This window comes from Syzygium oleosum, unplaced genomic scaffold (genome assembly GCF_021117445.2).
Source record: "Syzygium oleosum isolate NSW1041296 unplaced genomic scaffold, Sole_v2.1 Sole_v2.61, whole genome shotgun sequence".
NCBI classification, from domain to species: Eukaryota; Viridiplantae; Streptophyta; class Magnoliopsida; order Myrtales; family Myrtaceae; genus Syzygium; species Syzygium oleosum.
The window spans coordinates 860,796-930,832 of record NW_026607545.1 but is presented as its reverse complement, the minus strand read 5'-3'; the positions used below and the strand labels follow the sequence as shown (position 1 = coordinate 930,832).

The 70,037-nt window shown below is 40.6% G+C and overlaps 6 protein-coding genes across 6 annotated transcripts; 3 read left to right on the top strand and 3 right to left on the bottom strand.

Moving 5' to 3' along the window:
* Positions 1–133: 133 nt before the first annotated feature.
* LOC115676924 (uncharacterized) lies at positions 134–6,409 on the bottom strand. The gene is given in 6 exon segments (XM_030599959.2): positions 134–337; positions 339–447; positions 1,812–1,952; positions 3,101–3,186; positions 4,091–4,972; positions 5,669–6,409. Coding segments are annotated over 6 exon segments (2,004 nt in total). The 5' UTR covers positions 6,251–6,409.
* Positions 6,410–6,841: 432 nt separating this feature from the next.
* Positions 6,842–11,073, bottom strand: LOC115676969 (NADH dehydrogenase [ubiquinone] iron-sulfur protein 8-A, mitochondrial). The gene is made up of 8 exons (XM_030600017.2): positions 10,915–11,073; positions 8,800–8,878; positions 8,453–8,506; positions 8,282–8,373; positions 8,091–8,204; positions 7,467–7,534; positions 7,284–7,395; positions 6,842–7,194 (listed from the first exon to the last, which is right to left on the bottom strand). Exons 1-8 carry the CDS (start codon positions 10,969–10,971, stop codon positions 7,099–7,101), a joined length of 672 nt encoding a protein of 223 aa, XP_030455877.1. The 5' UTR covers positions 10,972–11,073; the 3' UTR covers positions 6,842–7,098.
* Positions 11,074–19,783: 8,710 nt separating this feature from the next.
* LOC130137125 (probable membrane-associated kinase regulator 1) lies at positions 19,784–21,320 on the top strand. Its single transcript, XM_056307880.1, has one exon. It carries the CDS (start codon positions 20,149–20,151, stop codon positions 21,250–21,252), a length of 1,104 nt encoding a protein of 367 aa, XP_056163855.1. The 5' UTR covers positions 19,784–20,148; the 3' UTR covers positions 21,253–21,320.
* Positions 21,321–34,760: 13,440 nt separating this feature from the next.
* Positions 34,761–37,496, top strand: LOC115676796 (probable esterase KAI2). The gene is made up of 2 exons (XM_030599799.2): positions 34,761–35,266; positions 37,052–37,496. Exons 1-2 carry the CDS (start codon positions 34,896–34,898, stop codon positions 37,494–37,496), a joined length of 816 nt encoding a protein of 271 aa, XP_030455659.1. The 5' UTR covers positions 34,761–34,895.
* A 4,618-nt stretch (positions 37,497–42,114) lies between these two features.
* On the top strand, positions 42,115–56,482 carry LOC130137112 (suppressor of RPS4-RLD 1-like). The gene is made up of 24 exons (XM_056307858.1): positions 42,115–42,438; positions 42,633–42,742; positions 43,762–44,432; positions 44,519–44,563; positions 44,781–44,882; positions 44,950–45,030; positions 45,402–45,468; positions 45,875–45,975; positions 46,083–46,190; positions 48,418–48,488; positions 48,616–48,672; positions 49,946–50,054; positions 50,147–50,227; positions 51,332–51,418; positions 51,882–52,088; positions 52,539–52,867; positions 52,981–53,067; positions 53,135–53,234; positions 54,466–54,557; positions 54,650–54,688; positions 54,799–54,889; positions 55,579–55,676; positions 55,758–56,068; positions 56,177–56,482. The coding sequence occupies exons 1-23, from the start codon at positions 42,317–42,319 to the stop codon at positions 56,044–56,046; spliced, it is 3,144 nt and encodes a 1,047-aa protein (XP_056163833.1). The 5' UTR covers positions 42,115–42,316; the 3' UTR covers positions 56,047–56,068; positions 56,177–56,482.
* Positions 56,483–60,563: 4,081 nt separating this feature from the next.
* LOC130137127 (uncharacterized) lies at positions 60,564–63,495 on the bottom strand. Its single transcript, XM_056307890.1, has 2 exons — positions 61,487–63,495; positions 60,564–61,206 (listed from the first exon to the last, which is right to left on the bottom strand). Exons 1-2 carry the CDS (start codon positions 63,327–63,329, stop codon positions 61,109–61,111), a joined length of 1,941 nt encoding a protein of 646 aa, XP_056163865.1. The 5' UTR covers positions 63,330–63,495; the 3' UTR covers positions 60,564–61,108.
* Positions 63,496–70,037: the final 6,542 nt, after the last annotated feature.

The window sequence follows — 70,037 nt, the reverse complement described above, 5'->3', positions numbered from 1 at the left end:
ATCGTCTGACTTTGCTTTTAGCATGGTATCAGGCATAAGACACTTTAGATGTCCTACAGATATCCATCGATCATACAAATCTCCTTTGACATCTATTCCATCAAAATGGACATGCAGTGATCAACCGTCATTGTCAGATCACAAGAGGCTGCCCTACTGGGATCAGATTGATTGACATCCCAACAGTCAGCTTTCTAAAGCAAGCCAGCAGTTCTGTGTCTTCTTTAGGCCAAAATATTGCAGAGCTTGCTCTTTGTAGCTTATGTTGATCCAAGGAGAGGTTTAGGACCCAAAAGTGAACTTTGGGCTGCTTCTTGCACCAACTGAGAAGTCTAAGAGAGTTGTCCTTCCACAACACCTCTGACTGTTTGTTTCCTTCTCTTAACATCTTCAATATCTAATGTTCTATAAGCAAGAGCAAGCAGATACACAGCGGGGTAGAGTCTCCTGCACAGAGAATGAGTATAATACAGTTATCCAATAATTCTTTCTTTGCCTGCACTTGAAAAGCCAAGCATATGATCTTACCCTTCTTCTCATTTGGCTATCCTAAATATATGGGCGATAAAGAGGTTCAGTATAGGCAAAAGCTTGCGGATGAATAGTGCTTGATGTCTAGCCCCATTCCGCCTGCTTTACCAAAGACTACCTTTCAAGTAAATGCAGGGCCAAGCCTATTTCAGTTACTTTGTGGTACACGGAGTCTATCAACTTTTAGCATCTAACTGTAGAGACCAGGTGGATAGTGTAAAAGCATTGACTTTGCAGTAACCAGAGAATAGCATTCAACTCTCTTCAAGAACACTTGCGCATGACAGAGCATGAAAGTTTGTGGACAAACATGAATCCTCACAAACCATCTCTAGCCCAAGAAAACAAAAGGCCAAATTTGAACTCTCCAAGAGAAAGAGACGGCAATTGAACTCCAAATGGACACATCTTTAGCGCCTCCTTAAAAATATAATTCAGTTGTCCCACCTAAAGTCGGTCACTTTAGAATTGGGATTCGCTTCAAAGATCAAGTGACAATCCCTATTCGGCTCTTCATTTGGTTCCCAGTCCCTTGTAGACATACAAAATCCCAGCCTCAATGATGGTAACTCATTGAGACAACTCTAAATTAAATCCAATTTACCTTTGGAGTTTGATATTTTAATCTCAAAAGAGAACATACATGACCAGTTGATTGCAATGGGGGAAAATTTTCCAATTCCTTGTGAGGCAACAATGGGGGAACAGTTCTTATTTCCTGACGAACCAAAAGTTCAGAAAAGATGCAAGATGAAGACCCGCATGTCAACCCTATCTTTCGGTAGCAGCCATAAAATGATGTTAAGTATTCAATTTTTCTCACTACTTTATCATTTCATACACAGGGGTAATTGATCTTTCATGGGATAACATTAATTGTACAGCTTCTCATCTTTATAGGATAGCATAGATGATTTACTCTGTGCTACTAGACCCTTACAGGAGAATTCAGCTTATTACTTTCAAAGTAATTCCAAATTCACCAGAAGCGAGCTTTCATTTATATCCAGCTTTCAAGTACCACTGCCTCTTTACATCTATTACTTAGAGGAGTTAAAGCCGGCAAGCAAGTTAGCAAAATCAACAATGGTTGAAATGGAAAGAACAATCTGTGGCCTTTCTTGGTGTTCAATAATTTACACTGGAATGGGGGAAAACTAACAAAGAAAAGTATTTAAACCAGTATCTAATGTTAACCCTGATATGGCTTTTCAACCATTGAGAAAGAAAGAAAATAAACGTGAGGTTTAGCGATTCCAGGATCCATGCCATGCACTTACTTGTCAAATTGTCCCTCCACATCAGAACCATCCCAGTACCTCTGGGATGGAACTGTTTTTCTTTTCTCATCTCTTCCAAATGTTTCAACATACCAGCCCCCAATATCATGCATCGCACACCTTGGCTGAAACAGCCAAAACCTGAGAAAGAACAGGGATATTAGGAGTAGAATAGTGTAGAATAAATAAAGTCATACTGAATCAACCGAAAAAAGTAGAAATGCCTGATCAATCTGCATTATTTTTTGAGAAGTTGCTTTTGTGATTCCGGTTCAGAGCTCAACCAATTAGTCAGTGAAAAATATGTTCCCTGGTCCCTTTTCAACTTTAATATATCATGTATGTAGAGAGAGAGAGAGAGAGAGAGAGACCAGACCATTTCGACCAATACCACTCTAGTCGAAGCATTTGCTAACTAATACACTACGCCAAATAATAAATGAATAAACTTTTTCACAAAATTTCCTTCTTAGTTCTTCCTCATGAAAATCCCCAGATAAAACATTTATTCTGTTTCATTGCCACTGCTGTTCCCAACCTTACTCCACATTAATGAGATCATCTACCATAATTCTAGACAAAGTGTTTCCTCCTCTCTTATACATGACACTCTAGTCTTTAATTTCAAGTGTCCAAGGAGGTCTGAGAATGACATGGCAGAGATATCGATGTCAATCTGACTAAGCATCGGGAAGAGTAAGACGTATTCACGGAAGAGAAGAGAAAAAAGCTCTCTCTCGACAAGAGGCTTGAATAATAATACAGGATATCTTGTGTACATCTTCAACGAAATCCACATGCATTCTTCATCCCTAGTTTTGTAATGACTCAAGAACAAATCCACCTAGGCCAATGTTAATGTTTGGACTAATCATACAGGTCAAATCTTGTGTACGTCTTCAACAAAAGCACCTTCAACACATGCAAGCTTAAATTGGGAAAGGAAAAATAGATGGTCCTAGTGTCCCACGCACACTAGGATCAGTTTCAAGCTTCAAAAAAAAAATCCTAAAAGGATGTTTTAATGAATTTCTAGAGCAAACGCAAGAATGGGATACATAAAGATTGCAACATACTCAAATGCACATGCATTACTTAGCCTACAAAATCATAAGATTGCTAATGATCAACAAGGAAGAGGATGGACTCATCCAAGGATTATGCACTAACTGCAAATGACTACAAACACCGTGCTATATAAATATAGGTAGAGTTTTTTTTTGGACGGAAAATATAGGTAGAGTTCAACATGGGATCTTGAGAAACTAATTATGAGCAACAAATCTTACTTGCTAGGGGGTAGCCGGGCCCTAGTACTTCTGCACTCACAAACGGAAATCTTATCTCCGCATTGATACCAGTGCATATGCTTCACCTGAGAAAGATATAAATAAGACATAGTGACTGAATTTTGTTAAAGTGTACAAATCAGTGAAAGCATAAGTTAAGTCCACAGACCTACTTAATAAGTGCAGATTATAGTTTGTACAGATTTTCTAGCAAAAGTCTACGTGGCCACAGTACAGACATTGACAATGGATTGGTCAACGAGCTAAAATACAACTATTCACTCAAAGTAAAGTTTGCAGTAGAAAGAGCTACCGCATGGTGGGAAAGCCAGTGACTGGGACTTCAATATAGATCATACCATCCAGAATTTAACAAAGATGTGAAAGGCAAGAAATTTTATTGTTGCAAAAGTCCAAGGTCAATCCATCGTAGTATTCATTACAAGGACAAAATCTTAAATGCTATGCATATTTTCTGACAAGAACCAGCCACACTTGTGTTAAATTATCACGCAAGGCATGCTGAATCAATCATGTTCTCTGAGCATCTAAAAAATGTAAAGACTTAAAACCATATGCATCTCTCTCTGTCTCTCTCTCCCCAACTAAGTGAATAGGTCTAAGTATGTAATAAGACCATACACATTCATCTCAAATTACTGGTCATAAAGACATGAAAGAACATGCAATCAAAATTCTCCAAGTTAGTCACTTGAGGAAGTCAAAAAGGACATAAAAGAACTAGTAGTCTAGAGCATTTACAACAGCACTACCAGCCTCCTTGACGATGAAAAATTTGTTGCATGCATGTGATAACTTTAAAAAATTTGCACAAAAAAGAAGTTGCAAGTACGAGCTCGATCATCAAGGACAAAAAATTAGTCTGAATATATCTTATCAACCAAAGTAGGGTGAAAAAAAGGACAGAATTTTACAATGAAGGACGCGTTTAAATTTTAGGTTGTAATCAAACCGATGATGCAAACAGACCAGAAATGTTCTGTGTTTCATTATCACATGGGTTTTCGTGCCACTGCTATCATAAACGAAGCATGTTCCTTCTTCTGGGCTGGTCCCCAGTCCTACTATTGTTCCCAGTGGAGTTGACCCAACTCCGCAGCTTATAGAGGAAAGATACTCTTGGCTATTATCCATGCAGTCCTTATGTGAATTGAGAAAGACATATATGCGATCATCAGCATCATCGTTCCTGATTCCGTTGCAACAGCTTTGAGGAGGTAATCTTGTTGCTTTGGCCACTACTCTTCCAGATATATATAACTCCAGGTCTTTATATGCATCAGATGCATAATTTGTACAACTGGTCTCTGTCTGAGAAATATCAGCATTTGCTTGCATTCCATAATTGATGGAAGTGTCTGTATTATTTCTCATATAACACTCACCAAGACCCACAGATTGATAAGAATTTAACTTCTCATGGAAGGCAGATGATAATTCGGGAATCTTGTTGACCAGACAGACCATACCAAAGAGATATCGGCCCGAAACCAAGTGCAATACCTCCGGAGTTTCAAGCAAAGACCGCTCCTCGGCTTCAAAGCAGTCGGGAAGAAGATCCAGTGAATCAATCCAAGGACCATAATATGCGGCACGTATTGCTGAATAGAAGTCCCCTTCAAGTATATCAAAATAGCCTGTTCCTGTGACCACTTTGTTCTCTGACAATATATCATTGATAGCATATCTATACCACTTCAACCATTCAACAACTTCCATCTCCTTATATACTGTTGCATGCGATCTGTACATATAAGAAACTGAATACTCTTTCGAAAGTTTCTGTACTAGCTTTTTCTGAGTCAAAAGATAACTATCGTAATGGGCCCTCTTTCCAGCATCAGAGAGAATCTGCAACTCACGGTCGATTATGCTTTAAAGTCAGGCAAGCCTCTACATCAATCGCAGAAATAAACAACAGTCATCATCGACAGGGCAACAACCATGGAAAATCTCCAGTCACGATATTTCTAGATCAGAAATACGCTTGATGATAGCAAAGACATGATAAACAAAACATACAAGCCCAGAAGGCATTGTCGTATGCACAGAAATTTCAGCGCAAAAAGGATCTTTTTTCTTCTTTAAGCGTTCCATGAAGTCTATATTGCATCGTAAAATTTCATTTCAGGACTTGCACTACGCCCTGCGATGCAGCGAGCGCACCGATTGCTAACATCTCCCACACGTTTAGAGTTCATATGGACCAAGTACGCAATTACCAGAGACGAAAACCGAAATGGGATTCACATTGAAGCCCACCAATAATTATTCCAGCTAATATCCTCTAGATGAAACGTCTTTTTTTTTACGTCAATACAAAGTATTCCCAACTTTTCCGAATTGCTCGAGATTTGAAGTTTTAGCTCCAAATTTCTAATTGACAGAGAGAGATAGTGAAACCTAACCGGAGAACTACCGTTCTCTGCCACAATTCAAGAAATGCAAGATCCGCCTAATTTCGATTATGCCATGAAATATCCAAACAACCAACAGGAACACTCGAAAATCAAAATGTTCGTTCCAACGGACGATCAACAAATATACCTCGTAAGCTGCAAGAATCTGAACGAATCGTCGACAAGTTTCGGCGTCGTTCGACGACCCGGCGAGGTCGGGGTGAGTTTCCTTGGCCAACCTGCGGAACGACGCCTTGATCTCGGCGAACGAGCTGGTCTCCGCCACTCCCAGCAGCTCGTACGCGCTGCGCCCGTCTAGCTCGGGCCGAGCCGAGCCGCCGCCTCCGGAGCCGAGCCACCGCCGGACTCCGCGGCTCGGGTACAACGGGGGGACGAGGCGGCGGCCGAAATCGGCGGCGGAACCCGAACGGGGCGGCCGGGGAAAGCACTGAATCAGACGGCGACGGTGATTCCAAGCGAGGGAGGCCATGATCACGGACGCTGGCGGCTGCTTCTTTTGCTCCGATCGATTGGGAGTGGTATCGCGCGACGGCACCGAGTGAGTGATGAACGACTGAGAATTGGGAGGTGGGACCGAGCTGCACTGCACAGCAGGGAGCGATGAAGTAATCTGTGGGCCACGAATTACATAGGATAAACGTTCAGACACCTCTGCACGGGTGGCCTCCGAACTCCTCATTGAATCTTGATTCTTCTTGTATGGCCCCATCCAAGTAAGTTCCTAGAAGAGATTGTGTGAGGATTAACAACGAAATGCACGTACATCAGTTCTGTGGTTGCATGGTTCGAGAGTAAAACATGGAACCAAGAACCTAAGAACTGGATCCGGATCGGTGAAATTGGTGAAAACCTGTTGATTCCATGTTTTGGAGTATGAGGGCGACTCCTCACCTCTTACGGCTCACAGGGAAAAATAACAAATACCACAAAAATAAGAAAGTAAAAAAGAAAAAGAAAAAAAAAACTGATTCTCAAATTGTGCTTCCAAGCAAGAACTTTTTTACTTCGCTTCTCTTCCAAAACTGTTTCTCGGCACAAATTTTTGTAAAAATGTACTCAGGAACAAAAAGTTTACTAAACGCATTTCCTCGTTCCCAAACTATTTCTCGAACAAAATAACATGTAAATTTTCACTATTCAAGGCCGACGTTACCAAACGGGCCCTTAATCTTTTTTAAGAGGGGAAACCAAATGCCACACCCAAGCTGAAGCATTTTTCACGTCCACCTCTGTTTTCAGTTACCGCAATGAAAGTCAAAACCAACATGCATTAACAAACATCTCAATGCGCCGTTCGATATCAGTTCTAAAACCGACATTTTCTTTTTGCCTTGAGAGCCAATGTACAGAGACCAAATGTTTCCTTACATTAAGGTCAAATTATCAAACATCTCATGATGCAGCAGCCTCTGCAGGAAGAAGAGTAATACAGGAAAATTCTTGATCGTTCGCAATGTAAAATAGCCCAAAAATAGATTCCCTCAAGACCTATACATAGATCTCCTTATTTTCACATAAAAACACCCGCATAAGTTGAAGCTAAATCAGGAAACGGCATCAACGGTAGAGACTCTCAGATCTCAGATTCTCAGCAATTTCCGTTTCCCAGCGGTCTCCGTTCTCGAGCAACTTCTCCTTATCATACAGAAGCTCCTGCAGAAAGATAGAACACTTAAAGAGTGAGATCATAGAGAAATAGAATACAACTACTAATTCTTATCAGGTAACAGTTGCTCCTATACCTCATGAGTCTCAGTAGCAAACTCAAAGTTAGGTCCCTCGACAATGGCGTCAACAGGGCATGCCTCTTGACAGAATCCACAGTAGATGCACTTTGTCATGTCAATGTCATACCTGCAGTGTTAAAAGATATGAGAGAGAGAGAGAGAGAGAGAGAGAAGGCATAAGGGAGAACAATCCATCACCTGGTTGTTCTGCGGCTTCCATCTTCTCGTTCCTCAGCCTCTATGGTAATTGCTTGAGCTGGACATATCTGGAAGCAAAACACACAATTGCATCAGACAACCACCAAAACCACGGGCGGTAAATGTTAGCTGACAGTGATAATTCGTTACATTTTCCCATACAGGAAGTAAAAGAAACAAATTTCTTTTTTCTGACAGCCGAGACTATTACTGCAATGATTATGTACTAGATTATAGCTTTCAATTAGTGTGGCACAATCAATCATCAACAGACATCATTATCGATGGCCAAAGGGCCACACCAGTCAGCAAAATTCCACTTAATATAAGAAACAAAACCAACTGGCTACCAACAATTAGCTGCATTACAGCATTAACATAATAGTATAAGACAATGCATATGTAAATAAACACATTAAATGCGGGTATTTTTAGCTAAGACAAACAACGCTAAAAAGCAGCATCAACAGCAAAGGGCTAGAGGTCCATTTGTTAATTCCTTTTGCCACAGAGAGGCAATAAAGTATAGCCCCATTCTTCCAAGCAGGAAGAACCAATAACTCTTACAGCCAACTTTGCAAATGTTCCAGACTCTCTTAATCAATAGAGATACTTCAAACTTACAGCTTCACAAAGTTTACAGGCAATGCAACGTTCTTCTCCGGTTGGATATCTTCGAAGTGCATGTTCACCTCGAAATCGGGGGCTCAAAGGTCCCTTCTCAAATGGATAGTTGATCTGAAAATACAAAACGTATCAATATAGAGTCCAATATGATCTCATCCTTAAAAATTCAGTCCACACAGGGTGCTTACTGTCACTTTCGGTTCAAAGAAGTATTTGAGTGTCAGCATCAGGCCTCGAACCATTTCCGTGAGAAATAATGTATTGATGCTTCGCTCAAAAACTACAGTTAATAATGGGATTAGTCTTAACCCTGTGGAAAGAGTGACCTAGAACCAAACAGCAACCAAAAGAAAAGTTACCAGAGCTCCAGTCCTTGGAGATTTCCTTAGCAAGTTGCTCTCTTTCTTCATCATCTGCAACACACAACCAAACAATTATGCCCGAACATAAGAACTCCTCAACAACATAAGCAAGGAATTACATGTTCTTAACACAAAATAGTTTGGGCAAGAGGATCAGACAAAATTATATATGCACATTTCTAGAGCACATTCCACATATGTATACTATTTCACTAAGCTCCCCTAGATCTATTTTCAATTTTTTTTTGCAACTACATGCAAGAGATAACAAATCAATTAGCAAGTAATTAAATTTGGGAAATCACAATTTGGATTTGTCCTGTTAGGAAATGGAGGAGGCAAACCTTTCTTAGATGAATACGAGCATGGTTGGGCACGAAGCCCATAGGGCTGAAAGTTTTGCAATGCTTGCCCTGATACAACCTAGAATAGTGAAGGCAAGAGAAGAAACATCAAGCCATTAGATGTCAAAAGACAAAGTAGAGGATAATGGCAAGACAATAAAGAAACAGGAAACTTGCTTACAAGGGAGAAGATAGCTGAAAGAATGCAGGCCATAGGATACTTAGGAAATGCGAAAGAGCTACCACTGATATCTTTACATGTAATCGCAGAAAACTAGAAGATATATAGTTATGACACTTTGGGTCATGAAGAGGAACTTTTTTTCTTTTTCCTGTTGACATAAAAGTAAATAAATCAAGATTCAACTGACCAAAACAACTAACTCGACTTAAATAAACTAACCCTTAACAGAGGGAGGAACCTCATGCAGCCAGATCACATCTTAATCAGGTAACTGTTGCACTACCTAATTCTGTATCCCTAGCTCTAGCGCCAATTGCTTTTTCACAAACATGCTGTACAGCCTCCACATCATTTCTTCCAAAAAAATGAAAAGATGCTTTTTATGAACTTCTAAAGCAGACAGAGCAGTTGCAATAAAGATTCGACAACAAAGTAAAGGCCATGGAAATCCCAATTAACTTTTCTTAAATATATGAGAGAAAGTAATGTTCCAACCAATAGTTGCAGGTACCTCCACTTACACAGCCACACTAAACCGCATAAAATTTGGACAGTGCCACCAGGCCAATATTTTTCACTACCTTTTTGAACTCTAACTAATTGTAGATTTGGCAGCTGCAAAAAAAGGGTTTTCTTACCATACATTCAGGTTAGGCCCTTAGGTGTAAAGAAGACACCACTAAATTATCCCTAAACTTTTGCGTATTATTCACTGTCATACCTGAACTATTTTTTGGTTCAATGTCGTCACTAAACTAATCTTTTTTTATTCAATTCAGCCCTTCTATCTAGATAATTAATGGAAATTGTTGATGTGGACACTAGTTGTCATTAAATGTTGCACTGGCATCCTACATGTCGTCCAATGGTTTGTTAGCTGGCTTTTAAAAAATTTATGAAGATCAATTTGAGGTTTTTTTTATTCTATAACAAAGGACTCCTGCCTAATTCACTAATTTGATATGGTGCCTAATTCTTCTAGTTGGCAGCAGCAATCTCAAATCCATTTTAAAAGCTAAATCAGAATGCCACCGGGTATCTATCGACACACTCTCTTCTTCCTAATTCCTTAGCGGCATATATGTGCACTTAGCTTCCAACATCCTCATTTCAAAGCATAATAGATCCGATCTAAGCACAGTGAAGATGCAACCTTTTCTCTCCAATAACTTTGCTAGATGACATGTACCTTAAATTCTTCGAACAGAATTGAGCAAATGTTTGTCCAAATAAAGGACACTTTTCATCATAACGTTGTTATTTCGAACGTAAAAGCTTTGAACATTTTCCAATGCAACATTCAGTTAGTTCAAATAAGATATCTGTCCGCTTCAGGGTTTTCCTCCGTGTGCTATAATACTCATTGTTGAGGCCATCGTCAGACAAGCTTTGCCATTTCTTCTTGGTAATCAGCTGAACGCGAGAAATGGCGAGAAAGAAAGAAAGAAGCAACTAGGCATCTTCTTTGGAAATCGTCTTTTCGGACAAAAACCCAGTTCATTAACACCCTCTATCTTCAGTCCAATAAACATGTTATTTCGATTACACTACAAAAAAAAAAAACCAACCGCGCGTTTGTAGAACACAGCAATTAAGTCAAATGGAGGGACAGAAAGATTCATCCGGCCTCGCAGAATTTCAAATTGATGCCCGTTTCGGTCGGAATCAAAAGCAAAAGGAGAGGGGGAAGCGACAGGGCATCACGCGATGAACACAACCAGCAAACAAGATCGATTCTAACTCCAAACCCCTCACAAATCCTCTCGGGTAACCCAAACCAGGCGGATGAACACGAAGCAACCCATCTTTAGATCCGCCGAAAACAGCGTAAATGTCAAGTCCGAAGCATCGAACGACCCACTCGACCAAACTTATGGGAAACGAGACAACTAGGGAGTAAGAGAAAAAGCTAGGGTTCCGTGAGAGCTTACGAGCTGACGGGCCCGAAGAGCCTGGAGAGACTTGCGAGCCAAGATGGAAGCTGCCATCTTTGCCGGAGCGAGGGGCGCGTGGTGGGAGCGAGGAGGAGGAGGAGAGAGATTTGGGTGAAGACGACGAGCTTCTTTGCTCTTGCTCTCTCGCGGGCAGCTACAGGAAACGGGAACGCACCACCACGCGACTTCTCTGTGGCCGATCGGTGCGAAGCCTGTTCGGTCCTCCGCTGGCCCGGCCCGAATCAGATCTTCCGGTCCGGCCCGGATCGTTTCGGCCCGTATGGAATGGGCTTTTCTTCACGTACAGAGCTTGGAAAGCAAAACTCGCAAGGCGAGTATTGCAACTCTACCATCATTTTTTTTTTGTTGCTTTGCTAGGCTTACAATTAGAGAAAATGACACAAATAGTCCATGAACTTTGACTCACTATACAATATGATCCATGAACTTTTAATTTGTTCAATGTGATCCTTGAACTGCAGCAAAATGTGCAATGTGGTCCATGAACTTTCGATTTGTTCGATATAATCCATGGAGTTTTGGCTCATGTTTAATTTAGTCCCTAAACTATATGAAGGACAATAATGAATATTTTCATATAGTTCAAGAATTACGTTGAACGTGCATCAAAAGTCTAGGAATCACATTGAACAAATTAAAAGTTCAGGGACCACATTACACATTATGCTAGAGTTAATGACCACATTGAATAAATTAAAAGTTCAGGGACCATATATTCGGCCAAAATTCGGGAACCATTTGTGTCATTATCGCTTTATTAATTAAAATCACAAAGTAAACATCCTCTCTCTCCCTCCGCTCCAAATAATTTTATTTAGAATCACAAAAATATACTTGTTTCATCCAAAATCAAAGAAAAAGGAAAGTGAGAAAAACTCAAGCTGGCCAAGCATATTATAGAAAAAGCCTCGACTTCTACTATTATTTTTTTCTTTTTTTTTCATGAATTTATGAAGTTTCTACTTATAAATTTTACTTTCTCTAAGTCTTTGTTTAGTATTTTGAAAATTCCATCAAACGGCTTATAACATTTTAATTTTAATAGGTTAAGAATGTGAAACAAATCTTTCTTATACCTGGATTTAAGAATTTGTATGAAGATCCTCCTTATCTTCACTTTTTAGATATTTAATCAACCTGATTAAAACACCAGATTAATACAAGTTCAATTATTCTTGTTGATGTTCTCTCTCTCTTTTTCTTTCTAATGAAAGAAATGTAATTATTGTAACAACATATGGACTCAACTTTAGCCGCTTATTTTACTTTTATATATCTTATAACGCATACTACATGTCAACACCCATAAATATATCATACTCATGAATCATTTTCATTTTCAACATAATGAATGATACATATGATAAGTGATCACATTATATCTGTGAGTTTGTGCATACAAAGTGCTTTAAAATTTGATAATTTTCTTTTCTAAGTCGTTCTTTTGCTTAAATGTTTTGCCATATGGGCCTTATGCTGGAGGTCCTATAGAAAACCTTAAATTCTATTAATGAGTCGTGTGAGATTTTATATTTAAGAAATACATCTAAATTAGCATCTAATTTTATTACTTGACCTTTTTACACAATATGAAATATAGTCTCTTCATAAACCAAATTTGAATATATCTCTTTAGAATTTATTTTGAAAAAAAAAATTAAATGAAAAAATAAACCCCAAAAGAAGTAATGCATTTCTGAATTTATTTTAATGAATATTTTCCAATTTCCATTCCAATTTGCATTAGGGGTAATCGGTTCCAAGGCAGGCAATTCCCATCTCGAAACTGTCCGCTAAGGACTGGCTCCGAAAAATGAGAACCGGCAACTGCCTATTGGTTCCATTGATTCATCCGAGAATCAGACCACCGGTCGAAATGTCCCCAACGAATTCATTCAGTGGTTTCCACGATCCCTGCACCGCCGTGCCCACTTGCCCTCGACGAGCTCCAGCTTTGTCGAGACCTCACGTGGCCGAGCACCACCCCGCCGTCGCCTCATTGACGACGCCATCCTTTTGCCGTGACGACTTCAAGCCAGCCGTGTGCTTTGCTGAGCCACAAAGCAGCGGCCCCATCCCAAACTTTGCCGAGATCTCCATCGACGAAGCTGCTAATTCTTCAATGCACTTTGCTGTCTCTTGTCGCCCACACCACCGCCTCCATACAACGCTGATTCAGCGGCGAATCTATAGCCTGCTGCTAGACGCTCCTATTGGTCATTTTTCGCTGCTGGTTTTTCCTTCACAGTTCCTAAAGTTTATTTACCGCTACTCACTGCCCGTGATCTTTGCTATCTATTTCTTGGTCAAAGTCGGTGGTCTTCACTATCCGGGTGTCATCGTTCTTGCTGCCAAACTAACCAATGTGGTTGTCGGTTCAGAGCTGCTGCCCTGTTTTCTCTAGCGATCAAGAGGGAGAGTGATAGAGGGAGCGACGAGGCCAAAGGCGATCAAGAGCGAGAGTAAAAGATGGATCGACGAGGCCAAAGGCCATCAAGAGTGAGAGAGGGAGGCGAGGCCGCGAGATGAGCGAGCCAAGAGACGGAGAGAGACATAGAGGAAACTAAGGTTTTGATCTAAAAACCTAAAATTTAAAAAAATTATATATATATATATGTACCGATCCTGTCCGGATGAGCGGTTCCACACCTAGAACTGGACGGATGCTCACCAATTCTGGTTACTAGAGCCGGAAATTGAACCGGTCTCTATGGGAACCGCCGGTTCTGGACTGGTTTGGTCTGATTCAATTCTGGGCGGCCGAGGCGGTTCCGGCTTTTTTGCACACCCCTTCGCCGCTGCAACAATTTGCGTTTATGTGGGGGTTTCCATCATAGCTACTACTGGAACTTGTGTATACTTGGTGGTGATTTTTGGGAAAAGATTAGGAGCTTCAATGGCGGCATGAAGTAGATCTCGTAGCCCTTCTCACTGATACAAACTTCAGTACTCATTTGCAAATTTGTACAATTCTTTTGGCTTTGAGCCATTCCTCGTAGTAAATTTAATCGGTAATTTATTAAAAGACTTCTCCTTGCAATGATGAGTTGGACGAGTTAACTTGTTCGTCGGTTCGAACAGTAAGAGAACGAGTGAGACCATTTTCCAGCAAGTTTTGTTCTATTATAGGGATGGTCCACTCCATATATAGAAATTTTACTTGCGGTTTTAAGAAATTTGAGTTTGTTCAATCCGAGTCATCGAACTTATAAGATTTGTGTGATGGAGTCCTTCAGTCATAAGCATATTTAATTATGTCGATGTGGTTGATGACATGGCAACTTCAATTAACGAAAACCAAACTCACTCTTGCAAAAAGAGGAGAAAAAATGCAGGCAACGGAGGCGAGATAAAAGACCCTCCATCACACCACCACACTACCATCGTCGGCCATTCGCCATCACCACAGCCAGCCTCTCTTCGAAAAACCCTAACCTCTCTCTTAAAGCTTAATGTCGTTTCTGTGCAAGACTCCTGTACATTGGGGTTCTTCAGTCAACTCTTAACAATGGCCGGACCGGCCGTCTGTCGTGGCGAGCCTCATCTCAGCCTTACCTATACCGCCTGTCGTTAAAATGACGATCAAGGCAAATGTGCCTTCTAGGAACCCAATATATTTGAGGTGGGGATATAGATGTTGACATTACAAGAAAAATCTTCTCGGCATTTTATGGCAGGGGAAATTTCTTTCCTCGACTTACGAAAATACCGGTACATCCGTTCGTCACATGGCACTTGGGTAAATTTCTTTTCTCGCCGAACGAAAATATCGGTATATTCTTTTCTCTACCCTCGCGAGGTACCTACCCAACAAAAATTTAAAGTGACATGGAAAGATCTACACAACCTATGTGAAGCAAGCATGGAACAGCCACTACGGACCTCTAATTCCTTCCCCGCCGAACGGGTAAAGGATAGAACCCACCCCACCTTTTTATGCCCCTCTTCCGGAAGAAAGTAATAAGTTCAAAACCTTTTTAGCCACTCAAAATCACATTCCAATCACTCGTGAGCCGTCCAAAGACCCAAAAAAAAAATCTTCCATTTCACACCACAAAATCTATAATTTTCCAGTTGTAGATTCGACCCCCCCACCAACCCAAAAGAAGCATAGACGAGCACCACCACTACCTCTTCATTTAAAAATATAAATTAGCAAACATGCACACAAAAAAAAACAATATTTGAAAGATTAAGTAAAGATATTTTATTAATAAACATTTGGGATGAAGGAAATATATGATAATATGCGTGGAAAGGTATAAAATATTTCAAGATTGGAAGTCTTTTCAGGAAGATTATCGTCGGATAGAAAAAGAAATTAAATTTCGATATTAAAATGCGTGAGAGATTACGTAGAATTATTAACTTGAACTTTTATTAAAGGGGGGTTCGATATTTGTAAAATAAGTAATTACGGACATTTTGGAAGAAAAGAATCGATTGAAATCCCCTAAAATTAGAAGGTCCTCTTTATATTACATAATAGTATGAATTAGCCATTTATCTTTAAAATATTGCAAGTGGGAATATACCCACTATTTTTTATTTTATTCACGAAAATCGACCACTTTCAATTATAGTGCACGCCGAACTGAGCTGTATTCGATTATGTGAAAGTGAAACCTTCTAAATTTGAATTCCTCCACTTTTTAGGAATCAAGCATGCGTGGACGCCTTCTCATTTATTCGTGGAATTGTTCGACTTTTCAAACCTAGGAAAATAAAGACATTGCGTGTTACTATGTTTGCCACTTTATTTGCTCAATTCGATACCAAAAACGAGGGCATATCTACTAATTGATGATTCCATACCAATAGATTTATTTTGGAAATAAACTTTTCGCAAAACTAAAGAGTTCTTCTTCCCACTTATATGAGAAAAGGAAGGACGTATATTAAAAAAAATGGATTTGTTTACCGAAAGTCCTAAAATTTATCACGAAAGTGCAATTAAGTCATAAAACTTGCAAAAAGTGTAATAAAATCCTAAAATTTGTCAAATTGGCCCCTCCCAGCGATGGTATGGCGACGGCAGCAAGGGCTTGCAGCCCTCCCTACTTGACTTCTCCTCCTCCTCCTCCTCCTTTTAAAAATATATATATAGCTTATTTTTAAAATTTGTATTGAAATAATAATAATAATAATAATAATAATCCATGTCATCACCATGTAGGATAGAAAAAATAAATAAATAAAAAAGTCATGTTAGCATTTTTCGTTAGCCAAATTGAACGGAGTTAACTTTATGATTCGATTGAACAAACTTGACAAGTTTTAGGACTTTATTGCACTTTTTGCAAATTTTAGGACCCAAATGTACTTTCATGAAAATTTTTAGGACTTCCAGTGAACATATCCCTAAAAAAAAACAGAGATACCAAATGGATTAATGGAGGAATACAGCAGTAAGATTAGTTTATGCTTGATTTCATTTAAAAGATCTAATCACATTTCTAAACCTATTTGTCTAATTTAAGAAATTTTCAAGATGTTATTTATAGCAAGGTTTGTATTTTTTTTCTCCCATTAAGTTGGGGGTATCTTGCTTATACCTCCTACTCAAGGATTTTCTATGGGTCTATTCACTCACTTGCATGTACTTATAACTTTATTTTCTTTTTCCTTATGATAATCTAAGGACACAAATGCAAATACTTGGTTACCTAAAGGTCGGGAAAATTACCAAAAAAGTCCTAAACCTTTTGCAGTTGTGCCAATTCAGTCATAAACCTTTTTGTTTTTGCCAATTCAGTCCTAAACCTTTTGCAAATCAGCCAATTCAATCCTTTTGGCCGGCCGGCGCTGACGTGGCCGCCGGCCGGCATCGACGTGGCAATATTTTATTATTTTCAAATTTTTTTTCCTTTTTTCTTTTTTTTCTTTTCCTTCTCCCCCCTAGCCTGTCTAGCCAGGGGGGAGGCTCGCCGGCGAGGGCCTAGCTCCGACGAGGCGAGTTGGGCCCTCGCCGCCGCTAGGCGAGGCGAGCTCGCCTTGGTCGGGCGAGCTCCGCCCTCGCCCGCATCCGGCGAGGTGGAGCTCGCCCGCCATGGCGAGCTCCGCCTCGCCGAAGCTGGGCGAGCTTGCCCAGCGGCGGCGAGGGCCCCGCTCGCCTCACTGGAACTGGGCCCTCGCCGGCGAGCCTCCCCCCTGGCCAGGGGGGAGAAGGAAAAGAAAAAAAAAAGAAAAAGAAAAAAAATTCGAAAATAATAAAAAAAAATATTAAAATATTGCCACGTCGATGCCGGCGGCTATTCGTCACCGCGTGTATTCATGGGCCACGGCTGCCACGCTGGCACATGCAAATGCCAAAAGAACTGAATTGGCCGATTTGCAAAAGGTTTAAGACTGAATTGGCAAAAAAAAAAGGTTTAGGACTGAATTTGCACAACTGCAAAAGTTTTAGGACTTTTTTGGTAATTTTCCCCCTAAAGGTCCGTTCAACATAGTATCCTGCAAGCCCCATAATCGGTTCAGTTCAAACCTTTGGTTTGTGTGGGTATCTTGCCTATAGCAGATTCTACAGAGTTGGTAAGATTTGAATGGGCAACTTTCAGTTTTTGAACTAAAAATTTCTCGACATCCCAACTAACGATGCCAAGTGCCAACCTTGGAGGTTAGTACTTGTGACTTTCACATTTGCATTTTGTACATAATAACATAGCTCTTGCCCAATTTGGAGCCAGACATTTTTTTTTCTTTGTGGAAAAAGGACATTGAAAACTTTCGTGCAACAGATTATCGAACTTATCCTCATCACATGCTTCATTCAATGTAGCTTTGTTTTCCTCGAAAAGGATAGGGAAAAGCCTTTTCAAAAAGGATTATATTAAATGGTTTCATGAGAGTTCCTCAAACTATATAGGATGAAGATAAATAAAAGGTCATGACAAAAGTTCAAGTATTTTTAACAAATTCTGTAAGTTCACGTGAAGATAAATTTATTTAGTAAATAAAGATATATTCACATGCTATTATGCGAGTACAATACTTCTAGTAATTCATAGTAAAAAGCAAAAATCAAATTTTGACAAGGCGAGAAATTCATATGATGTGATAATTCATAGGGAAAAAATAAGGAAAGGAAGTTCAGGGAGCAAAAACGGTGGAAATAAGATGAAGGTGACTTGAGGAGGAAAGAAAGAAGATGGAGGAAAAAAAAATGATTTTCCTTGGTTGTTGTGCTGAAGGAAGAATTTCTAATCTAAAACAAAAAATTATCCTCCTGTTTTTTCTTTTTGAAAATTCAACTTTTCGTTTATGTATTTTCATTATTTTTCTAATCAAACTCGTGTACTTTCAATTTTTTATTATTATAAAGTTCTTCTACTTGTAAACAAATGTGTAATCACCGTCAAAGGGGTTGGTGGAGTGGTAAGGATTTTGGTCTTGAGGGTGACTGATATCAAGTTCAAGTCTCTCTGCCCTTCACCTTATTACACTCTTGATTGACATAAAGACTAGTATGTGGATTTGGCTAGTTCTTCCCCGGTTAGTGCCTAGCTGGTCGGACTCTTATAGTGCAGTCGGTGTGGGAGTCCGGGTCATAAAAAAAAAGTCTAATCAAGTCCCTCCCGTATAAAATTCGGCCAAATTTAGTTGACGTAGTCGTCGGAGATTGACGGAGTATGACATGGACTTCATATTGCATATGTGGACACCCTTCCCGGGAGGTCGACGACGAACTAATAAATTAGTTTTAGATTTTTTTATCTCCTACCAAATCTCTATCCAAGTTCACATCGGTAATGTTTATCCTATGTTATCTGCGAAATTGAATTTGGCCGAATTTTGAAACAAAATGATTTGATTAGACATTTCTTTTCAAATAAAAGAACTTGATTAGGAAAATTAAAAACACAGAAACTTGATTAGAAAAGTAGCGAAAATATAGGAAGGAAAGTAAAAATTTCCCATCGTTTCGCTTCGATTTGATTGAAAAAATTATAGATTCAATGTCGAGCACGGCTGAATACAAGGAAAGTGGCACCCTATGGGATAATTCAAGACATTAAGCTAAAATTATCAATATAACATATTTCTTTTTTACCTATGGCATTTCAGGGTTCTCTCTTATTGTTTTCAATCATTAAAAATAAGATAAAATTATCAAAATTGCCCATGCTGTAATTCGTCAGGTTAGAGTTTTATGAACACCGACATCACTCGCTTCAAATCTCGTCGGATCATGAGTCTTTAGATATCGCAATTTACTTTATCATATCATTTGTAGAATGAGTCTATTTTTTTCTTTTGAAATACGTGCATTAGAACTGCTAAAATTTATTACGAAAGTGCAATGAAGTACTAAAACTTTCAAAAAATGCAATTAAGACCGGAAACTTGTTGCGAAAGTGCAATCAACTCCTGAAACTTGTCAAATTGGTTCAATCAAGTCCTTCTGTTGGTTAAACTTTTGCGAAAATTTTAGGACTCGGCCGCACTTTTGTGACAAGTTTAAGGATTTGATTGCACTATTTTAATCCGTAGCAAATTTTAAGACTTCCGGTGTACTTATCCATCTTTCTTTTAACGGGAGAAACGTACTTTAGCGGCCTATGGAATTCAATAAACACACAAGATAGGCATAATCTTTGCCCCCAAAAAAGAAAGAAACCCCATGTATATAAAAAAGGCACATTCTTTTTATTCATTCAAAAAGTTATATATATATATAAAAAATATCGGCTCTCCATGTTCTTCTCCTTCTTGACCCCACCTGTGTGCATGCCAGAATCCACTCCCCTTGGTAGCGAAAGCGAGACTTCCTTCCCCCTTCTCTTTTCACCTGTTTTATTCTCTCGTTTCTTCCTTCACAGATATGGCCGGCTCTTCCGCTAACACCAACAGCACTCATCTTTGGACCGCCTGCAAAAAAGTTTAGAAAAAGAAAACTCTCTCTCTTCCCCATCTCTCTCTCTCTCTCTCTCTCTCTCTGCTCTGCCCTCCCCTGTTGCAGTTCACTTTAATACTTCTCTTACATCTTCCACATGTCTCTCTCTCTCTAAGCCTCGGCCCCATTCAAAAAATGCTTCTTCCTCTCTCTCTCTCTCTCTCTCTCACCTATAAATCTGTCCCTCGCTCCATTCATTCTTTTCCCCTCCCAACAGACATTCTCTCTCGGTATCTCAACACCCCTTTAGCCCCCCCCCCCCCCACACAGCACAAACTCTGTCTCTCTCTCTCTCTCTCTGTCTTGGGACTCTGGAGATGGAGGAAAGGCTCCGTTACGGCAACAATGCGGATGAGGACGAGGACGAAGCGCTGTCGCTCTCCGACCTCCCGCTCCATCTGGCCGGCGGAGACTCCCGTGCCGCAGCCGACGACGGCGAAGAATCGAGGACGGAGGAGGGTCGCCGGGAGGATCAGGATCGAGCCGGGTCGTGCGGGACGGAGGACCAGGAGTTCGATTTCGGGTCGCGGGTCGGCGGGCCTTGCTCCTCCGGGTGGCGGATGTGCGCGACCGACGAGCTGTTCTTCCAAGGCCAGATCCTCCCTCTCCGCCTCTCCGTGAGCTCCGACTCCTTGCGGGACGAGGGGAGGAGGTCCGTGTCGAGATCGGATTTCGTGGAGATCGGGTCGATCAGCACCCGGGCCTCGAGCATGGGCAGCAGCAGGAGCAACAGCCACGGGAGCAGTCGCTACTCGTCCTCCTCGTCGACGTCGCGGTCGTCGTCGATGACCAACTCCTCCTCGTCGAGAGCCAGCTTCCACCGGGTCAACCCGTTTCACGCCCATCCGAGCCCGAAGCCCCAAATCGGGCCTTCCCCCGGGAAATTCAGGACCCGCAGCCTAAAGTCGCCGCCGTCGTCGATGTGGGAGTTCTTTCGGCTGGGCTTGATCCGCACGCCGGGCATTGGACTCGCCGAGCTGAAGCCCCGCAAGAGCACGGTCAACGGCGCTGCCGACATCCAATGCTTGATAAGCCGCAACAGCAGCAGCAGCAGCAGCAACGGCAGCGTCAACAACGGAGGTCTCGCGAGCGGCAACAACAAGAACGTCGAGCAGAAGACGAACGACAGCATGAGCAAGAGCAAGAACAGGGAGAGGTTCTTGTTGAACGGGTCGTTTCTCGGCGGGTGCAGGTGCTCGGGGGACGCGGTCTCGTCCAGCGTCTTCGCCGTGATGGGCGGCGGCGGTCAGGCGAGGAGGGCGAGCAATGCGGGGGACGACGACGAGGTGGTCGGGAAGATCAGGCTGATGACGACGGCGGCGGCGGCGGCGGCGGCGGAGGCGAAGAGGAAGGCGTCGCGTCATCGAACGTTCGAGTGGATAAAGGAGCTTTCGCATGCTACCTATCCTGTCGACTCGTGATCGGGACGAAAGCGGTCGCTCCCGCATGCATCTCCTTCTTGCTTTAATCGATTTCACTACTTTTCCTTTCCCCTTTTTTTTGTCGTTATGTATCTTTTAGTCTAATTCCAATAACAATTTTAAGATGCTTAAACCCCCCTATACTTCTCTCTCTCTCTCTCTCTCTCTCTCTCTCTCTCTCTCTCTCTCTCTCTCTCTCTCTCTCTAAATTGCAAATGAATGATTGATTTATTTATTGCAACACCAATTACAATTAGGCCTAATTCCAAAAAAAAAAATATTCAACTTTACCTTGAGTGATAATTTTTGCCCAAACTTTTTTTTTTGTTTTATAAAAAATCACCAACTTTTACTCGAGTCCCAAATCTAGCCCGAACAATTAAAAATTCCACATCACGGGAGGCCAGATTTGTGATTCGAGTAAAAGTTGGCAATTTTTATTGAGACCAAAAAAAGTTCGGCCCAAATTTTCACTCAAGATAAAGTTAGTGCTTTTTGGGGGAATTAGTCCTATTGTTATATTACTTGAGAAATTGCTTTTAGTATTTGTAGCATTACTTCTTCTAATGTAATGCTTGTCAAAGGGTGGGATTTATATTACAAGACATATATGCAATTAAATGGAGATATCACACGCAGCGAAGAGGCAAAATCAGATATCCTTAGACATTTTATGCTCGAGATAACCATTATGAGATCCTCACCCATCGAGCTTTTTGTTGTAAGAAACGCTACCTTTATTTAAGCTTGGTTTACAAAATTGATATATTAAGTGATGCGCTAAATTGCTGCTAGGTAAGATGACCGACTTACTCATATGCCTACTTACAGTCTGTTACATATTATAGCGTGTCAATTTTGCCGACCAACTTTAGTATACCTAGCTAGCATTACACTTTTATTGCATATCGTGTAGAAGAAGCATCTTCGAAATGATATTAAACCAAGCTAATCAAAATCTTAAGGAGCATTATTTGTATGATGAATTTGTCCTTTCACATTTATTCACATGATTAACAGGCACTAATGATTATCAGGAGAGCCTCCAGCAGTGATTTCCTCTCTTTTTTTTTCTCTTTTTCTTTTTTTGGGTTCTTTTGGAATATGGTTAATATCACGAAAAACCCAAAACTGGTACACCTGTGACAATTTTATCCTAAACTAATTTTTTGACCACCAAAAACTCCAAACTGGCACACTTGTGATAAATTTACCCTTAGTTCGTTTTATTTAATTTTTTTTTTGGTAACCGAGGTGTTCGGGCCAGCTTGCGCGCACCTCGACTATTCCTCGGAGGAGACTAGCACAGTAAACCCACCGCCATGGCCCCCCACTTAAATCACAAGTGCTCAGCTGGGGAATCGAACCTGAGACCAGTGCGCCTAACCACACAATCCCAAGTACACCCTAACCAACTGAGCTACCCATGAGTGGGTGTTTTATTTAAATTTTACCGTCAAATTGCTTTGTTAAATGACACTCGACAGTTAACTGATGTATCCATTTTTTATTTTACCCTTAATTTATCACAGATATACCGGTTTGTGATTTTTTGTGATATTAATTCAATTTAACGAAAAATAACGGAGGGTAAATTTATCACAAATATACTAGTTTGGGATTTTTAGTGATCAAAATATTAATTTAGAGTAAATTTATTATATGTGTACCAGTTTGAAGTTTTTTATGATATAAAAATAATTTAAGATAAAATTATCACAAGTATAATAAATTGAAGTTTTTCGTGATATTAATCTTTTGGAATAAGAAGCAGTGGTAGAGAAGATTAGATTTTTCCCTTCTTTTTTTTTCTTATATATATATTTTTTTGTGGGGGTTGGGAGGATAACTAATGATTGAGAATGTAAGAGCGTGATGGGAGGAAATGATACAACGTCAGAGTTTGCGGTGTTAGTGGCGGTGCATGTCATGATTAAAGCGTGAATATGCGCATTTTCTATGTTTTCCCCCTTTTTCCATGCGATCGTGGGAAAAGGGCCCCTATCTTTGTACCCGTGAGCTCGCCAGATCTCAACCGTCTAAAACCCGCGGAGCCCACGTGAGCTCCCCACACGATCAAGCGGCTGGGATTGGATGGGCTCACGAGTATCCGGCGCAGAGTGTGATGTCTCTGCGGTGGTGGGGGGGCGCGGTGGTGGATCGTGTTTTGAAAATGACTAGCACTACATGAATGTGTCCCAACTTTTTTACCTATTCTTGACTGTGTCAAAGCAAAAGGCTCACGCCTTGCACGGCAAATACAGAGAGAAAGATGATGAGAACTCGGGAAGCATGGGACGAGAAGTTGGGGGAACACGAATCCCTTGCGGCCGTCAAAGGTAAAAAAAAGAAGGAGCAAAATCATTGAAAGGTTTTCCAGGCCAATAGAAAAAGCATATTTACTCGGGGAAAGAAAGAAAGAAAACGAAACGTGAGAAAGGTTACCGACGTAAATGTTAGTCTCTCTGAAAACCCGACCGATCTTGATATAGTTATTCAGGGACACGCATTAATACTCGAGAGATGGTCTCGAACAACTTTGGAATCCTTTGAATTTAGCAAGATGAATGCACAGTGTTATATGTGCTTCGATTAAGTAGTTTACATATCATCAACCGCTACACATTGAGTCGTGATGTCTTTAGGCTAGCAGTATCCATCTGCTGATAAACGAGATGATGGCATCTAGATGTTTTATTATGCGCTCAGATGTGCCTCTGTCTCGTTGAAAAAAAAAACAAACAAAGATCTTTTAAATATAATGGATCAAATTGAATAGATAAAAGTTGTGAAATAAACTTTTACCGATTTTGGATGGGAAAGTAAATGGCGGGACACTAAAGGAATTTAATTGCCAGTACTTGAAATTCAACATGTTGAAAGATAGATTTATAAAAAAAGTAAAGATAAACATACATTTGCAAGAACTAGTATATTGTGATTGACTGGACAAACCTTTACAAAGAGTACAACTTAGGTATATATAAACCACCATTCAAGGTGTTTGAATTTACAAATTACTTCGTAACCTATGTGAGGTTACTGATAAGGAGTTACAACCTCTATACACGATGTCCTATTATCTAGTAATGATCAGTAATGTGCTCTGGTCTATCCATCATCATTGTCTTCGATTGACGTATAGGTAGACCTTTGCTCTATTCATTAATAACGTTGTTTTAATACTTAACCAAACTCTGGGATTGCTTACTGTTGATGACTTTGTCGTTCAACGTCTCTCAAGTCCTTGTGAAGGCTCTTGTCAACAATTTTCACACCGTGTTGTCCATTTCCTTTCATTATTGACAAGATTGTGGTTTGTCTATTATTTTGTTAACTAATGAGTTCTGTTTCGACCAAACTTTATTCTTGTCGACCGAGTCTATCACTTGTCCATAATAAAAAAATTGATCATTTTTTGGTGTCAACAACCTCATAAAAATTTATAATTACCGAACACTCACCTTCTTTCTTCTTGCTCTCATCCCCTCCTCTGGTCCTCGCCACACCCCAGTACTTGGATGCTTTCTCAGTTTCTCTAGTGCCAACTCTGAAATTAGAGGGACTCACCCTTAACTTGACAATGCAGAGGGGAAAGATAAAATGTCACAAGCGAGGCAGGTTTGAACTCGGGAAAATTACCTAAAAAGCCCTAAATCTATTACAATTGTGTCAATTCAGTCCTAAACTATTTTTTTTGGCCAATTCAGTCCTAAACCTATTGCAATTGTGCCAATTCAGTCCATCCGGCCACTTTTGGCCGGCCGGTGCTGACGTGGACGCCGGCCGGCGCCCGGGCGGCTGACATAGCATTATTTTAATAATTTTTTTTTCGATTTTTTTACCTTTCTCTTTTTTTTTTCTTTCCTTCTTCCCCCTAGCCGGACCGGCCAGGGGGAGGATTGCCGGCCACTGGGGAGGCTCGCCCTCGCCGGCACACCCTCGTCGGCACTAGCGAGGGCGAGCCTCACCCAGCTCCAGCGAGGGCCGGCGAGGGCGGAACTCGCCATGGCTGGGCGAGCTCTGCCCTCGCCGCCGCTGGGCGAGCTCGACCTCGCCCAAATTTGGCGAGGTCGAGCTTCGCCATGGCTGCGGGCGAGGTCGAGCTCACTCGGCCATGGCGAGCTCCGCCTCGCCTCGCCCAAAGGTCTTGGCGGGCGAGCCTCCCCGCTTCTTGCAGAGCCGGCCCTAGCCCCTGGCTGGTTCGGCCACCGGAAAAGAAGGAAAGGCAAAAAAAAAATACAGAGAAAGGAAAAAAAAATAAATTTCGAGCTCCTCCATCGCCGGCCTCGCCGTCACACAGCCATGACGAGGCTCGACCTCGCCAAATCTGGGCGAGGTCGAGCTCGCCCAGCCATGGCGAGCTCCGCCCTCGCCGTCGCACAGCCATGGCGAGGCTCGACTTCGCCCAGTGGCGGTGAGGGCAGCTCGCCATGGCTGGGCGAGCTCGACCTCGCCCAGATCTGGCGAGGTCGAGCTCGCCTAGCCATGGCGAACTCCGCCCTCGCCGGAGCTAGGCAAGGCTCGCCCTCGCCAGTGCCGGCGAGGGCGAGCCTCCCCAGTGGCCGACGAGGGCAAGCCTCCCCCTAGCCGGAAAGAAAAAAAAAGAGAAAGGAAAAGAAATTCGAAAATAAAATATATTAAAATAATGCCACGTCAGCCGGTCGGCGTCCACGTCAGTGCCAGCCGGCCAAAAGTGGCAGGATGAATTAAATTGGCACAATTGCAAAAGATTTAGGACTGAATTGGCAAAAAAAAAAGTTTAGCACTGAATTGGCACAATTACAATAGGTTTAAGACTTTTTTGGTAATTTTCCGTTTGAACTCCAATGCGAGAGGGATGCCTCTCGAGCCGGACTTCTAGGGTGCGCATGACAATCATTCTGTGCCCGGGAACTATTTCTACTCAGAAATGATTCTTTTTTATTCTGTGCCCGGAAACAATTTCTGAGCATTTGAAGGCATTTGGTAACTGTCCAAAATTTCTATTCCTGGGATAGAAAAGAACAGAAATACGTTTGGTAACTACACAAAATTTCTTTTTATTAATAATATTTTAAATTGTTTAATTTTTTTTCTTTTTTTTTTTTTGTTTCTACCCTTCCCTTCTTTGACCATGGCCAGAGCGTCGCGGCCCTCGCTGCCTGCCTCACCGCCGGCCTCGCCTAGATCAGGCAAGGCCGAGCCTCGCCGTCGGTCGCGACAGCGAGGTCGGCTTCGCCGTGGGTCGCGACGGCGAGGCTCGGCCTCACCCGAGATCGGGTGAGGCCGAGCCTCGCCGTCGCGACCCACTGGCGCAGAAGCCGACCTCGCCGTCGGGCTCAAGACGGCGAGCCGCCAGTCTCGCCCAGGGCCGAGGGTCCAGGCCTCACTCCTCGCCTGGCGAGGGCCGTGGACGCCCTCGTCGGCCCCGGGCTATGGCGGTCGGGTGCAGGTTGGCCGCCACGGCGACCGACCACACCCGTGGAAGAACAACACAAAGAAGAAAAGAAAAAAAAGAAAAAGAAGAAAAAGAACTCATTCTCGAAATTGTATCGAGAAACAAGAAGCAACTTTTTTTTACTTCTTGTTTCTCTTCCAAAACTGTTTCTGGGCACAAATTTTTGCAAAAATGTGCCCGGGAACAAAAAGTTTACCAAACGCATTTTTGTTCTCAAACTATTTATGGGAACAAAAGAATAGAAATTTTCAGTGTTTGGCACGTTACCAAACGGGCCCCTAGAGATGAGGCCTCTTTTGCAAAGTCAAGTCAATTTGTCAACAACGAAAAGAAAGACCTTGCTCCACCACATCACTTCCAACACTCGAGATAGATAAGAAATGAAAAATGAACACGACTTCAGGATGGGTTTAAACTGAGTCTTGAAAGAAGGAATTTTGCCCTAAGCTAGGTTATTTACACATCAAAGTAAAGACTACTACAAGACTGAATGGTAGAAAAACCGCGAAGGGGAGAACTCATGAAAGAAGAAGATAGACTGTCGAAGTTCACAAGCAAAGGCCACGAACGGTTATCGCTCATAAAGAGAAAGAAATTGAAAATCTGTGCTTCAATTGAAGAGTTTTTCCAAGGGGACTGGACCTGACATTACATAAAAGGGGGCACTAGGGGAATGAGTCACACCATACCAGGGCAAGGGGCCTAACTGACTTTCATCTCAGGCTAGTTGATAGAAATTCACGTCTTAGATCACCACCTAGCGTGCTCTTACATGAAAGCACCTTTTGGCCATGCTTTCTCAGTCCATTGAGGTAGAGAACGCATTATAGTCGGAAGGGAGCTGCCCCGGTACCGTCGCGTTTTCAGCTGCCACCACCACCAATGGAGACTTTAGCGAGCCATATATCTTTGTCGCCTTCTTGACGTTGAGGCGACACTGTTGGGAGTTCCGTTGCACCTTTTGGCCATGCTTTCTCTCTTTGTGTACTGTGTAGTGTGTGGTGGAGTTCCGTTCTCAAAGCAGAGAGAGAAATGTGGAGGCGACACTATTGGGAGGCCGTTGCGCGGTATAGAGACAGAGGATGATACTTTCACCTGTGGCAACAACGTAAAGAGTACAGTAGTTGTCGAAGGCACGATAGTGAGGATGGAGACGTAGAGAGAAATCAAAGGTATCCTCACGTCTTATGAGAAATCATCACAGCACCTAACAAAACCCTAACCCATTCATTCATTCTCTCTCTCTCTCCATACACATCCGTCGTAAGCGGCTTGTCTCCATCCATCGAAGACACCACCCGCTGCCCAAACCACCATCACATCAGTCTTTTGTGTCACACAACCACCATCAAATCGGAGGCCTTTGACCCTTGTGGGGTTCGATTGAGCCGCCAACTAGCGCGTTGCGAGAGAGAGAGATTGGGGAGGCGGCAATACTGGCGCGATGGGTGATGGGAGGAGACGGTGCCGGTGGTGGTTGAAAGAGAGGTGCGGCGGGGCGCTTGCAATGGACAAGATTGCAATAACCATTACAAGCTTTATATTGCAATAACCATTGTTCTTCCATGGTGTTCCTCTCTTTCTTTTTTCTCTCTAATATGGATTATAGATGAAGGCTACTTACATGAGTGATCTAGAATATGTTATTATTACTAATGATAACTATTAGTAAAATAATCTAAGAAGCATAGTAAAAAACTTACAGACGATATAGTTATCATTAGAAAATTAAAATACAACATGTGGTGGCAGATTAGTGGTGCGAGACTAATCAGTAATCTACAAGATCACATGTTTTTTTTTGGGTAAGGACAAGATCACATGTTTACACCTGCTAACTGCAATAGTCCATGATTTTTGTGCCGATGATAGATTTCTAGACCTTTAGCACTTCGTTGGTACTGTAATGACAGATTCTTATACTTACGGGTGGATTGAATAATTATGACTCAATTAACGTTTTATAATGAATGTACTGTGTTGCCCAAAGGGGTTGCTACATTGGTCGTTCCTTTTAACCCTTGTTTCTCATTCAATAACGAAGATTGATAAATTAAAATTGCGGTACTTTTCTCATATATGTATATGTATATATAGAGAGAATATAGAATGTCCTACGACATAGCTTGAGGAATGGTAAAGTTTCATTGTGTCTTTTTATTGAGGTACAAGTTGTCCGCTTCTTAAATTAATGGTAATTATACAATAGGTATGATCCCCACTTATGTAGTTGAATCTTATGTATTACTGTAGAAAATTTCATAATTTATAACAGTAGGCATAACACAATAATCAAATATCTTCTATGCTATGTATATAACTGTAGATTATTCATAATCTGGTGAGTGACATAATTATGAAATAATTAATATTGGAGAAAAAAGGAATTTGCTTGTCTATATTCTTTTGCTATTATGATGTCAAACCAAGAAAGCAATAGCTATTACAAAACCTAAAGCAACCAATGTAATAGCTAAATCACATGCAATATGATACGACATGGCAACAATCACATACAATATGATACGACAAATCATATTCAAAACACGATGGCGAAATGACATGTCAATAGTCATACATAACATGAGGTAGCAAACCCAATGACGAAATGACATGACAGTACAATAATTACATGCAACCTTGGCATACGACTATGCCTATACCAGTCTTTGCGTACTCTAATACAATAATCAGCACAAAGCACAAAGTTATAGATGCTAACAAAGGGTTTACCCTCAAGGGGCGTTGAGACAATCTAAGTACACAATCCACATTAAAGGTTACTTTCGAAACTGTTAAATGCAAAGTATGGTTTAACCCTGAAACAAACACGATCTTCTATTAATCTGATTGATGGGGAGTGCTCCGGCGAAGATCAAGCCCAAGTAGGGATTCCGGCCCAATTGATGCACTGGGCTTTACGTTTCGGAGTCGATTCTGGCCCAGGCCCTGTCCAGATCAGCCCATTAAGGTGGACTGCCCGGAATTCACCTCAATTACTGTTAAATGCAAACCATGGTTAATCCTGAAACAAACATGATCTTCTCTTAATCTGGTTGATGGGGAGTGCTCTGGTGAAGATCAAGCCCAAGTAGGGATTCCGGCCCAATTGATCCGCCGGGCTTTACAATTTGGAGTCGATTCGGGCCCAGGACCGGGCTGGATCGGCCCATTAAGGTGGACCGCCCCGAATTCACCTCAATATTAGGATAGGGGGAACGAACTTGGTTGGAAGTTCGATGTCGCTTTTGTGGACTTTGACACTGAATGAATCCGCATTTGTCAGGGGCGTTCACTCTGAGATCCCGAACCGACCCGTTGGTCCTATACGGGTTTCTGCACCACGTGTCCAAGTGATTTTTCCATGCAGCTGCTGTCTTGAAACTTGAACACTTGTTCGGTTGGTCACCCACCTTTCCAGCTGCTTCCCTTCACTAATGCTGCCTTTAACGTGTTAGGCTTCCACTCACAAGTGGTAAAGGAAAAGGAGAAAGAGTTCACGAGGGTTTGATAAGGTAAGTTGCAATTTTGCATCCTTGTCCCTGAACATTTAATTGCTGGATGAAATGAATCCATCTACATCACATGATTCATGCTTTTCGCTCCAAATTGATGAGGACAAGTACCGTGAAATCGCGGTTAGAAGTATTTAGCGATGCTGCATTGATGTCATTGCGGAAGGAGTGCGGAATAAGACTTAGGTTTTGGCCGTTGGTCATTGGAGGAATTAAGGTTTTATTTTGGTCAATCAAGGACTCAAGTTTTAAATTTGTCGCATCAAGTCTCGGACACATTGTCAGTGGGATTCGAGTGTCGGAAACCGCACTTGGCAAATGAATTAAAAATTCAACATGGGAGCCCTGCTGGATTTCCGACCCCTAAATTGAATTCCGCTAATGGTGAACTTGAGACTTGATTGGGGCTTTTTTAAAACCGTCGGTCCTCAATCGATTGTAATAGAACCTTGAGACCAGCATCCAAACTTTAAGTCATGTTTCTACTCTGGTCATGGTAGACCAAGTTCAAGCCATGATTGACCAATTTTTGGAACAACTATTCTAATCAAGTAATCGTGCAACTGATGCATTGGCGGCCAATCCATGCAGACTCTTAAATTCAATGAATCGTACCTGATTTTATAGTTCGGATGTAACGAGTACATGCATTAAATACCTAATCTTTCAGATTTGGTCCTTCAAAATACTAGAATAGAGCCGAATCAAGTATTATAACGATTTGACTCGACATTTGTCGAGCTCTTCAAATTCTAATTAGGTATCGTTTGGTACGGCTTCTTTGCAGCAGTTTTAACTATGAAAAGGAGTGCTGCCGTTTTTATGAGGTATATGTGAAGTACCTTCGAGTTACAGCACTACCAAAACCGCAGTAGCTTACGGACTCTTCTAGGAAGCAGCATTGCGCAGCATTAGAATTCGACAATTTTGAAGCGTTTGCTACAAAAAATATAGGGATAAGTGCATTCAAAGTCCTAAAACTTGTCACGAAAATGAAATTGAGTCCTAAAACTTTCATAATGTGCAATTAAGTCTTAAAACTTGTTAGGAAAGTGCAATTGAGTTCTAAAACTTTCAAAAAGTGCAAACAAGTCCTAAAACTTATCACGAAAGTGCAAACAAGTCCTAAAACTTGTCAAATTAGTTCAATCAAGTCCTTCTATTAGTTACACTTTTTGAAAGTTTTAGGATTTGATTGCACCTTCATGATAAAATTTAGGACTTGATTACACTTTTTGAAAGTTTTAGGACTTGATTGTACTTTCGTGACAAGTTTTAGGACTTGATCGCATTTTTTGAAAGTTTTAGGACTCAATTGCACTTTCCTGACAAGTTGTAGGACTTCTAGGCTGCGCATGGCAACCATTTCGGCCTAGGATGCATTTTGGTCGAAATGATTCTTTTTATTCCGTGCCTGAACCGATTCCGAAGCATTTGAAGGCGTTTGGTAATTGTCCAAAATTTCTATTCCTGAAATAGTAAAAGAACAGAAATGTGTTTTGTAACGGCATAAAATTTCTTTTTATTAATAATATTTTAAATATTTTAATATTTCTTTCTTTTCTTTTTTTCTTCTCCTCCTTCTTGGCCATGGCCGGTAAAATATTTTTTAATTAATAATACTTTTATTAAAAATAAATTTTTTATTTTTTTTGGCCATGGCCAGTAAAAAATTTCTTTATTAATAATAGTTTTATTTAAAAATAATTTTTTTATTATTTTTGGCCGTGGTCGGTAAATTTTTTTTTATTAATAATATTTTTTTCTTTTTTTTGGCCATGACCGGTAAAATATTTTTTTTTATTAATAATACTTTTATTAAAAAATAAATTTTTTATTATTTTTGGCCATGGCCTGTAAAAATTTTTTTATTAATAATATTTTTTCTTTTTTTTGGCCATGGCCGGTAAAATATTGTTTTATAAATATTTTTTAAAAAATATTATTAATAAAAAAATATTTTTATTGAAAAAATATTTTTTATTTTTTTTTGCTTGGCCAGTAAAATATTTTTTTTATTAACAATTTTTTTATTGATAATATTTTTTATTAAAATATTTTTTTCCTTTTTTTTTGCCATGACTTGGTCGCCCTCCTAGGCCGATAAAATATTTTTTTATTAATAATTTTTTTATGGCCTAGTCGCTGGCCATGGCTGGTAAAATAATTTTTTTTTTGTTCATGGCCGGTAAAATATTTTATTATTAATAACATTTTTTTATTAAAATATTTTAATCTCGCCAGATACGGTGAGGGTGGCCCTCGCGCCAGACATTAGAAGCTACATTAAAAACCAAGAAAAAGAAGAAAAAAAAAATTGATTCTCATTTTTGTTCCGAGAATCAAGAAGCTATTTTTTTATTCTTAATTCTGCTTCAAAACTGATTCTGGGCACAAATTTGCAAGAATTTGTGCCCAGAATTAAAAAATTTAACAAACAGATTTCTGTTCCAAAACTAATTCTGGGAACAAAAGAACAGAAATTTTCACTATTTGGCCAGTTGCCAAACAGGCCCCTAGTGCACTTATCCCAAAAATATAAGTTACAACATTCCATAGCATCACAATGAAAATATAAGGGTCGGTGGTGGCCGTCGCCCCTTCATTGTTAAATGTGGTTAAACTTTATCCTGCAAAATTTCATGTGCATTTTCTTTAATTCGAAGTTGATTTTTCATTTCGCTTTTCTCAATTGATCACTCTCCAATCGACCTAAATACAAATCCCGCCGTGGGTACCTTGATAAAATGGCGATGATAATCGACATCAAACCCCTGTCTGATACTCACGTATAAGTGCAATATATACTGGTAACACCAATTAAAGTTCATTACTGTCGAAGCTCCCTTTGACATAGATTCAATTATATTATCAGATTTGACGTACGCAAGTTACTTTGTGATTGAATATATGCTTTGAAACAATCCCTCCAAGAAAATAGTTACTGAGGAATCTGCCAATACACTTCACACAAAAATGAGAAATGTTAGGGATGTCCACAGTCAAGGAATAGGTTTCCAAACCACTCATAATTCATTGTTTACCGATTTTTAGATCAGTTATTCTTATTGTTAAAGATAATTAGGATATTTTTCTTAATTTTACATATATCTCTCTTAATTGTGCATGTCCTTGATTGATTATAGTTGATATTATGATTACATTGTTAACTTAGATAATTATCCAATAGAACTTATAACTGGGCTCATGTACTTCACTATGGTATAGAGAAATATACATAATTTACATAGTGCTACTCTCTTCCGCATTATTCCTTTCGTGGTATCAGAATATGATGTCATGAGTTTAAATTTTTCTAGGCCTCTTATCTGCCTCCTTTATTATGTATTACTATGCTTAGTATTAGGCCAAAATTGGTCTTATACATGAGGAAGAGTGTTAGAATATTTAAATATTAAATAACGCCTTTATTTAATAGTTCAAGCTTTTTAAAAGTAATCCTACAACATCTCAAAGTGTCAAAGAGAGGCAATTTTGAGGAAATTTTGAGTGCACCCGGCACACATCACACTTGGTACACACCCAAGTGCACACCTTGGTGCACATACCAAGTGCGCACACCCGGAGCATACCTCGCATCTCATGTCATCTCTTTTGTCATTACTACCAATATCTCCCTCTCAACGTGGATCCCGCAATATTGATCGTCTTGTCTAATGGCGATGCTAGCAACCACGTTAGCCTATTTAGTTGTCTCGTAGCCTGCAGAGTAACCATGACAACCTCTTGCCATGACGATAGCCTCATGCCACGTAGTTTGCGCAGTAGCCGCGACAACATGCAACTGCCACATAAGCAACCATGTCAACGTTAGCCGGTTCTCTCTAGAGCACAACAAACCGCAACAACAATCCAACCCAGGCCTTTTTTCAGATGTTTTTTCGAACTCTAGTCTACTTCCAAGCCATTTGAGTTTGAGGGCAATGTTAAAGAGGATTAGGGTATTTCCCTTGATTCTTTTATTCTCTCAGGATTGTGAATATATATCTCTTGATTGTGCATATTCATGATTGATTACAATTAATATCATGATTATTTTGTTAACTAATATAGTCATCTAATAAAACCTATAAATAGGCTCACGCTCTACTATTTTACACAAAGAAATATACATAATTTGCACAATGCCCTCTCTTCTGCATGCGACATCAAAATAAACTCAAACTTTTCCTTGGATTTCAATGTTATGCCCAAAAACACGGTTTTCTTCAAAGCCTTCCCTAAAAGGAGTCTGTTCTAGACACCAAGTCAATTCGACAACTCCTACGCTCCAAAAAGTGAGCAAGTTCGGGTAAAGGATCTCTCGAATATTGGGTAGCTCGTAGCGGTCGTCTAATCTCTTATCATTATTCTGTACATTTACATTATTTCCATTACAGATTACCGGGTCAAAAGAAACAAGAAATGGCAACCTAACATTGTCGATAGTCAACCCTCACGGTAGATATTGTCTTTTTCTATGCGGGGTTCCATAAATTTTATATATCTAATTTACGTCCTCCAGACAGAGACACGTGTGTATTCTGAAGAGCACCATCAAATCGGCAATTCAGAAACCATTTAAACACAAAAACCCGAAATAGCTATACTGTGACGCAGGTCTCTCTCCTTAGCCATCCAAAACTGCCTCCTCGCGTGAACGGCCAAAGAAGGAGCGATCAAATCTCATGGGGATCGTGGAACAGGCGCACAACGTCCGGGTCCTGGGGTCTGGGGACGAGACCATAGTCCTCGCGCACGGGTTCGGGACGGACCAGTCGGTGTGGAAGCACCTCGTGCCCCACCTGGTCGGTTCGTACAGGGTCGTGCTGTACGACAACATGGGGGCGGGGACCACCAACCCGGACTACTTCGACTTCGAGCGGTACTCGTCCCTCGAGGGCTTCGCATACGACCTGCTCGCGATCCTGGAGGAGCTGGGGATAGTCCAGCCATGCATCTTCGTCGGCCACTCCCTCTCGGCCATGGTCGGGGCCCTCGCCGCCATCTCCCGCCCCGACCTCTTCTCCAAGATCGTCATGCTCGCCGCCTCGCCGAGGTGAGCCCGGAAACTTTCTCTGTGCATGACAAATTTAGGTAATTAGTGTTAGGAAACATACTTGATTTGTTTGAAGACTCAGTTCGCTAAACAAAACGGGAAGAAATTAGAGACTGTAGAATGGAGAGGAGTTCTGTCTGTCTGTCGAGACTTTCCCTATGGACGCGCTGGGCTGTGTGTTCATCTTTTCACTTTTGCCCCTCATTTTCTGAGAGTTTAGTCTTACGATTTTATCGTCAGATAGGTTTGAAGATAGGTTTACTTCCTCCCCATCCTCTCTCTCTCTCTCTCTCTGAGAGGGATAGTCATACTAAATTTGTGCAGTAAAAATGGAGAAAATCATTCACAGTCCTAAACCTATTATATAAATATCATTTTAGTTCTAAACCTTTTGATATAATCTTAAAACTACGTGAAATTTTAATATAATCCTTCCGGCCAATTTGCAAGCCGGTGATTTCAAGGCATAAGGGAGAGAGGGTAAAGGACAAGATATATGTAAGTTCCACGTAAAGAGCTCAAGGGAAGGATTAGAGGGGAATTGTCCCTCTCTCCCTTTTGTTTGTAAGCCTCCCATAGTGTCAGATCAGATAGACTTTGATCATGCCTATCTATGCTTAGTATAACCACATTCAAGTCCTCTTTCTTCTTAACTTGCACATCCTCTCTTCTGCATTCTCTTCCGTATGGTTTGAGTTTTCAGGATTCATTATGTATATTAAAGCTAGCCATAATCGAGAGAATGTTTATTCGGGTGCACATCACATGGCACGTCACTCAACCTTTGTAATTGACACGTGGTCTATATTCAGGTCATTCTTGCACATCAAACGGCGCATGCTAATAGAAAAATATCAGAGTTAATAATTGTAACAAAATGAAAGTTTTGAGAGTAATATATAATAGTTGAAAGTTTGCGAACGAACATGTGCCGTCCCAAAGTTTAGGTGGATTCAGTCTAATTTTCCCCGTCTTTAAATATATGATTTATCCATTTGATCTGAAATATATGCCACAAAATAATTTATTGTATTAGATGAATTATACTGAGAATTTGAAGTATAACTTTTTGTTTGTTACGCGAATAAATGCATTTTTTATCCATTCAAGTAAAAGTCAAATCAAAATAATTTCAACAATAACTTATTTTATCATGTGAACAATCTAAATTTAAACAGTGTAGCAAAAGAATAAAAATTTGCATCTTATTTGAAACATGCACGTTTGTATTCAATTTAGTTTTATTTCTGAAAAGTAGATCATATCATTTGAAGCAAATCCGTTTAATAGAAAATGAGAAACAAAATAATTTGTTATAACTTGAAATTGAGATTCTTTAGGAAGAAAGAAATTAGATAAGAGAGAAGTTTAGAAGTTTTAATATATCAATTTACTATTTGACAAATTTTGTTTACATATTTCAAGTTATCATAAATTTAAACATTTGTGGCTTAGCAATCAAAGTTAAATCATAGCAAAAGTTTTAGAATTTCTTTAAATTTTAAAATTGTTGAAAAACTAAGATATATACATCTAATTAGTTGATTACAAGTTATGAATATCATGCACAGGCAAACTTAGCTAAAAATAATGCGATCAATGTCCATGTTTATGGCTTACCAATCAGACAATTGGTTGGGGAAAGTTTCTTCCAAGCAGGGATGAAGGGGAATATGACCCTTCAAAGAAATGTCCGTCCTCAAATTGAAAAGTGTATATAGATACTTGGTTTTCTTATGGAAGCAAACATAGGTGAATTGATCACATGGATGTGTTTATCTCTAGGTACTTGAATGATCCGGAGTACTATGGCGGTTTTGAGCAAGAGGACCTCGACCAACTCTTTGAGGCAATGCGGGAGAACTACAAGGCGTGGTGCTCCGGCTTCGCGCCGTTGGCCATTGGCGGCGACATGGACACGGTGCACGTCCAGGAGTTCAGCCGGACCCTGTTCAACATGAGGCCCGACATAGCACTGTGCATTGCGCGGACCGTCTTCCACATCGACATGAGGCCTTACCTCGGCCTGGTCACCGTGCCCTGCCACATAATTCAGAGCGCGGCGGACTTGGCCGTGCCGGTGGGAGTGTCCGAGTACATGCACCGGCATCTGGGGGGCAAGTCGACCGTCGAGGTCATGCCGTTGGGCGGCCACCTACCGCAGCTGAGCTCGCCGGAGATGGTCATCCCGGTGCTGCTGAGGCATATTCGCCGCAATCTTGCGGCCTAGTGAATATGTAACTTTGTCCGCTTCGTTTGAGTTTCATTCTTCCTTCTTGCAACAGAACTTAATAAAGGGAAAGGAACAGCTATTCTCAAACATCAGTACCAATGGTTCCATCAAACGAGGCAGGATCTTCACTGCAAAATCTGGTTGGCTTCTTCCTGTGCTTAGCTAAGGTAATCAGCGCACTGAAGATCAAGAACGTGGGAAGTGTGTGGTGAATATATCCACAGATAATCCGCAGTCAATCATAGATAATAAGCAAAACATACAATCTTCGCGGTCGCTCAATCTTGATTAAATCACCCTCGACATTGTGTCTCCTACGGCATGATCTCGTACAGTTGACTCCACAAATTTTTCATCCATTATATTAGAGTTGATAAAAACTTAACCGCGACTTACCACGACCGAAACATATTATAAACCTAAAAAATTATGTTCAACCATCGAAAAGAGTCTTGACACCCATTTTGCCACCCGAATCTGACGGTCAATTTTTGACACTTTGGAATCGCTCACCCGTTCATCGCTGTGTTAGGAAGTTTGCGATTTCCTGATTTTTATTGCGCCTCCCAAAACTAAGGAATCGTAATCATTCCACTTCGACGTAAATCGAGTCAATTCAATGTCGGAAGAAGAAATAATCGCAAGTCAAATTTCGGTCAAATCTTCATATACCTAAAAAAGGTCTCAAAACGCAAAACGGCACTTACAGGTTTCAGAATCAAATGAAACTTTCCGGATCCTAATGAAGGTTAATAATGGTTTTTGAAATTGATAAGTCATTGAAACGATGCTCGGTTCGTAGATCCGAGTCTTATATCTCGATATGGGTTGAAATCTTGTGTGATATATTTCACCTAAAAATATTGGACTCATTGGAAAGCTCTCGACACAAGCATTCCAATGAAGCAAAATTCATGTGAATCTGACATCAAACATGGGATGGAGGTTATATAAGCTCAGAAAGAGCAAGCCTCAACTCAATGAGTTCGCGCTTTTTCTTGAGAGGGCTAATAACGCATGTAAATACCACCCCTCCCATCCCCATTTTCAGAGATGACGAGTCTCTTCCTTGCCCTTTTACTCTTGTAATTCTCACAAATCGAGTTCGATTCTCATATTTATCTTGTTTTTGCATGTTTTTCCATCGGTGTTGGTACTCAAACTCTTGCGCTTTCGAGATAAGTCTCCAACTCCCTTACTTTCAATTCCAATGGAAACCCATGCTAGGACACGTGACGTTTGTTTAGAATAATAGAATTTAGAACACGTCCCTATGCCGCCCATTTTGAATAAAAATACATGCTGTTAGGCTGTTGTAATGCCGAAATAAAATCTCAAATTGTATGATTTATCATTGTGCTGCCGAAATGTCGCTTGCAATTATGCATGTTAATAGGCCATCATAACGACTATTTAGATCTAAAATTAGGTGTTATGATGTTGGCTGTGAAGGAACACAATAGAATGGATGATGTTGTTGTTACTAATTTATGAATTATGCAGTTTGGAGTGAATATAAAGTTTTGGACATATTGAAGTGCTGCATTCGAACACACATTTATTTGAAAGCCAACCCATAGGTCATGTACCGAATGGATTGGATTCAAGTCAAAGATATGCTGTGATAACGAGACAAGAAGTTAAAACTCAATAGCTATCCTGATTCGAACCCATGAACTAAGGCCCATGCATGTGATTATTCATTTCATGTTTTTGATACTGAAATGATATTGGGAGATTTTGTTTCGACGCGGCCGAAAGGAAATAGTGCATTCAAGTAAAATCGTTAGGCAAAAAATAACTCCTCACTTAGTATAGTCTGCACATCACATCATTGTCATGCCTTACATAAGATTTTCTATGTCATGTTATATGTGATTATTATTGTCTTACATCTAATTTGCTATGTCATGCCACATGTGATTATTACAATATCATTTCATTGTTATGCCTTGTATCTGATTTGTCATATCATATTGCATGTGATTATTACTATGTCATGTCTTATATCTAAGTTATCGTGTCATGATGCATGTGATTGTTGCCATGCAACTTCATCGTTATGTCTCGCATCTAATTTATCAAATCCCGCTGCATGTGATTATAATCATGTTATGTCATTTCATAATCTTATAAATTGTATCCGATTTGTCATGTTTTAATGCATGTGATCATTTTTATGTCATGTTATTTTCGTATCTCATGATTGAACTTTGAATATCAATTAATATTTAGATACTCACTTTCACACAAAATCAGGGTCATGCCACTGCACATAAGCAAACAGCCTCGCCAATTGGTATTGACATTGAGCAAGTGTTCGGCAACATTTCAAGATTTAAAAAAAAATAAAATTCATGCATGCTTAGAAAATTAATGAATGAATATTTAAGGACTCAACCAAAATCTAGGGTTGCAGTGCACGAAAGGGCATCGTGTGATGCTAATCCGTCCCACAGGTAACCAAACTCTCGGACCTAAGATCTCTAGTTTTTGTATATCAGTTTCCTTAACATGTGCACTTAGATAATTGACTTTCTCATTAATGCCTAAGCCTCTACGTGCCCTTAAACCTAAGTATTATGAACAGATTGGTTGAAACTTTAGCATGGTAGTTAAGTTGGCGATCTTTTGATTCCAGTAGACTTTCCAAACTTAGGATATGGGGAAGATCTTAGGAACCGAGGCACTGCTAACTAAAGGCCCCCGGCCAGTTTGCAACATTTGAGGTGCTACGCTACATATATGCTACCATAAACAGACAATGTTTACAGCAAGACGTTTTCGTCAGTGAAGAACGACCTCTTTGCTCTGCAGAAGGAGAACAAGCTATCGGACGTGCAATGTGTTGATGACTGATCGGAGCTTGCGAATGGTAGATAAGTCAATAAAAGTGGAACATATTGACCGTAAGAATGGTGAGAACAGACCAAAGGACACGCGACCGAGAAAGAAATATGATATATCAATAGAAGATGAACGGTCTAGAGGACATGGATAAGTCAATAAGCTTGAATGGACCTTACATATGGTGACCAAACTTGAGGGCGTTAGGCTACATAACACAAGGATCCAGAGTGTACAGGGAGACGTACGGTAAAGCAAGAAGTTCTGGAATTACTTGCTACAGACGAAGTGGACAATTGTCCACACTTTTGGAAAAGAAGATCCAACTCTTTATCGATTCATATCGAATTCACATTGATGCGTCGTAGTCGTCTTGAAGCCTTGGGATTCATGAAAAGCATTCCGGAGAAGATCGAAAGCGCGTACGCAGCAAGATTTAAACTGAACAAAGCACAAGAAGTGAAAAAGCCTATACCGATTAGCAGCTCGAAAAAGTTCCCACGTCTCCTATAACAACCCATGCAACCCCCTTCTTAATTATTTGTGCCTAATCCCACTTCAACTCGGTCTCGTGGCATTTGGGTTAGATTTTTTTCAATGTATTATGTTTTATTTTTGTGGCATATGTGTTAGAGATCCTATGTTCCAACCAGACCTGTCAAACGAGTGGGGTCGTGTCGGGTCGAAAATTGTTTGATCCAAATAGATCCATTTAACTCGTTTTGACCCATTTTCATGTAATGAAAATCTAATGATCCATATCCGATCCAATCCATACCTAACTCATAGCCGACTCAACCCGTATTGCTAAAACACTTCCATATTTAACTCTTTTTGTGGCATATGTGTTAGAGATCCTATGTTCCAACCAGACCTGTCAAACGAGTGGGGTCGTGTCGGGTCGAAAATTGTTTGATCCAAATAGATCCATTTAACTCGTTTTGACCCATTTTCATGTAATGAAAATCTAATGGCCCATATCCGATCTAACCCATAACCAACTCATAGCCGACTCAACCCGTATTGCTAAAACACTTCCATATTTAACTCGATGTAGAAAAACTCGTACCCAAACTGAGACAAGAGTGTGGAATGAATGAGTGCGATATTGAGCGATGGATGGATTGAGTTTAAATAAGTTGTAAATCCATTTATGATCCATTTACGACCAATTTAATGCCCATATACTCATTTATGACCAATTTAGTGAATATAACTAACGCATTTATGACCCATTTACTGATTTATGGATTAAGAAATGGATTTATGACCCATTTTGACAGGTCTAATTCCAACCAACAACACCTAAATAATTCATCGTATTCTTAACCTTGCCGGCGCTCCGTTGATCTCCCTTATTTTCTGGATTTGGCCTTGTTTTGTCGTATTATGTGCTTTGCTCCGCTTCGCCCATGAAAATCCATCTACTTCTCACGTATCTTTTTTCGAGCAATGAATCCGATTTTCTTTCGAAAAAAAAAAAGAAAAAGAAAAAGAAAACCGACCACAGCTTGAAAAGAAAATTCTTTCCCCCCGATGAGCACTCGCGGTTCACGTGAGCGGCACGGTACGAATCTCCCCCAAAATTAAAATAAAAGAAAAGGAAGAAAAAATCCGAAATGGAAAAAATCCATTTTATTTTTCTTTTTCACTTTTTTTCCCCAGGTCTTCGTCATGATCTCCAAGCTCCCAGTTTAACCCAACTCCAGGTGTGTCCTCAAATCAATCCTCGCCATTTTCACCTCCTCTCCTTCCTCTCCTTCGTCTTCTTCTTCTTCTTCATCTTTCGTCTTCGTCTTCGTCTTCCTTTGCTGGGAGACGCCGGGACGAAGGAAGGAGCGAGCGGCGGAGCTGCGCAGCTCTCTCGGTCTCGGTCTCGGTCTCGGTCTCGGTCTCGATCCCCGCTCACTCTTTCACTCTTCCGCTCCCCCCGCGTCGGCGGCGGCGGCGGGCGGCGGGCGGCGGAGGGGATGGCCGCGGCGGTGTCCGAGCGTGTCGAGCTCGCCAGGCTCTGCACCTCGCGCGATTGGTCCAAGGCAATCCGAGTCCTCGACTCGCTCCTGGCTCGGTCGTGCACAATCCAGGACATCTGGTAATCCGTCTCCCTCCTCCTTCTCCTTTCCTCCCCCCCGCCGTCCCGCTTTTCTAGGTTTTGTGCAGATCCCTGAGGTTCTGCGGATTTTGGGAAATGCAATTCGGTCGGGCTTCGGTTCGGTTCCTTCCGTCTTTCGTTTGGGTGTTTTTCCGCTAATTCTGTGGCGCCTGTCGTTGTCAATCTGGTTCCAGCAATCGAGCTTTCTGCTACAGTCAATTGGAGCTGCACAAGCATGTGGTGAAGGACTGCGACCGCGCGCTTCAGCTGGAACCTGCGCTTCTTCAGGCTTATATTCTGAAAGGTTTGCCGTCGCTTGGTTCTCTCGATACGCGTTTTTCTCCATTTCCGTTTCTGTGGGTTGACCGATTTACTTAGGAGTGACAAAATTCGTGATTTTTTTTACTTTCTACTTTTAATCGTCAATATTAGGTTGATGAATGGTAATTTGTTAATTTGAAGATGGATGATGTAATTGGAGTATTGGATATTCTCATCTAGGGTTTTGGTAGTGAATGCGGAGGGTAGAACAGAATAGGCAGCAGACTAGCTGAGCGGTTGAGCTTTGCCCGGTAATTAGCATTTGTAGATTTATAAGTTTGTGTCCTTCAGGTAAAAAGCATCTCTTTAAAAGTTTAAAAGTTTTAGATCTCTCTCTCTCTCTTCTATATGAACAGAATGGTGTTGCTCTCCTGCCTTTTTAATAAGTTTTCAGCCATTTTTCTTTTTGTCCATCCTTCCTCATTCTGCTAACCCGTTGGTTTTTTCTATTTTGGCGGGCCCTTGAGATTGTTTCATCATGCATGTATCAAGTAAACATCTAATAGTTTCTGGATGATTTGGTTGACCTTTTTTCTTCCATGTTATAGCACACAAAGTTTGCATGTATGATTATGAGTATGAATGCATTTCAATGCATATGTGGGACTAGTGTTACCCTCCTTCCTGTGGCTGCTTAAACGTCTAACTTTAAGCTCCAATTATTGTTAGACGCGGTTGCAATTTGTACAGATTTTTGTATAGACTGTTGTTACGAGCGTTGAAGATTTAACCAAGAGCACGTTGAGGTTGGGAACGCCTCAACTTGTTCTTAATCTGTTGGAAGAATTGCAGATTCCTTGTTTATGCTACTAATAGAGTCACGGTTTTCAAGTTTGCATGTACTCATACTAGCAATTTGTGTTAATTGGTGATATTTCAGTGATTCTCATTTTTCTTGTTTTAGATACTAGAACTATTCTTTGTTCGAAGGGACCATTTGCATGTGTAGCATGCATCTGCATTTGTTGGTACAAATTGAGGCTAGTCTTGTATTTCTTCTAGGTCGGGCATTATCTGCTCTGGGAAGGAAAGCGGATGCTGTTTTGGCTTGGGAGAAAGGGTATGAACATGGTCTAAATCAGTCTGCGGATCTGAAGCAGTTGCTAGAGTTGGAAGAGCTTTTGACTAATGCAAAACAAGATAAAACCAATGCGTCTGAGAACCATGCTGACTCCACCTCAACTGTGTCTGTACTGGATTCTGTACCTCGAGTCAATGGAGAATCAAATGAAATTAGTCAGAACCAGAAGAGTTTGAGAGATGCATTGAAAAATTCCAGCAGATCGAATGGTACATCGGACGTTCCTTATAAGCCCAATCGGAGTTTGGACTTACCAAGTTGTTTTAGTAATGAAGCCAAACGGAAAGAGAAGCTCGAGTGCAAAATGAATGGAAGCCTTCATGTTCTTGATGATTCAAAATCTGAGTCCAAATCATGCGAGACATCCTTAACTGGCAGCGAATCATCTATAGTTTGTATCAAGCCAAGTGATATGGCTGAAACATCTAGCAAATTGAGCGATAAGGTTGTTGCTCAAAGTGAAATGAGTGATGGGGTCACTCATAATGAAATAACTGATGACCCCAGGAGAAATAAAAAGCCCTGTGTCACTAAGCTTTCCAAGAACCGATCAATAAGTGTAGATTTTCGTTTGTCCAGGGGGATAGCACAGGTAAGCTCAATATATTGCGTCTTTATGGTGCTCCTTCACCTTCTTCACGCACTGAACTTCTTAACATTATAAAAATTCTTGCATAGGTCAATGAGGGAAAATATGCCCAGGCCGTATCCATCTTTGATCAGGTAATTATTGTTCTTTCAAGTTGCTTGATTTTTTTTATGTGGGTCTTCTGAAGTCAATATAACAAATTGGAATATTATCAATCTTCTTTATTTCTTTTTATTCTTTTGCTATGTGTTTTCTGGATTTGACATATTGGGAGGGGATGATAGCATAGTGTAATCTTGGAACCACTAATTATTTTCTGTCTCTACTTTCTTCTGATGAGATTATACACAGATATTGAGGGAGGATCCTAATTATCCCGAGGCTCTGATTGGAAGAGGGACAGCATATGCCTTCCAACGTGAACTTGATGCAGCCATAGCGGATTTTTCGAAGGTACTTTTCCCTTATTTAGTTGCTGAATGTATTTGTTAAATTACTTTCCCTCGTTTTCTCTCGCTAGGCCATTGAGGCAAACCCATCAGCTGGTGAGGCATGGAAGCGAAGAGGGCAAGCAAGAGCAGCTTTAGGGGAATCGGATAAGGTGAGACTTGTCCTTTTCGTTGTCCCCCCTCCTTTTAAAGTATTAACATCTTCTAAACCAATGTAGAGAATTTTCCTTGATATCCATCTCCATTCTCTATATATTCATGTAGATAAATAGCTAACTTATACTCACCTACGGATATTAATCTGTAAATATGTCAGTTGGTGACTTCTAAACGAGATGGCCAGAAAAATCTCCTTAATGAGGGCAGAAAGCTGCTCAGCATGAATAGCAGAGTATTGATTTATCCAGTAGAAGTGCTTAGCTAAAAAAGAAAAGAAAAAAGGCTATTGCTCAAAAGTTGGTGCTTGTCATTGCTACATTGCACATATCTTACTTGCTGCATGTTTATTTCTATTTTATCACAGGCTATTGCGGACTTGACAAAAGCCTTAGAATTTGAGCGGAACTCAGCTGATGTTCTACATGAAAGAGGTAGTGTTCTTAAAATTAGTGAATTATAATGTGAGGATCTTCAGATTGGTCATTCATGGGGCTCTTTTAAGAAAGCTCGTCCCCTGAATGCTTGGCTTCTGCAGCTCTATGATGATTATGAGCCAATGTGTTTTGAATGGTTATGCAGTTGTAGTGATTTCGCAAAATGATGCAGAATGACTAATGGCATAAAATTTTACTGCGACAAACACACAAAATATAAAGTTGGCTGTGCTATCTTTAATCCTAGACAAAGATCAATTGTTTAGGCTACTCTGTCAAAACTATATGACTTCTTGCTGACACCTTTTAAATTGGAAAGTATGATCCTGATAGTGATGTCGAGGTGATTGAAGCAATTTAGTTTTTCTGTTGACATGTAATTATGAGTATCTTATTTACCCAGGAATCGTCAATTTCAAGTTCAAGGATTTTGAAGCTGCTGTTGCGGACTTATCTGCCTGTGTTAAGCTCGATAAGGAGAACAAATCTGCATATACATATTTGGTTTGTCCTATTTTTGAAATATCCGTATTATTTGATTCTGGGTATGTTGAATTCTGCCAGAGTTACAAAGGTTACATTGTTGAGATATTTGACATATTGTTGCGTAGGGTTTGGCATTGTGTTCAGTTGGTGACTATCAAAGGGCTGAAGAAGCACATTTAAAAGCTATCCAGCTTGATCGAAACTTCCTTGAAGCATTGTCTCATCTGACACAGGTTCCATCATGACCGACTTTGTTAATTTTCAGACATGATGATATTTTTTTGTTGCCACCGCAAACATTTTTTCTTGGCAAAGTGTGACCGTAGTTTAGTCTCAATGAGACTGATTCCTGGCTAAAAGCTAATTTTGTGAGCGAACTAAAACATATGTTAATGGCTAATGTGAACTTATATCTTCTCTTAATTTGCACTTAGGAGTCTGTACACAGAAAGTGTTGTCTATGTTGCTTTGTTAAGCTTATTATTTAATAGAGATGAGACTTGCATATATACATTAGTTTAATTCATAACTTTGAGAAGGATGGATCCTCTTTATCTACTCAAATTGCGGGAACAAAAAGAAACATTCAGAAGGATTGATCTTGTCATGAGCTGGTGCCTGAACATGGTGTACAGTACAGTACACTGATTCAATATGACTGTTACACTTTTGTGGAGAGGGATAGCATTAAAATTTGAATTACCAGCTGAATTGGAAACAAAATAGCTTCTATCTGTGGTTGATGTCGTTCTTGAGAACGTGCGCAATTGCGTAAATGCAAATGACTGTTGAATCAGCTATAGATGTCAATTATTGTGGTCTTAATCATGGAGATAACGATGATGATGGTCAAGACTAAAAGAACTGTGTCTGTGAGGAGCTTCTTTTGCAGATCTATGCAGTTTATTTGCTGAAAAAGCAAAAGAGCACTAACTTATGTGAATAGTTGATAAAGGCCCCATTTGGTTCGGCTTTGAGAATGGGCTTTCGGCCTCGAAAGCCCCTTCCCAAAATGCTGAACCGTTTGGTTTAGCATTCGGCCTAGCATTGGCCAAATGCTAGCATTTGGAATGCCGAAAGCCCAAAGCTGGTCCGGACCAGTTTTGGGCTTTCAGCATTTGTGGAATGCTGAACCAAAATTTTTTGTCCCCAAACTACCCTCACTTATTTTGGTTTATTCCGGTTTTGCCCCTCTTGGTACTGTTCATCTTCTTCGTGAGGTGGCCGGCGAGGGAGGCCGACACCGGATCGGGCCGGTGAGGTCGCACGACCCAAGCAACGGCTGCTTGAGGTCGCGCGACCGCCCAGGCGCCGCCGGCCTGGGTCATGTCACCTCAGGCGGCCGGCTCCTGGGTCGCGCAACCTCAGGCGGCCTGCTCCTAGGTCGCGCAACCCTCGCCGAGGGTCGCCTGGCCTTGGGCGACGACCGTCGGCGGCAGATCTAGCTTGCCGGGGGTCACCTGACCTCGGGTGACGGTTGCCGGCGCCAGATCTAGCTCGCTGGCGGCCGTAGGCCTTCGCCGGCTCTGGCGAAGGGTAGGATAGGTTTTTTTTTTAAATTAAAAAGATAATTTCCAAAGCCCTTTGGCAAAAAAAAATTTACCAAACACTACTTGGGTCAAAGTAGCTTTACAAATGATTTTTTACCAAACGCCACTTGCATTTCCCCAAGGGACTTTAACCTAAAGGTATTTGCATTCCCCCAAGTAGCATTTTTAAAGTTGAACCAAATGGGCCCAAAGTGTGACCAATTCCCAACCAAAGCCTTTCCAAGATATCAATTAGGTTTTGACTTGAAAACCTTGTCTTGTCTTTCCTGTGTAGTGCGTGGGGCTGTTAATTGTGGATCAGGTTTCTTGCTCCTTGTATGGGTGGCTTATGGTGTCCACCTTGCCTCTATCTAGTGGAGCTCTGGAGCTCCTTTTGGGCATTGGAGAAGATATAGAAACTATTGAAGAATTCCTTATGTTACCCTATGATGTTGCTTCATTTTGTAGGGTTTATAATTCAAAGATGCATTGGATATAATACAAAGATGGTAATGCTTATGAAGTTGTCGGAAATAGAACTCAGCAACCTTGACTGTCTTGTTACCATACTTAAATACTGAAGGTGATGCAGTTGTTAAAGCTCACGGAATATAAATATACACAAGTTGACAAAATGCTCACGCTGTGGCGTAGATTCTTTTCTAATTTAATGAGTGTATTGCGATTGGTGAGGACCGATGCCATTAGTAACAGAATGGCTTGGGATATTTAAATATGATCTAACCAAATTTGGGAAGGGAACTTTGTCCAAGCATGGGGTGCATAGTTTAGGGTTACCATTGCTACTTGTCAGGCCTTGGAAGTTTGAGAAACTACTAGTCTTAGATCATAGTACACGTTTATCTGTTGCCTGTTTTATTTCTTGCATTTTGAAATTAATACTGCAATCTATTACCTGATGTTCTTGTAGTTCTATCACGAGTTAGCGAAGCCCACGAAGGCAATGGAGTACCTCGAGCAAGTTATGCAAATTGATAAGATGTGGGTAGTCTTGTTCCAATTAGTTTTGGTTATGTACTTTGCTCCTTGCTTCGGAGCCCTGATTTTTAAATCAATACATTTATGCCTTTTTTATAACAAACATGTTTAACCAAAATGCACTTCACAGGTATGCCAAAGCCTATCACCTGCGAGGTCTACTTTTGCATGGTATGGGGGAGCACAGGTATGCTTCCGCATAAATGAGTCATTTCTTTCCAGTATCTATCGCCAATCATGTTCATCTTGTAGTTGCCTTTGAGTTTGAGGAGTAACCTGAGTTTTAGGATTGATAAACAATCAAATGGAGAATATTATTTTTTAACTCCCTCTCTCACACTCTTGGTAGAATTAGGCTTCCATGTTCATAAATGAGACACATGGTGAGAAGTACTACTTGTGATGGCTGGAATGGTTTGCCTTTAACCCAATGTTATTAAAGTTAAATCTTGTTTGATACTGGTTACTTTCTGTGTATTTATTTCTAAAATGTTATGTATTAAATGATAATTAATAATTTGTGCATGATAAATTATCTGAAACCAAGATGGACGTTTTGACAATGCATGAGAAATTCTATCTTCTAGAAGTTGCTAAGAAAATAAAAGATCCCGATTATACATGAAGAGTAAATGGAAAGGACCAATTGTAAATGATATATCATCTGATGATTCTCTAGATTTTATTTGGCCAAAGTTTTTTTTTCTTTATCTTTTACTTTGTCTTCCTCTAGGTTCTTCGATATTCAGATTCTTTAGTCACTGTAAAACCCTAACTATGCGCCAAGCAAAAAAAATGTAATGCTCGTATTACAATTGAGAGGAAATGCATGCTTAGACTTACAAAACATTACCAAATTATTTATTTGTCTCTCTTTTTTGTTTTTTGGCTAAGAAAATCATCTAAGCTTCTTGGTTTAGCACGAATGTGTGGATGTGAAAGCGTGCACACATTTATTTTTGTTTTTGATGGGCTAGCATCCCCACCGGTTATAGATGGTTCCCTCCATTCTTGCTTTGCTGAAAGCTGGAGTGATATGATTTTTGTACACTTACATGTCCTGCTCAGAGAATATTTAGTGTTGGCAATGACAGAAGGAAAACCAACGTTGGAGTAGGAGTTCAAAGAGGGATCAAAGTAGCTGGACATGAAAGATTGTTTATAAACAATCTATTTATTCAAAAAAAAATTTGGACGTGGTCCTCAACTCTACAAGCAGCCCTTATATGCAGTTATATTCGTTTTTTTGTCCCTGACCGAGAAATTGCTAACGATTTTAAGGACTGTCCAAAGGAAGTTAGAATATAATGAATCACTATCCAGATCATATATATGAAACACGGTCATTTCTCCTGGTTTCTTGTTAGTTTCTCCTCTTTTATTTGGTCTTTTGATCACAATATATACCTTTTATTACCAACACTTATCTTGTTTGGTTGATTGGCCAATTGTGCTTGCAGGAAGGCCATTAAGGAGTTATCTGCTGGGTTGAGCATTGAGTTCTCAAACATTGAGTGCTTATACTTAAGAGGTTCCTGCTATCATGCAATTGGAGAATATGGAGATGCGGTATTTGGGCATTTTTCAGTTCTATGGTGGTTCTTTGGGGCCATGTTTTTGACATTTATTGCTTTAACTTGGTATAACATTCAATGACATAGGTTAAGGATTATGATGCTGCGCTAGACTTGGAACTGGATTCTATGGAAAAATTTGTGCTTCAGTGTCTGGCCTTCTATCAGGTATCAGATGATGCATATATGTACATCCCTGTTACATTGAATGTTCTGCTAATGTCCCCCTCTGGTAGTACTAGACACAAGCATGATTATTTTGTAAAAGGCATACATTGGTTGCCCATGTGGAAGTACACATTACAGCAGTAAGAAATGCTCCCCTGCAACTTTGGTTTTTTATTTTTCCAAACAAGTTTACATGAAAGTACATACCCATTCGGATGCTGATAACAAAAACTTCCTACTTCGTTTCATTTTTTCTGCATGTCTAGAGAAGACGCCTTATTGTACAAGTTTGGTATGGTGAGACTTTGAGGTTCTTAATCATGATCTAGCAGTTTATCAAGGGGATTTCTTTTTGTCTGCAAATCTTACCACTGTTTGGGACTTGAGTTGACAGTTTTGTTTAAAAGAATTACATTCATTCAACTGTTGTTGTAGCTCAAGCTTTCCCATAGTTTGTGCTTCTGTTGTCTGATCATATATTGTTTGAGAGAGTTGTAAGCTGAAATGCTCCTTAATTTTCATTGGCATCATCAAATGAAAAGGTGTAATTAGTTCTCTCTCTCTCTCTCTCTCTCTCTCTCTCTCTCTCTCTCTCTCTCTCTCTCTCTCTCTCAAACAACCATAACATGGTATTTGAGTCTTCAGTTGTTCACTTGCCTATCGTTAATTCATTTTGGAGGTGGATTCTTGTTTATTTTATTCCTTGGTCGTGAACTCCATGTAGTTTTATTTCAATTCGCATGGTGGAGGGTGTGTTAAAGTTGTTTGCATCCAGGGTCTATCAAGGCCTTTTCTAAACTTTAGTCTCCCTCCATCATATAACTTTTGTTTTTGAGGTTAAAATTATGTGCTACTATTTTTCTGTGATTAGTGTTATACATGTTTTTGGTTTATGTTAGTACAAACAGATTGTGTCTTACCTGTCAATGGGGCTTATATGTTGTTCATGTTGTTCTCATTATGGTAACAAGGAATTTGTCCTGAATAGTGCGCTTGTCTATCTTTTTCCAACAAGAAAACGAAATCATTAAGTTGCACATAGTGGAATAGAACATTATTAACTTTCGTGGATATGTAAAATTTGTTTACTTTTATGTTTTGCAGAAGGAAATTGCTTTGTACACAGCTTCTAAAGCAAACAGTGAGTTTTGCTGGTTTGACATCGATGGCGATATTGATCCACTCTTCAAGGTAATATTTGATTGGATAACTTCGTCTGGTTGACTTATTGTAACTGTAAAATCTGTTATTTATCTTTGTATATGTTCCTTTTCCTGTGTTCTTGGTTTCTATCTGTTTTAATATTATGAACTAGCTTACAAGGCAATAAATTGTGCAAATAAGATTTAGAAGAATAAATGGGTAATAAGTGTTATCTAGAAGATATTAAATTCTTGAATTATTCGATGGTGTATCGGAAACTTCTATGCTGGGTTCTATTTTTTATTTCGAGAGGAGTGAGGAAATGTTGATTAGTGCTTGAGTGAGCATTTTGGATAATCTGTAGGCAAAAGGATATTGCAATCTAGTGTCTGTTACATTAAACTACACATCACAGGCCTTTCACTTAGACAAAGCGGATTGTTTAAGTGAAGCTGAACTTGTGTATATGTATAAATGTATTCTCTTTATGATTGACTTCTGCGGATCTCAGGAGTACTGGTGCAAGAGAATGCACCCGAAGAATGTATGCGAAAAGGTTTATAGGCAACCTAGACTTCGCGATTCTCTGAAAAAGGGAAAGCTCAGGAGGCAGGATTTCACAGTTACAAAGCAGAAGACTGTTCTTCTACTGGCAGCCGATTCAATTGGAAAGAAAATTCAATATGATTGCCCTGGCTTTTTACCCAACAGGCGGCAGGTGATTATATAATTATGTAATTCTATGTAATTCGGACACAAGATTTTCTTCAGTTTTGATTTTTAGTGGCTATTTTCTTGGGCTGGGAACTTTTTAGCTACACCCATTTGAACTTATTACTGAATGCAGCACTATAATATGCGTTGGAATTTGCCCCTTGGACTCTAGAATAATTTGTTATTTGTTAATTTTCTTTGGGCATGTAGTTGTGTTCTTATAGCGTGATAGTCGCAAGAAAGAATGATCCCTGTGTGATAGCCACAATCATTTAAATGTGTTCCATTTAGGTAATAAATTAGGTGTCTGATATGTGTCTGTGGGATATTAATATATTAGCTGAAGAAGTTCAATTTCGCTCGGTTGATTTATACATAGTTGAGGCTTGATTATTATCTGGCTGTTAAAATAAGTATGCAAAATCTCTAATTCGCAATTTCACTGGTGTGCTAGCATCGTATGGCAGGATTAGCTGCAATAGAGATTGCACAGAAAGTTTCAAAGGCTTGGCGAGCTTTACGCGCTGAATTGAAAGGTGCAACAGTTAAATCTACTAAGAGAGCTGGAAGAAGAGAGAGGATTAGTCTGCCCAGTCAAAATAGAGGTGGTGATTGTTGCAGCACAAGCAGTTCTTTAGAAACATCAACTTCATATGGTGGTACCAGTGAAGAAAGATTATCTGGTCGTTCTAAGTTATTGTGGCAAGATGTTTACTCGTTGGCTGTCAAATGGCGTCAGATATCTGAACCTTGTGACCCTGTTGTGTGGATTAACAAGTTGAGGTATTACATTTTTGCTTTGATAACTCTTCCATTTTAGGGCTTTGGTTCCATTTTCTTTGCAAATTGTCTTGATGCTTGTTTCTTCACATTAGTTTTGCCTTTCTGCAATGCAGTGAAGAGTTCAATGCTGGCTTTGGGTCACATACACCAATGATTCTTGGACAAGCCAAAGTTGTACGCTATTTCCCCAATTACGAGAGGTAGAAGCCCACTTAGTTCATTTAACTTCATATTTCAGAGGTAGGCTTACACGTAGTGGTGCTGCAGAACACTTAACGTTGCAAAGGCAGTTATAAAGGAAAGGTCTTATGTGCGCAGCAAATCAGATGGCCTTATTGACCTATCCAAGGATGGGAAATTGGAAGATGTGAGTTTTTTACTGTCCTGATGTTTTTTCTGTATGTATTTTGTGCATGCAAAAAATGCCTGGCATAATTTTCTTTCTTGGTAAGGTGTGCAACCCTATTGGTCTGGGGTTGCATTGCTTGGGATTTGATCTGGGTCTAGTCCAACCCCCAACCCTCCTGACCCACTGTTTGCCCGGTGGCTAAGTGCCTGGCATACTTTTTGGTGCCTTTGATGCAGAAATTTACATGCTGAGAGTCTAGAATGCATAGCAAAAGCCTACTATCTTGAACTGACTAATATTTTCCTCGCTTCTCCAATGAGATAAGGAAATCTTTACCCATTTCTCAATACGTAAAATTTATATCGTAGGGATGACAACTTCACCACAATCTCATATAGGATGCACATTATAGAAATTCAACTAAGTATAAACATTGGCTATCAACTACTTAATTAAAAAATCCCATCCTTTATGGGAACTTGGGATCAATTTTGCTCTTTAATGTTATATGAGCAATGGATGGAAATTTTCCTCCTTCATATAAACCATAAAAATAGATGGAGAAGTGAAACGAAGAAAAACTTTCCTACCTTTATGGATCGTACCTATCAAGTATCAGTGATCTAGTTGATCAAACAATTTATTGTTAAGATCACTTGTATCTTGTACCTTGTTTGCAATTTCCAAAGGCTGATGTGATCATAATTGTCATCCTGAGAGTGCTTTTTATTTTTGATATTTTATTAAATATTTCTTCAAGAGTTCTTAGTAGAGGGCACTTGTCAGTTATATCGGGATAAGAACAACTGTAGCAAGTCACTGATGCAGAAACATGCAAAAAGTGATAAATGCTTTTCTATGTTGTCATGAATCTGTTTTTAGCCTGCAAATGCAAGAATGATATAGATGGTTCTCTATCTTGTCCCCAATATAGCAGTCCATTAATATTTTCGTAGTATATCTATTTTTATTTTCTGAGATCAGTATAGAAGCTTTGGAGATCAGAGTTCTCATTAGGTATACCAGTTGAGAATTATATACTGGCAAACCAACAGGGGGTTGGTGATTACATCACACATCTCCTAACTGGGTAAGGAATAGTTTTGAGAGTTTCTGTGGACTTCCTCAGGGTCTTATACTTGAGAAAAACTGCTCCTTGTTGTAAACAGAAATTGCTAATATGATAGTTGTTAACAACATTTATAAACCTTCCTAACTATTTGCTAACATCCGATGATACAATGTGCAGATTATGCGTGCAAAGTCCTGTTCTGATCTTCATGGAGTTGTGGGGGAGGACTTCTGGCTGGCTACTTGGTGTAATAGCGCAGCGTTTGAGGGGTAGAATCTAAGTCTTTACCTAATTGAATAACCTTCCATGTTCTCTAGACGTCTAAAATATTCATCACATAGATATCTCACATGTATTTCAGGAAACAGCTTGAAGGAACAAGGATCACCCTGATGAAAATGTATGCTGTTTTACCTGGGAAACAATTGAGATGGAAACTTTAACTTCTCTTTTCTCGTCTTTTTTATAACAAATATGTTTTTTTCATTTTGCCCTCTTATTTGCTTTCAGTGCTGAACGGGGGTATGACTTCGCAATTAGAACACCTTGCACACCTGCAAGATGGGATGAATTTGACACAGAGATGAAAATGGCTTGGGAAGTATGTCTTTCTTTTTGGTGGTTTTTTTTTGTTGCTGATGTGGGGGAGGTGGTGTTTTGGAGAGTGGGCGTGCATTTGTCAGGTTATATCATAAGATTTTGTCTCATCGCTGGTTGGCATACCTTTGTTGAGCTTTTTCACATGCATCTCAAATTTCTATCGGAGCAAAGTTGGCCCTGTAGGGCAAGTATGCATGTGATGCATGTTACAATAATGATAATGGATGCCCCCTTAATTTATGCAGTCTCTGCAACTTCTATCTTTTGTTGGGTCACCTGTACATGAGTTCCTGTAATCATTCATTGTCAATGGAACTTTAGATGCTCATATTGTGCTTCCTAACTAGATTCTATCTGGCGGCCAATAAACTAAATTGCTAGAACATCATTCCTGTGCCTTCTATCTTAGGTGCTGAGTTCGTCTTTGGATGACCTACAGTGGTTGTACTGGAGGTGATATACATCTACGATACCTCCACTGTTTCCATTTGTCAGTATTGGTGCATGTGATAGAATGATGACTTGTAGGCTGCTGAAACTCGATTCTTCAATCTACTTTTCCATTTAATTGATTCCCCCAAGTCATCTACATTCGTGCCATAGTCTCTCCTTGTAAATCTTCTCTTGATTTATGAAACTTCCTCTTTTATAATTTTCTAATTCAACCGGCTTTCGGTCTTCCATTTGCAGAACGTATGCAATCTGTACTGTAGTGAAACATATGGCTCTACTGATTTTGATGCACTCGAGAAAGTCAGGGATGCCATTTTAAGAATGACCTATTACTGGTACAGCAATCTGACTTAACGACTCCTTGCTTGATATGGTACAATTCACTTCTCCACGTGTAATCGCAAGTGGTTTCACAGGTATAATTTCATGCCGCTGTCGAGAGGGACAGCTGCTGTTGGGTTCGTGGTCATGTTGGGGATTCTTCTCGCGGCCAATATGGAGTTCACTGGGAGCATACCAAAGGGTGTACAGGTGGACTGGGACGCCATTCTGAATTTCGATCCGAATTCTTTCGTGGATTCTGTCAAAACTTGGTTATACCCATCTCTGAAGGTGACTGCATCTCGGAAAGATAATCCAGATGTAGCTTTGACCTTTGCAACTACCGGATCGGTCGTTGCTGCTCTGAGCTCTTATGAGAATTGAGCGCCCTCAGCTTATTCGGCAGGTAAGTAATTTCATAACAGTCTCGTTCCTTTCTCCAATACTTGCCTTCTTTTGCCCTCCAGTTTTTTGTTACTTTGCGCGGCTAAATCTACATTCCCTATATGTGCAGAACGGAGCGCGCGCTCTCTCTCTCTCTCGTGGTCTGCCAATGCAGTGTTGTAATGCTATTGCATGTTATTGACACTCAAATTTTTATAGCAAGATCATTGAAACTGTATGTTTATTCTCTTAGATTGAACCATGTAACTAATGTACTTTTCTCAGCTTGTCAGGCATGCTCATAGATTCATCTCAACTCCCGCTGTTACTCCCAGCGTACAGGAGTTTTCATAAGTCATCTGTTTATAGGATGAAAATTGTAATTGCTAATTGGTTTCTCCGTGCTATTGTGGATTCTGTGCAGTTGGGTTTCTAATTTGATTCCTATTAAGGACTCCTCTTTCTATTTGTTGATCTTATTTTAGTTCCAAAACTCTTTATTTTCCAATCGGAACCTTTTTAACTTCACTAAATTTGTGTTGTGAATAAGTCCATCGATTTTACTGACGTGGATTGCCACGGGGAGTGCACTGCCACATCAGCAGAAAGTATAAGGAATTTTCTTAGGTAGAGAGTTCAAAAGAACAGGAAGAGACGAGGCAGCTGTGCACCGGCAAGGGCTGGCGACCCTCGCCGAGAGCACAAGCGATGGCAACTGCCATCGCCCCGTAAATCCGGGTGAGTCAGAGAGAGCTTCTGAGCCTCCGTAGGTCTCGTTATTCGAACCAGACGTCCTTATTTAACTTGTTGGCTAATGTCTGGCATGAAAACAAAGGAACTAACGTGGTGTAAAAATCTTAATTATTTCGTCAACGCGCTAGCGATGAGTTATAGAGCAACTCATGGTTGGACGTTTTTGTCTTCCGGAGAACGGGCCATGGTTCGATAATTTTCTACTTTGCTTAGAAAGGATGAAAAATAATTAAGATTTACAGAAAAATTAAATGCTTCAACATGATATAAGGTGACTAAAGTTGAGGAATTGAAAGAACATGCTCCAGTCTTCGAGGACCACGTCCAACAAGTTCTGGCATTTGTAAAAGTGATTCTTTTGGAGGTGGCATGATGGACTATTTTAGGCTCTGTTTACTTTACGAAAAATGAATGATTTGAATTTTTTTTTAATAATAATAGCTTTTATTGCTCGCAATAATTAGTCAATGAAAAAATAATTTTATTATCGATAAAAATTTATGTCTAAATATTTTCGTTGACGATGAAAAGATTTTTCGTTAATTCATTTTTGTAAGAGATACAATCGATCATTTTTAGGAAAATATTTTTTAAATAATTCATTTTTCGCAAAATAAATGCACCCTTACTTACCCTTCAATCTCTTAATTCGACAGATTTTTTTCCATCTATTGGATTTGTCCAATATCGTGTTCACACTGGGAATGGCTTTTAATATTACGAATTATTAGTGAACCAGAATTAGTGATTCTAAGGGCCCGTTTGGTAACGTGCCAAATAGCGAAAATTTCTGTTCTTTTGTTCCCAGAAATAGTTTGGGAACAGAAATGCGTTTGGTAAACTTTTTTGTTCCTTGACACATTTTTGCAAAAATTTGTGCCGAGAAACGATTTTGGAAGAGAAACAAGAAGTAAAAAAAGTTCTTCTTGTTTCTCGGCACAATTTTGAGAATCAGTTTTTTTTCTTCTTTTTCTTTTTTTTCATTTCTTATTTTGTGTGTTGTTCCCTGGCTGAGCCGGCCGCCGGTCGCCGGTCGCCGGCGACCGGCCACAGCCCAGGGCCGGCGAGGGCGTCACGGCCCTCGCCCGGCGGAGGCGAGGGTCCCCCTTGCCGGCAAGGGCGAGGGCTGGACCCTGCGCCGCCCGGGCGAGGCGGCCTCGCCCGGATCGAGCGAGGCCGAGCCTCGCCGTTGGTCGCGACAGCGAGGTCGCCTCGCCCGTAGACGGCGAGGCTCGGCCTCGCCCGGATCTAGCGAGGCCGAGCCTCGCCGTCACGACCCACGGCGAGGTCGGCCGTCGTGGGTCGTGACGGCGAGGCCGCCTCGCCCGGCGGCGAGGGTCTAGCCCTCGCCCTCGCCGGCGAGGTCCGTGACGCCCTCGCCGGCCCTGGGCTGTGGCCGGTCGCCGGCGACCGGCCATGGCCAAAGAAGAAAGTAAAAAAAAAAAAAAATTTAAACAATTCAAAATATTATTAAAATATTATTTGGGAACGAAATTTTGTGTAGTTACTCAAACGCATTTCTTCTTTTCTACTCTAGGAATAGAAATTTTGGACATTTATCAAACGCCTTCAAATACTCAGAAATTGTTTCCGGGCACAGAATAAAAAAAAAATCATTTCTGTTCAGAAATAGCGCCCGGGCACAGAATGGTATTCATGCGCACCCTAAGATAGCACACAAAGAACACCAATTCTCCCATTTCCCCGGAAAATATTTTCAAAATTTCCACCCATTAACATGGAAATTACATTACTGCTATGAGTGAAACCGCTCGCGAGTAACTTGAACTCGGATTGATGATTGCTCAAGGTCGGCTCGCCTAATTTCAAGCCGAGCTCGAGGTACTCGGATATCTTTTCAAGTTTGAGCTCAAACTCATTAATACTTAGCTCAAGCTCAACCTCAATTATAAGTTGATCGGAGTCGAGTTGAGTTCAATTATCTCGACTTTTCAGTTGAGTGAAGTTAGAGTAGGAAAGTTGAAGCCCGATCAAGCTCGAGTCAATTTTGGAGCATTGAGTATGCTTTTAGAGTCGAACACGAGCTTGACAATATATCCAATCGATTTAGTCAGATCATCCAAAGGAAAACTTTATTAGGTAAGATTTTATTTGGCAGGGTTGGTCACGTCACCTTTGAATTAGTGTGTGTTGGGTTAGGTATGACAGCCAATTCATCACAGTCTAAATTGCAATTAAAAAAACATTATCGGTTGATCTGCAATGACATTTTATCCAACTTTTTAGATTTGATTGTCGTGATTTGAGAAAAGAGGGACTAATGAGGAGTCGATTTCGTCTTTGATACCAAGTTGCCCACAACCCCACTTTGATTAATTAAACCTTGAAATTGTGGAAGTCTTTAGCCTCAGTATGAAGATAAGACAAAGTTTGGGTTCAGAAGTCAATTAATCTCCTCTTCAAACGTCGGTTTATTTCAAGAAAAATAAATAATTTAAAAAATATTTTCTTAAAATTGATTGCTTGTATCGTTTTAAATAATTAGTCAATGTAAATTTTTTTCATTATCGACAACTTTTATGTCTAAACATTTTCGTAAATGATAAAAATTATTTTCATTTATTTATTTTTATAAGCGATGCAAATGATCATTTCTAGAGAAATATTTTTAAAATCATTCACTTTCTACGAAATAAATGGAACTTAAGAGTGATAAACATTTCGTCCTTATGGCTCTCTGTTTCTCTTAACTCTCTTACATTAGCTCGATTCTACTATTGAAAAGATCTACTAGTAAAAACACTTGAGTAGTAGGAGGCAGTCTAATCGTCGTGATGCAAACGACACTCGATGTAATCGACCACATCTCAAGTAAGAGGCAGTCAGGCGAGGCCATGCGCAACTCATTTAAGAGTCTTCTTATGCCAAAGACTGATTCAATTGGTGGTCTCCACCCGCTTCTCAATTGCACAACGTTTCGCAATCGATAAATAGCGACCCCCAAAACATCGAAAGGTTTACATGTACAATCCATTATTAAACTATATGATCAACGACATGTTCCCTCAATGTGGAATCCAATGAGAGAAGGCATGTCACTTGCTCAAAGCCAAAGAATGGCAACAACAACCGATGTGGCTGCAATCTTTTTATTTTATTAGATCCGTTGACCCTCCGTCTATTTTTCTGTTTGCATGTTTCCTATCATGTGATTTTTCAAGGGTAAAGTTATCATTTTTCTCGAATTTTTTTAGTCAAATCACTCTTTGGCCAATGAATATGCCAAAAAAAAATTAAAATTCATGAAATTAACACATAAAATAAGAAAAAAGGTGATAGTCATTTGAAAAGTGCGAGGACTTGTTAATCGAAATAACAACATTGATGCGATTCAATTTACTCCGGATATTTCATAATATTGTATAATGTCTTGGTTTGGAATTTTATTTTCCATATATCCTTCATAAAGTTAGCGTTTAAAAGGATCATGGCCGTTGGCATGGCATAATTACGCATTCTTCTATTTCTCGGAATAATACAACACTATCTAGTCAAGCGAAAAATAACTATGAAAACAAAAGGGTAATTAAAGAGATGTTTAAAGTATAAATAGTGTTAAAATTAAAAAAGGTTAATTATAATCAAAGAAAAAATAAAGATTACGAAAAACTATTATCGTTATTATTAGTAATAATTTTTGCGATAAATCTTTTTAAAGTTCATTACATTTTTCAGTTTTATGTACTTATTGTTTTTTTTTGATTTATTTTAACACACTATGAGGCCAAAGAGTGATTCGACTAAAAAAATAATAGAAATAACAATTTGTATTATTGAAAAATCACATGTTAGGCACGTACAAATGAAAATTAGACGGAGAGGCAAACATGTACTAGCTTGAAAGTAACAAGGGGTAATTTATGTACTAACCCATCATTTTCAATACATTTATCGTGTTTAGATGTTAAAAGCATTACTCTATGATATAGAAGTTCACGATGACAAATTGAAAAGAGACTCGTGCTACAATTCGAGTCAATCTTTGATACACAAGCGGGTGTTTATAAGGATAGTGATGGATATTCCGATCCCACAGATCGAAACAAGATGCCGACCACTCCCGATGGCAAGGATGTAATCTTTTGACACAAGGCCTCGAGGTTAGCCATCTGGATCATCACGTCGGCGAAGGACTACGAATCGAATAGCCATCTTCATGCGGTTGCACCAGAGGAAACTCGGTGTACATTCGGGTTCGCGCCTCAGTGACTCGGTGTATTCCCAATACCAAAGGGGCAATGAGGGTCGCTCGCTTTAACCTCAAATTGCAAGACCATCCTCTTCATTTCTACGTAAAAGCCTCCAAATCCTTCGCATGAGTCCCTATCCTTTGCTGGTGCCGATGCTTTGTCTTGACTCCCTCTTCTAGCTTTCTTCTGCTCCACCCTGCCACCAACCAAATGTTTTAGCATCACCATCTTCACATGATCGACACATTGATTGATTTTTTACAGGTCCAAAATAGAGTAAAAGAAACCTGAATATCCAGAAAATTAGGATACTTTTTTTTTTTTTGGCATAGACTCGGTTGCTGTGTGTTGCGACCGATAGAACAGAACCGATTGCGAGTCTCGTAGAGATTCTTGAAATGTAATTGATTTGACTTGTGCCATACTTGGTCTAAGAAAATAAACTGGTAATTTCATAGAGGAGATACGAAGCTTACCGAGTTTATCTTCCCTGGTCGCCAACAATTCATCGACTCGATCCAATTTGGCGCCGAGCTTTCTCGCTTGATGCTCGCTCCTGCATTTCGCCTTCTTCCCCTTCCTCCCCTTCCTCCTCTTCTTGTTCGCCACGCGACCGAATAGCCACGTGGCGTTCATCTGCTTGTTGAGCATCCGCGTCGCGTAGTAGGGGATCTTGTTCTTGGCCGGAGCGTCGGGATGCTGGCTGCTCATCCGGACGTGGATGAACGTCAAGCAGTCCATCAAGCTCTCCCTCCCCGACCCCGTCATATCGTACGCCTGCGACCGCCTCCACAGGCTCTTCCCGTGCGGCCTCGCCGCGCCCGATAAGCACAGCGCCCTCGTGGCATCGCTGATGGCATTTTCCGGGTCTCTCAGCAGCAAGTGGCACTGAGCCCTGTTGCTGTGAATCACAATCCTCTGTTTCCTCATCTTCAACAAGCACAGGTCCAATGCCTTGGTGTAAACCGCAGCGGCTTTCTTGATCTCCCCACACCAGAAGCTCTCGTTCCCTTCCCTTTTCAACGACCCCACCACGGCCTTTCTCTCTCTAACCTCCTCCTCCGACATCAGCTTCTCTCTCCTCCTCCTCTCCACCTTCAGGTCCCATGTCTCCTCCAGGGCCCTCTGCGATCTCCCGCTCTTCAGCTTCAAATTCCCATACTTGAACTTGTGGTAGTCTTGTAGCAGCGCTCGTGTGATTCTCTCCCCGATCCTCTTCCTCTCTCCGCGGTCGCCGTCGAGCTCGACCAAATCGGCAAGAACCGCCGCCGCCATGTCCAGGACTTGATGCCTCGTATCTGGGTCTTTAAGAAGCAGCAGGAGACTGTCGATGGCCATGTACTGGCAATCATCTGATGACCTGGAGATGTTGCAGAGGCACTCGATGACTTGTCTTGAACTCGCGATGTTTGACCTTCCGAGTTTGGATTGGCATAGAGTCCTGACCAGCCCAATCGCACCAGGTGATGATGAGGGTCGATTGGCCAATCCACCCCACATCCCGCACAATTCTCTCAGAAACTCTCTCTTGCACATCGAGTCAAGGCCTCTGTTTTTGCTCGCAAAACAATTGAGTAAATACAGAGACCAACACTGGAGCTGGCTCGCCCACTCCTCGGCCCTCGCGTCCTCGGTTTCCTTCCCTCCGATCCCCCTTGTCACCAGGTCGACGTGGTATCTCTCTCTCTCCCCTCCCTTGACGCTGACGAACTCATCGTAGACCACCTCTAGGCAATTGGAAGCGATCTCCATGGCGAGTCCCACGATTTCTTGCTCGAACTCGAGCACAGCTTCGAATGCCTCGTCGTGGCTGGCTAAGTGCCCGAGCGCCCGGACGGCCACTCTCTGCTCAACCCAACTCATCTTCTCTCTCATGAGCTCCATGAGGCCCGGGACAACGCCGGACTTCACGGCCTTCTCCGCGAACCGAGCCTTGTTCATGACGTACGAACCAACGACGTGAGCGGCATAATACGGAATGTACACGTTCTGATCTCTCCGGAGCCACTCCTTATCGTGGACGCCTCGGAGGATCAATCTGGCCAAGCAGTCGAACAGGCCGAGGGACGGGAACTCCTGGTTGTCGGGCTGAGCCATCGCAACGTTCCAGAGGCCGCTCAGGACGAGGACGGTCTGAGGGTCGTCGCCGAGGGGGATTTGTTCGAAGCAAGCGGCGATTCTGGCGCGTCTGAGAGATGGGGCGGGCTCGTTCATGGCGCAGAAGAAGCAGGACTGGTTCATGCATGGTGGGTCGTCGTCGTGGTCGTCTGCGGCGGCGGCGCTGGTCCGGTGTTTCGCCTCCATATGTATGGTGCTCATGGGCGGTGGGCCGAGAAACTATGGCATATATAGGTGAAGTAGAAACCTTGCTGAATCTGAACAGTAGACGCAATGATATGAAGATCATTCTTAGGGAACACCCACAAAAATTAACAACTACGGACACAAGCTTTGTGACCGTTCAATAACTACTACAGTACTGACTAGTCCCGAATGATTAGTTCGGCACCTTCCACTAAAGTGGCGCCAAATTAGCCGAAAAGATGACACCAATCTAATTGTCCTGCGTGTAAGCCTATACAAGTGGAATGAGGCACCATGGTTTATGTGCTTTTCGAAAATGCGCAATAACTTTTTTATTTATTTTATTTTTGCCGACGGGTTGCTCGAAATATATGCCATTTTTCTTTTTGAATTAGTCCTTCTATTAAAAGAGAGTAAACGAAAATGCTGATGTGGCGGCTAAATTGCCAACAAGGGCAAATGCATTGTACCGTGTGGCTTTTGAAAACTTCTAAGAAAAATATGAAACTAAATATATGTATTCTTGAAAAATTCGAAAAAAGTAAACTTGAAAAGTGAAACAATAAAAGAGAAGAACAAAGAACAAGGCGTGGCGATGCTCGGTGGAAGGGGGAGCGAAGTGGTCGCTAGGACTGGAATGGTGGTACCGATCTTACCAACACTTTTCTCTCTATCTCTCTCTCTCCTAGGTTTGAGGTAATTTAATTTTTTAAAAGTAATCAGCCAAAGAAATCAATGTCATCACTAGTTTGTTCGGTTAAAGCTGAGGTGACACTAATGTGATATTATCTCCATTTGCATATTCAATAAAATGAATAACAACAATAAACCTAGAAAAGTGATACATCGATATCCCTTTTTGAACCTTTATGTTTTAACCCGTAATATGTTATCTTGGTGTAAGAGATAAATTGAAGACTCCAATATGTAGATCAATCATGCCAAATTATCAAACACAATTACATCGATCGACACTACGTTGGAGGTTATGTTGAAGAACCCTATGGAAGAATACAATAAATTCAACCTTGAACCAGAGCTAATCATGAATTGCCACTACTTAAACAAGTAAACCATTTAATATCATCTTGTCACATTAAGCAGTAAATAAATTAGCCTTACATTCTGACCCAAAAAACAAAATTAGCCTTACACCAAAAGAGACAGCCCAAGAAAAGCTTCAAAGTACAGCTTTAACTTGAGCAACCAAAAACAGATGGTGGCATAGCCTTCAAGCAAAAGGGTAGACTGCTCAATGTCATGATGCCACCACACACTCCCTTTCACTCCTACCTTCTCCCTTTATCCCTTCAAGGTCAAGGCACACCAGGATGTGGTCCCCTCAAAATCAACCCAATATTGGCCCTTTTTGTTCAAATTAACCCATTAATTTAATCACTCTCTGGGATTATGAATATGCCATGGAGTCATCAAAAGTACCACTAGACTAATTGTATAATTAGTGTGATTGTACAGCAGATATGTTAAATCTATTCTTCTTTTAGAGAGGGATCCAATTGATGGGATAGTGTTGATATTTTGCTCTCAGATTTTGTGGGACATTTGCCAATTTTTCTAAAATCTTAAACTGTTAAATGAATGTGGATTTTAATATTTAAATATTCTAACACTCTGCTCTCACACTAAGGCTAGATTTTAACCTAAGATGAAAGTGCGAAAATATATATGGAAAGGAAAAGAAGTTTGAAAAGATTTAAACTCGGGACCTCCTACTTCGATAACATGTGAAATTTCCTCGGACCAATGCCAAATGTTCCGAAAATTTAACTCGTTAGATAGACGAAAGTGTTCGCCGAATAAGATGTACTTGAGGCAATTCTTTTTTCTTTGGAGTACCCAATAAAGAACCTCCAAAATTGAAGCCAAGAAAGGGATTCATCTTGAGAGTGAAAAAGTGATCAAAAGTCCGCACATTAGGCCAATAAAATACAAGCTTTTTGGGCTGGTCTCAAGACAATGCGGCCACACGAGAAAAGCTTTGAGTTTTGATAATCTATTCAAGTGAGTGGGGGAACTGGTTTAATAATTGGCGCAGTTGCCTCGAGAGAAAAAGGCGGATCCAATTTGAAAGTCTTGTACGAGGGTTATGATTGAAAGGTAAGTTAAGAGCATAGTTTGCACATAAACATCTGTCAATCACAGGATTCAAGATGTATGTTGTTCTAGCTTTTTTAGCTCGTTCTCGGCGTGCGAAGCTGGTAACTTTCCAAGCACGTGAATCTTGGATTTGTATTGGCTTTCTTCTCTACTTCTTTTGCTTTAAGAGTTAAAATATTGCGTTACAATCACAAGATCCTTCTAGGGGATTCAAATGAGAAGCAATTAGGATCTTTTTTGACTTGTTTATTCAGTTGCCCGCTTAACGAAATCCTTGGTGGACCCAATGATAATCTCGATGGAGCGATATGGTTATATATTGAGTTCGCCGGGTTAAAGCTTTTATCATGTGGTACACTCAACTGTTATGCGATAAAATATCTTGATCTATCGTGAAAGCATTCGTCAATAGTAACTCATTTCATTTTATGATGGTATTAACCTTCTTTTGGTCGATTAAATCACGTCTAAGCGAAAACGAAAGCTTAAGAACAAAAGTGAAAAGGAAAATTAAGAAAAGTGGCTACGGAGCCATCAATGAGCAAGGTTTCCGGCGATTGTCGGCAACACCCCGGTTGCCCCGGAGGAGAGGGCAACGCGGCATCTTGTATGAAGGCAAGGGTCATCATATGTTAGGACAAGGATGGAGCATCCCTCACCGTTCACTATATAAGGTTGCCCGATTCTCGTTTTACTGATAATGCTTCATCGTCAAGAGCTTCATTGGCGGTAAGCAAGTGGAGGAACCTCCGCTGCCGAGCTGGACGGGCGCAACAACAGAATGCAACAAGGCTTTTCGACAGTCACAGCCAACCAATTCACTGGCCGTTTAGATCACATAGACTTTTCAGTGTTTTCACATAGGTTAGTCACATTCTGTTAGTGTCATGCCATGATGCCAGATGTTATAAACGTACAACATCACTCAAGGTCGTTTTACGGTCATTCACTGTACTTAAGGATACCATCATATGACTCATTGAATCATCCCTACATCTCATGCTTATTTTCCAAAAAATTAGGATAGACCTGAATTTATTATTAAATGTGATTAATTTGATTCATGTAATTTCCTTTGCTACGATCCGAGGACACGGGACAGTCCCCTCAGAAGATACCATTATGCATACATTTAACCGGGTTGGGCTTGAACCAACCCGACTGCAAAATTGGAGCTCATGCTCTTTGCAACCCTTCTCAGCTCTCACCAGGTTACGCCACTCTCTATTTTCGTGGACGATGGACAGTGAAAATATATTTCGTCCATTCATTTTTGTAAGCGATACAAAAAATTGTTTTTGGGAAAATGCTTTGGAAATCATTCATTATCTGCAAAAGAAACGGAGCCAGTAAGATTAATGTTGCTCTAATACCATATACTAGTAGGACGGATGTTGCTTTTGATGCCAAAGTGACGCGGGACCAAATTTTGCGTAGTGAAATTAGTTGAGAACAGTAGAAAGGTTAGCAAAATAGGGTAAGAAGAAAGGAAAGAGAAACGGAGAATAGAACGGAAAGAAAAGGAGATGCGAGCTCTTGGTTACAATTCAGTAATCTCAATTTGATTCATGGTAAACGTCTGATGGAAGACTTATATGATGCCGGTATTTAGAGCATCACCGATAAATTGAGGTGCCTCATATGATAAACACTAAAAAAAGCACACATTATACACTAGGATCCTAACAAGAGAGATCGAAATTTAGATGATAAAGAAACTCGACGTCAACATGTTGCATGGACGTCCTTTCATGGAAGTCAAAATAATTCGTACTTCAGCAGACGTGAACACGCAAGTGTTTTCTCTTCCATGGTGAATACCGTCTAAAACATACAATTACGAACAACCAAGAGTAACATGAGCACCTTTTGTCGATATAGTATCCCACCAAACAAATTCAAAGTAAAGGTCGAATTTGATTGGAACTTGACATCTGTCGGAAACGAACTTAGAACTATCATCAATGACAGATATTCAGTACGAATCGAGTGTGGTTCATGACTCAATACTGAGTTTCAAAATTTAAACCAGTGAACTTGTGATATGATTTGAAGGAGAAGCGTCGCCAATGAAGATTTCGGACACACTTTTATAATATTAGGAAGCATACGAAAGACACTATTTCATTTCCAAGCATTCAAAAGATAATTGACACGACACATTCAACTTGACTTACCATAGACAAGACGTATTAGTCCAATTGACGAATGACAATGTCATTGACTATAATTAGGGTAGGATGGATTTGCAGTTGATTGGATTTCCACAAATGGTTCGCATTTTCTTCGTTGCTCTAGTCAAGGAGAGCAATGGTTGAGTAGGGCTAGGAATTAGTCCCGGCATGGCGGCAGCTATTCCCTTGCCGGCAGATACGGGAGCCTGAGTTGACGGCGGGCGACTTGGAGCGACTCCTTATAGTTCATAACCCGATGGGTTCTATTGGGTTTTTGGACTTGGGCCGCCCATAACGGGCTTGATCCAAGCCCAACCCACAAGTCTCGAAAGTTCCAAAGGTGGGAATAGCTACAAAAAGAGACGACAACTTCTCTTCTTGCTCAACCCACAATGCACGTATAACATGTAGACGTCCCTCCCACTGGCGGGGTTTGCCAATCTAGGGCCATCTGGTTCAAAGGGCAGCATAAGTTCCTAGGATCTTCCTAAATCCTAGGTCCGGGTACTATATATATATATATATCATTGATTCGCTCTCTAATCAAATGTGGAGTCACCACCAATCTAATTGGGGTAAGTCCTAGACCAATAGGAGATCTACTACCGATGTAGCATCGGACATTTACCACCTAAGCTAAGCTACTAATCTATCGTGAAAACTAGAGTTCTAAGGTCTGTGGGACTCGGTTACAAGTGGGGAAGAGTTAACACCCACGCACACTCTTTCGGTCCTACAATTCTATCGATTAAGCTATAGTTTCCAATCATTATTGATTTTCTAAGTAAAATGCATGATTTCGGGTTTTAAAACCAAATGCCGCCAAGTTGGTTATTTGGTACCGCTACTGATTAATGCCCACATTCTTCTTGAAAGGGCGTGACCCATAAGTGTGGCCGTTGTTGCCGTCAAGTTTGCTTCGAATCAGCTGATGTGCTTGTTTGACAGTGAATTTTCCAGTGGAATTAAGCCACAGAACTAGCCTATCTTCGGACGGAAACAGAGGCATCTAGATTTGGGTGATGGCATGGACAACACTTGGCCAAAAGAATGGATTCGGTTTGGGAACATCCCAGTTTGGGATAATGATACAAATAATTCCTGAACTTTGGCCCAATGTGCAATGTGGTCTTTGAACTTTTAATTTGTTCAATATGATCCATAAATTTTTGGTTTATATTTAATCTTGTCCCTGAACTATATGAAAATGTTCAATATTATCTATAAACTTGAATTAATGGAATAACAATATAGAACTTTTTCATATAGTTTAGGGTCTAAATTGAACTTGTATCAAAAGTTCAGGGACTACATTGAACAAATTTAGAGTTCTGGGACATCATTACACATTGGGCCAAAGTTTATGACTACATTGCACATTAAGTCAAAGTTTAGAGATCGATTGTGCCATTTTCCCTATTCTCAACTACTTTCATGGGTGTGGATTGACAGAAACATCATTTCTTAGGAGTGGAGCACCCACGGTTGGAGTCTCCAACCTCAATGGACCTGATCAATCTCTTTCCGGATAGGCTACGCTCGTGGCTGTGTCTCATGGTCCCAAACCCAAGTTCCATAAGAAAAGGCTCTCTTGAAATGGCCATGCCTTCGAAAACCCCAAACCCCCCCATCTTTGCTTCAACCTTTTCCCAATGCATCCCGGCTTTTAAGAGCGAGAAAGCGTTGCTTGTCAGGGCCGGCTCCCGGTATAACAGCTGCAATTTCACGGGGGACATTTTAGGCACTTGTCCTCGATCTAGGCGCGTCATGTGTGTGTCCAGGTTTACAGGGTCGTGAGTTCATTTCACGTCGCGAGCGAACCTTTCAATAGCTCGTGTGCAGGGCTGAGCTATAACATAACTCGGGTGGAGAGACTTTCTGACTTCTAGCTCCTAACATCTTGGTGGAGCTGCGGTGACGGGCTCGCCAATCTTGAACCTTCAGGTTGTGTGCGATGTAAAATATCTATTACTTAAACTAAACATTCCATAGTGGGTGAGGACCTCTTGTAGCAACGTCTAGAGAGAGTCGTTAGCGATGGTCGCTCCTCACTACCCTATTACAAATGAAAAAGATATTTGAATTATTTTTGTCATATAACTATTCTTTGTTGTTCTTTTGTTCTTATTCTAAACACATTTGTACGAGAAATGTTAAGGAAGTTTTTCCAATTATGGACGTGCCAAAAAGTACGTAATTTTATCAAAATAAAGTGGCGTTACAGCAATTTGGCTTTCATGTTGTCATTCTGATTCAGGTGACTAAGTAACATCCCATCCCGTAACAAGATTAAATTGGTAAAGCTATTGACTAATGTGTCTTCCCTTTTCTTTTTCCTATACACACGAAATTTCCAAGTAAAGAAAATTTGTTACAATTGTTTGCCCTCGGCTGTACGGCGCGGCCCGATTTTGCTATGCTTGCTGGTCTA

Bases quoted from the DNA above. Each gene is read 5' to 3' on its own strand.
- LOC115676969 (XM_030600017.2), bottom strand. From the start codon at position 10,971: ATGGCAGCTTCCATCTTGGCTCGCAAGTCTCTCCAGGCTCTTCGGGCC. The intron at 8,507-8,799 runs GTTTGCCTCCTC...TGTGTGTTGCAG, and splicing joins CTCGTATTCATCTAAGAAAG to ATGATGAAGAAAGAGAGCAA. The intron at 7,195-7,283 runs GTATAGGAGCAA...ATCTTTCTGCAG, and splicing joins TTGCTACTGAGACTCATGAG to GAGCTTCTGTATGATAAGGA.
- LOC130137125 (XM_056307880.1), top strand. From the start codon at position 20,149: ATGGAGGAAAGGCTCCGTTACGGCAACAATGCGGATGAGGACGAGGAC.
- LOC115676796 (XM_030599799.2), top strand. From the start codon at position 34,896: ATGGGGATCGTGGAACAGGCGCACAACGTCCGGGTCCTGGGGTCTGGG. The intron at 35,267-37,051 runs GTGAGCCCGGAA...GTTTATCTCTAG, and splicing joins ATGCTCGCCGCCTCGCCGAG to GTACTTGAATGATCCGGAGT.
- LOC130137112 (XM_056307858.1), top strand. From the start codon at position 42,317: ATGGCCGCGGCGGTGTCCGAGCGTGTCGAGCTCGCCAGGCTCTGCACC. The intron at 48,489-48,615 runs GTGGGTAGTCTT...TGCACTTCACAG, and splicing joins GTTATGCAAATTGATAAGAT to GTATGCCAAAGCCTATCACC. The intron at 52,089-52,538 runs GTGATTATATAA...CTGGTGTGCTAG, and splicing joins TTTTACCCAACAGGCGGCAG to CATCGTATGGCAGGATTAGC.
- LOC130137127 (XM_056307890.1), bottom strand. From the start codon at position 63,329: ATGAGCACCATACATATGGAGGCGAAACACCGGACCAGCGCCGCCGCC. The intron at 61,207-61,486 runs GTAAGCTTCGTA...GGTTGGTGGCAG, and splicing joins GACCAGGGAAGATAAACTCG to GGTGGAGCAGAAGAAAGCTA.